This window comes from Gordionus sp. m RMFG-2023, chromosome 5 (assembly GCF_954871325.1).
Source record: "Gordionus sp. m RMFG-2023 chromosome 5, tfGorSpeb1-WG-v2, whole genome shotgun sequence".
NCBI classification, from domain to species: domain Eukaryota; kingdom Metazoa; phylum Nematomorpha; class Gordioida; order Chordodea; family Parachordodidae; genus Gordionus; species Gordionus sp. m RMFG-2023.
Window position 1 is genome coordinate 7,215,773 of NC_088779.1, and position 60,766 is coordinate 7,276,538.

The 60,766-nt window shown below is 25.6% G+C and overlaps 2 protein-coding genes and 1 long non-coding RNA gene across 3 annotated transcripts; 2 read left to right on the forward strand and 1 right to left on the reverse strand.

Moving 5' to 3' along the window:
• Nucleotides 1-22,952: 22,952 nt before the first annotated feature.
• LOC135929346 (uncharacterized) lies at nucleotides 22,953-23,277 on the reverse strand. The gene is made up of 3 exons (XR_010572566.1): nucleotides 23,218-23,277; nucleotides 23,099-23,177; nucleotides 22,953-23,041 (listed from the first exon to the last, which is right to left on the reverse strand). It is a non-coding gene; the product is annotated as an uncharacterized LOC135929346 (long non-coding RNA).
• An 18,195-nt stretch (nucleotides 23,278-41,472) lies between these two features.
• On the forward strand, nucleotides 41,473-49,775 carry LOC135930119 (uncharacterized). Its single transcript, XM_065466905.1, has 6 exons — nucleotides 41,473-41,488; nucleotides 46,335-46,573; nucleotides 47,130-47,204; nucleotides 48,063-49,407; nucleotides 49,469-49,536; nucleotides 49,593-49,775. Exons 1-6 carry the CDS (start codon nucleotides 41,473-41,475, stop codon nucleotides 49,773-49,775), a joined length of 1,926 nt encoding a protein of 641 aa, XP_065322977.1.
• A 1,725-nt stretch (nucleotides 49,776-51,500) lies between these two features.
• LOC135930121 (uncharacterized) lies at nucleotides 51,501-52,438 on the forward strand. Its single transcript, XM_065466906.1, has 4 exons — nucleotides 51,501-51,792; nucleotides 52,041-52,142; nucleotides 52,187-52,287; nucleotides 52,331-52,438. The coding sequence occupies exons 1-4, from the start codon at nucleotides 51,501-51,503 to the stop codon at nucleotides 52,436-52,438; spliced, it is 603 nt and encodes a 200-aa protein (XP_065322978.1).
• Nucleotides 52,439-60,766: the final 8,328 nt, after the last annotated feature.

The window sequence follows — 60,766 nt, forward strand, 5'->3', positions numbered from 1 at the left end:
AAAATAGATAATCTTTGATTATAGAAACGAATATAAATAGCTATCTTAAAATATTAAAAATATATTTTTATTCTGAGTGATATAATATAAGTTATATTTATAATTATACCTGCTGTTCCTCCTGATAAATATTCAAAAAAATTAAACAATATAATTTTAAATTTTTTACTAAGATATATTTAGATTTCAAAGTTAAATTTTTCTCTTTTAAATATATATTTCAGAAAATAATATTATACCTGCTAAGCCTTCAACTAAATATTAAAAATAAAAATTAATTAATATAATTTTAAATATTTTACTAAATTTCATGTTCCCGCTAATTAAATTTTTTACTAAGATGTATATTCTATTATGACAATTTGTGAAGATATAATTTGCTATTTTTAATAAATATTTCAGAAATAATATTAGTGAAATAAATTTAACACTAAGATGATTAAGTCAAAAGCCTATTAAATGAGAGTGAAGAAATATACATGATTGTGTAATAATTGCCAGTAATGATAACGTTATCAAGATTAAAAGAATTTAAAGCTTGATTCAGCCTATATTGTTTTTTGTATATTTTATGGATAAATGGGCATGGCTTAGGAGGTCTCCCTGTTGAAAGTTTATTTAGATTTGGTATTTTATTGGTAAATAAGAAGAGCAGATCTTGAATATCTACTTGATATATATGTTGAAAATTCTGGGATATTTGTTACAAAACTGTAAACCAAGTATTGTCATTATATTAAATGAAATCTATTTTAAAACTAAGTGAACTCAGGCGCGTACGCATCCGGAGGGGGGACAAATCCCCCCTCCAAAGCCAAAAAATGCAGATGTCGTATATTTTTCAAAAATATTATTGTTAATGTTAATTTCCTATCTCATATATATTTAATTAAATTTATTATCACATTCATCTACTAAGTTATTTTATCAACAAATTTCGATTTCAAGTTTTCCTTGGATTAATTTACCTATTATTTTCAAATTTTAGTGGCATATTATTTATCTAAATTTCTAGTCAAATAATAATTATCTCTGAAACTCCTTGTCCAACAGAGAGAAAGATAGTGCAAGCTTGTCCAACGTTGAGTCTCCGCTATCAAGCAGTAACAGCTTTTATAGAGTTAGAAGATTATTAATGCTATTACTGAAATATCACAATGGCTTGAAAGAAATATTTCCTCAGAAGCGAGAAAATTATTGGATTCAATACGTATTCCAAATTTAATTTCTCATTAGAATGTATTATTTAATTATACAAATATTTTATGTAATAATTTTCAAAAACATGACATTGACTTGATTAAGAAGATGAGAATAGCGGAGAGTATTTTATTAGAACCCAAGGAAATTAGAGCTAATGTTGATGAAGAATTTTATATTTTATATGTTATAGTTGAGTCAAAAGCAGAGCTATACGTGTTTAATATTTTCCCCCCTGCAGAAAAGCTCCGTCAAAACATTAATATAAGATCAGTAGAAGAGTATTATAAAACAAATGTCCCCTCTCTTAGATACATTTATAACCCAAATAAATGTGGCTTTTAATTTATCATGCGGCACTTACAAATCCGCAGATTTTATTTCTACAAAAGCTTTTCTAACCTTTTTCAGATGGAGATAGAAAAAAAAATAAATATTTGTTAAATTTTTATCATGAAGATGTTAAAATATCTTATGATGCCTTATTAGCTGAATACCTATGATTAAAAGGTTAATTATGTTTGATACAGCCCAAAAAATACTATGGATGCTCTGCATTATTTTAAACACATTTTAGATTATATTCCCAATTTATTAAAATGGTTATATATATAAGCAACTCTTCCCATTAGTAAACTAATGAGAGAACATTCTCTTTTTTAAAAAGAATAACAGAGCCTGCAGAGGTACCATTTGCTGGGCACGGCCCAGATTTTTTTTAGAAATTTTTTTCGGCCAGGGTTTTTTTTTAAAAAATTTCAGGCCCGGCCCAGCTTTTTTCAGGTCCGGCCCGAATTTTTTTAAAATAAATTACATTTATTTTTGATTTTTGTAGCTAATAATGGTGATTTGAAATATTTGGTTTTAAAATAAATAGCTCGACCTGGATATTTTTTTAAAAAAATTTTCAAGCCCAGCCCGGGTAGGTTTAAAAAAAATTAAAATACGGCCAGCTCGGGGGCCGGGCCTGCAAGTCTCTGAAATACATACCTATGAAATACAATTTCTGAAAGTAGATTGAATATGGGTAATTTTGGATCATAATCTAATATATATAATCTCCATAATCACATGATGATCGTTATCGTATCTCCGTAATGTATTTAAAATTTAAGGAGTGTAATGTTAATTTCAATCTCCATAATCACATGATGTCGTTTTCGTATCTCCGTAATGTATTTAAAATTTAAGGAGACTATATGTAATGTTAATTTTTTTTTAAAATTTTTTTTGCGATCCCCGGGATTCGAACTTGCGACTTCACGATTGGAAGGCAAACGTTCTTTCAATGCAGCCCCCCTCAACTTTTTATTTTACGATTTTTCTTGATATATATATTTAATTTAAATTAACAATCATTTTTTATTTTTTAAATTTTGCAGTTAATTTTCATTTATTATTGGATAAGGAAATTTTAAAATTATGGTAAGTAATAATTTACTGTTATTTTATTGTAAACTACTTACTAATATAGTTTGTAAAGCAATGACATTTTTTACAGAGACCTGTAGGTAAAATTTTGCACATATTGGAATTATAAGAAAATATTCAAATTGTGGTAAACATTTTGATGTTAAATTTTTATTGTAATATATTTACAAACTTAGTTGGTAAAGCCAATTAATACAGAGACCTGTAGATAAAATTTTGCACATATTGGAATTATAAGAAAATATTCAACTTGTGGTAAACATTTTGCTGTTTTCAGGTTTATATATTAGCTGATATTTTTAAAGTTTTGTCTATATTTTTTATTTATTGGGCATTTATTGTTAATAATTTTGAAAATTATTTTTAAAATTAGGACATTTATTGATAATTATTTTTAAAATTTTGCTATTTATTTTATCCTATTATTTTGATTTACAATGTTATTTATATATAATTTTTTAAGTTAGCTATATATTAGGTATAAGTAATCAGTAATATTTAACAAATAATATTGGTATTATCAAGTAAATGCTTTAAATTTATTTTTAAAACCATAGCACTGAGTTTTAATGGATTAAACCTGGCCTGAAGGGATGAGGGGGTAAGAAGAATAAAAATTGGATATTTTCAAATAAAGGTAACATGCATAAAAGTAAGAAGAAAATTTTCATTCCCCGTCATTTTTGACGGGCTATCCACGAGTGTTGTAATATTGAGTACTACTTATTTCTTGCTTTATTTTTTCATACGCGTCTTTGCATTCATTAGCCCATTTCCAAACAACTGTTTTTTCTAATAATTTGTAAAATGGTTTGGCTTTGGCTGCAAAATATGAAAATAATTTGAATAGTATGTTGCTGACCCTAGGAATGACTTTAATTGTTTCAAATTTGTTGGTTCTGGTGCATTTTTTACTGCCTCAGTATTTTTTTCGGTAGTAGTAATTCCATTTTTTGAAATATTGTGTCCTAAGTATTCGACATTTTGATTGAAATATTTACATTTTTTTATTTTTAGCTTGATTCCATTTTTATCTAGACATTTTAGTACCTTTTTTAAAATTGTTTCGTGTTCCTCTCTATTTTTCCCGGTTATTATATTATCATCTAAATAACAAGCCCTTCAAAAACTTTTAATAAATTCTCGATGGCTCGTTGAAATATTGCTGGAGAAGACGATATACCAAAAGGTAGTCTTGTATATTTAAAATCCTCTATGCTTGATTACAAGATATTTTTGACTCTTCCCCCACTTTAATTTGAAAATAGGCATCTGAGAGATCCAATATTGAAATTTCCTCTCCTTTTCCCAAATTGGCTAATAAATCTTAGATTCTTGGTATTGGATATGAATCAATATTAATATTTTGATTTATAGTTCTTTTAAAATCCCCGCAAATTCTTAATGTTTTATCTTTCTTTTGAACAATTACTATGGGTGATGCATAAAGTGAATGATTAATTTTCTCTTTTACTCCTATTTTTTGCAATCTATCTAAATCTTCTTCAACTTTATCTTTTAATGCGTAGTACGGGACATGATTTACAGAAAATTGGTTTCTCGTTTTTCATATATATTTGTGCCTTAAAATCGCAGCCTAATTCTTTGGTAAAGAATTAAGGAAATTTATTTTGTATATTATTATTATTTATTTGTATGGTCCTTTCAGGTAATTTAGTCATTTTGGGAAATTTAGTTATCCAATTTCTTCCAATTTGATTTTTGGTATATCTTTTGTATTATGAAAGGTAGTTCTGTTCGCCCTTTTTATTGTACTTGGTTCCTGTATAACTTTTAAGTTTTAGCATGCAATTTGTTAATTCAGGATGATTAAGTTTATTTGTCAATCTATTTCGTTAATTATACTGACCCCAGCTCCAGTATCCAATTCCATTCTTATATCGCTGTTGTTTATTTTGACATCAACCCAAATTTCTGGATTATATTCGTTTGTTCTATTATTAATAAAATTCACTATTTCTTTTCTACAGACTATAGCAATGTGCCCAATTTTGTTGCATTTATAACAAGTGGCATTCTTGAAAAGACAATTTTCCCTTCTGTGGTTTCCGCCGCCGGAGTGGCATGGATTTGGTTTTTTGTAGCTCCAATTATAATTATTATATGATTTTGATTGTTTATCATTATCATTATTATCATTATTAACTTTTTTAATTTTATTTATATTATTGTTCCTCTTCTAAATGATCGATTTTAGTTTCATCCTTTTGTATTAATTTTGTATTTTTTATTGCTGTTTCTACTGCAGTAGCTATCTGAATAGCTTTATTTATGTCTATATCGCCTTCGGATAGTAATCTTTGTAAAATATTTGGATTTTTTATTCCGAATATAAATTTATCTCTTAATGCAATATTTAAATATTCCCCAAAATCACAAGTCGTTGCTAATTTTCCTAGATTTTGTATATAATCTATTAGTTTTTCATCATTTTATTGATTATATTGATATCTCTCTACTATTATATTAGGTTTAGGATGAAAATGCTTGATTAAAATATTATGTATTTCCAATACCTCTTTCCGGACTATCAGGTTCACATAAATTTACCAGTATTTTGTAAGTATCACACTCTATTGTTATTAATAACAGAGATTTTTCTTGTGTTGATGATAAACTTGGTTGTGTGTTTTTAAATTCTTGAAATAAGTGTACCAATCTTTGTAACACAGGTTTGAATCCGTTAGACTTTTTATAGACTGCGCAATTGATGTATTTTAATAGTAAACGAATTTTATTATTCATTTATTTTGTAATCTGAAATCAAATTCATTATTTATTATTCAAATTAATCACTAATTATATAATAATAAATAAAATAAACATTTTACAAAAAATAACAATTTAATACACATCACCTTTGCCTCAAACAACACCTACTATAAGAAAAAGGACAGTCGTTTAATAACATATAAAAATGGTACAAGGAAAACCCAGATTTACATGCTAATCTCTCGCAGAAGATTAAAAGATGTAATAGACTGCAAAGTCATCCCAGGAGAAGATATTGCCCTACCAGACATGGATTCACACATCACAAGTAAATCCACTCAAAACAAAAAAAAATTTGAACTATGCATCTAATGGGGTAGATAAAAACAATGACAGATCCCTTTTCAAAACGCAAATATTGTAATAATAGATTCCTAACAAGTCAGTGAAAAAGACAAACCTTTTACCTAATTAATTGCCAAATCGACATAAGGCTTGACAAGGGGAAGCAACAAATCATACAAAGAACTATGGTGTTGGAATGAAGAGGTACAAACCACTATACGGGAGAAAAAACCCCAATATAAAATATGGTACAAATCCAAAAACCTAGATGACAAGACAAGATATAAAAAATCCAAGAGAAGAAGCTACAAAGGCGGTGGTAAGAGCCAAAGCTATGGCATACTATAACATATATTAAAAGCTACCTACCAAAGATTAGCAAAATAAAATATACAGATTAGACAAACAGCGAGAATAGAATTCTAGGGATATAAACGGAGCTCCGAAATTAATCAAAAATATAGATGAGAAATTGCTAATAAAGGAAAAATAAATAATGAATAGATGGAAAGAATATTCAGGAGTTTCTTAACTTTAATCTTCACATACTACATATAGATGAAAACTCCCCTTGTCAAAACCTTATACAGCCAATAACAGAACAAGAAATAATCACATGCCTCATGTATATGAAAACAACAAAGCTAGGACCAGATAATATTCCAATAGGCAGCCTTAAAGCACTAGGAGATAATGGAATACATATCCTCACAAATATGTACAAAAAAAATGCAGGGAAATGAAGAGATTCCTCAATAAAGGAGGCAGAGCTATCTAGTTCTGATCTTTAAAAATAAAGGGGATCCACATATTGTCAAAATTATAGGGGCATAAAACTAAAGTCACACTGTCTTAAACTTTACGAAATATTATAGAAATAAGGTTAAGAGAATTGGAATAGGAGAGACTCAGTTTGGCGTTATGCCTGGAGAATCAACAACTGATGCAATACACGCAATTAGGCAAATAATTAAAAAATACAGGGAAAAGAACAAAAAGCTACACATGGTCTTTCTCGATCTAGAAAAGACCTTCAATAGAATATCAGGAAAACTTTTCTGGTGGGCGCTATGCCACAAAAAGCGGAAAATATATAAGAATAATTAGGATATGTATATGGGCCATACAACAATGGTCCATAGCACATCTGGTACCTCATCAGGCTTTATAATAGCCGAGGGAGTTCACCAAGAGTTTGCTTTCAGATGTATTAGCACAGTCTATGCCACAAACAGTCCCTTGGAATATGACATTTGCAGTGCTATTGTGATACTTGCCGAATCCAAGGATGAAATGTAAGAAAGATTAGTGAGTTGGATAAATTTCCTAGAAAAGCATGGACTAAAAGTAAACAGAGAAAAGACGGAGTATATGGTGATAGGAGATGAAACAGAACATTGATATAAATGAATGCCAGATATCGGCAATTAAAGCTGCAAATATTTGGTCTCCACTACATACAAACGGCACATTAGAGAAAGATATAAAGAGTAAAATAATCAAGGGTGGTTAAAGTGGAGATCTTTATCTGGAGTGCTCTTTGACAAAAGAATTCCACACAAATTGAAGGGAAAATACAGTTCAAGCCTACCAAAGAATCAGACGAGAGAAGTCTACATGGAGATGAGAATGCTAATGATGATTGCTGGATCAAAAATGGATAAGGTGCGAAGTACAAGAATACTATGAAGTTTAAAGGTAAGGGCTATTAAGACTATGATAATGGTGAACAGACTTAGATGTTATGGGCATACAATGGGAAGCCCTATGTAATAGGAAATAAGGTTGTGAGTTTGGAAGTGATGGGCAAACTTGAAGAGGAAGGCCAGAACTTCAATGGGGCCATATAGTTAGAGCCAATATAAAGAAGTATAAATTAGAGATAGTATGAATAACATAAAGGGGAGAGAGATATTGAAGGAGCTTACCACCAGAAAAGGTGGAAGCTAAAAAGATTTTTTTAAAAATATTATGACTACTGCTTCACCATCTAAATATCCATAAAAAAAATTTAACAATATTATTTTAAATTTTTTACTAAGATCTGTCTATTCGATTACTACCATTTCTAGTAATAGAATATAATAAAATATTCCGTTTTCAAAATTATATTTTTCTCTATTAAATATACATTTAAGAAAATAATTTTATACCTTCTGCGCCTTCAACCAAATATTCAATATAAAAATTAAATAATATAATTTTAAATATTTTACTAAATTTCATGTTGCCCCATGAAAATATATTCAATTATTAGGCTTATAAATTTTTTACTAAGATCAGTATATTCTATTACTACAATTTGTAGTAATAGAATATAATATCAAAGATTTAATTTTGCTCTTTTTAATGTAAAGATAAACTTATCCACATACCAAGAATAAAAGTCAGGATTGGGGCTATATTGTTTTTTGTTGAATATTTTATGGATTCAGTGGGGGCCTCCCTGTTGAATGATTATTATGATTTGGTATATTATTGGTATATTTAAGAAGAGTAGATCATTATAATAGTAACTTGCTAAGTATGTTGAAAATTCGGGATATTTGTTACAGATCAATAGGCATTTTCGTTATATTTTATTAAATGAAATCTATTTTAAAACTACGTGAACTAGAATGTTATGCATGATGCGAAATGATTAAATTTAATTTCAAACTCAAATAATTCAGAACCCCTTAGACGGGATGAAAATAAAGTGAGAGATATGTTGGTAGGTTACTCAATATACTATAAACTTATGTTTGGAGTAAACTATCGCCATTGGATAGCTCCCTACATACAATTTTTAAAGATATAAAGCAAGTTTCAAATAGATAATCTGTTTTTTTATTTGTAAGAATTAGAATTATAGAAACGAATAAATATAGCTATCGTTTATGAAAATTATTTTCTATTCTGAGTGATATAAAATAAGTCATATTTAATATTATTCCTTCTGCTCCTCTAGCTAAATATTCAAAAATAAAATTAAACAATATTATTTTAAATTCTTTACTAAGATCAGTCTATTCTATCACTACAATTTGTAGTAATAGAATATAATAAAATTTCAATAATGTATTTTGAAATCGGAAAATATAAATTTCAAAAATAATAAGGATTTATGAAACAATTTCAACACTTAAGAGGAGTGAAAGACCTATAATAAATGAGAATGAAGTAATAGACATGATTGTGTAATAATCACCATAAAAGAAAATGCTATCCAGTAGCCAAGAATTTAAGGCTATATTGAAGTTTTATTGTATTTCATAGAATATGGATTCATTGAATAAATGGGTCTGGCCTAGAGGGGTCCCATTTTGAATGATTATTAAAATTTGGTATATTATTATTATATTTAAGAAAAGTAGATCTTTAATATTGATATGTATGGTGAATATTCGAGATATTTATTACAAAACAGTAGTACAAGATGTTATCTTTTTATTATATTACAAGCATCGTGAAATGAATTTTAAAAGGGAATTAGAATGCTATTTGCGAAAATATTCAAGTTGATTAGCCGAAACAATTTTAGAGGAGATATAAATAAAGAAAGAAATTTGTTTTTAGGTAAACCCAATATATTTTTAACATATTTCGGAAAAAGTAAACTATCGCAAATAGTTAACTCTCAACATCCAATTTAAATATATTAAGCAAGCTCCACTTATATTAGTTGATTGGGTGTGGAAGATATTGAAAATTATATTTAATAACTTGTAATGATCGGTAAAGGCTTTGTGTAGGGATTCTCAAATATCACTCTATTTTATATGTGGATAGATAAAATGTCTACCAGACCAGATTAGACTTTTTAAAAGATATAAGAAACTTAAACGACTCATAGATAATTATAACAACAGCTCTAATATCTTGTATTGCGCTGGAAAACTTGGGTCGCCAGTTAAGTTTTTTTATAACAGGGATTTTAAAGTGAACTCGTTGTAGAATTAAAGTGAACGCATATGACATTGAGAACAAATCTGCGTTTATACTAAAGGTATTTATTTATATGATTCAGTTTTAGTTCCATAGGTAATAGATAACCATGATTCCATAGGTGTTGTGTTTAGAATATGGTATATTATATAATAGAAGAGCTACGCTTGGACTAATTGAGAGAAGACTATTTACAGTTTTTGGAGAGATCGCAATTACTTGCTAGAGCAAGAGATTGAGTAATTAATTTAAAAGCCACAGTAAAATAAGTTAGAAACAAAGGTTCATGCCATTAAAATAAAATTTGTTCATATAAGGAGGGAGGGGGGGGGGGTTTCCAGTAATATTTTATTATTATTTTATATCTTAATGCATCAATTGGGAACATAGAAATGGAGTATAATAAAAAGAAATATTTTAGTCCATTATTCTCCTACTAAAACAGATCAAGTAGGTATATAATGTTAGTAACGATGATTATTAACGATGAATTGGATATATTTCATTATAGTTTATATTTAATACCCTTGTCGAGTTGTTTCTCTAGAAAAACTTAAACATCACCCACCGCGATTTTCTACATTCGATAACATTGTAGATAATTAATTTTAATAGGACACAAATATATTTCAATTTTTTGCGATTATTTTTATCGGAATATTTTTATTTTAATTTTAGATAGCACATAAAAATCATATATTATCTATCAATAATATACCCTAGTCAAGATTGTTAGAATTTTTTTTAATCTCGAATGCCTAAACTAGATATGAAGGCCAAGAGTGTAGATAATTTTCTTAGCATTCAAAAAATATTTTTATTAGCTTTATTTGATATCTTTGTCTACATATTTACTTTGAAAATGTTATTACCCTTCTATTTCCACCCCCTACACTTCTATGATGTAGACTCAAGGACCTTGAGATATAGTAAATAATGTAAGTTAAATAAAAAAAAGAATTAGATATCCTTAAAAATATAAAAATTAAAAATATATTTATTATCTGATCGATTTCTTATATTTTATGATGAATTCACAAGAAATCTGACAAAATACCTATTTTTTTTATTCTAAGTGAAATAATATACGTCATATATAATAATATACCTGCTACGTCTTCAACTAAATATTCAAAATAAAAATAAAATAATATTATTTTAAATATTTTACTAAATTTGATGTTGACCCATTAAAATATATACAATTTTTAGGCTAATAAATTTTTTACTAAGATTAGTATATTCTATTACTACGATTTGTAGTAATAAATAATAATAAAATATTAGTATTTCAAATTTTTTTTTGCTCTTTTTAATAAATACATAAAGAATGGGATAAGATTTAAGAAGATTGAATGAAATGCCTATAATAAATGAATATTTATGAATTATGGAAGAAATACACAATTGCCAGTAAAAATAACATTATTCAGATACCAAGAATTTAAGTCAGGAATGAGGGTATATTGTATTTCGTAGAAAATTATACGGATTCAATGATGAAATTCTGACTTAGGGGGTCTCCCGAATGATTATTTAGATATGATATATATTGGTATATTTAAGAAAACTCAATCTTAAATAGCTATAATAATGTTGAATATTCGGGATATTTATTACAAACAGTAGGACAAAGTGTTATAGTTTTATTATATTAAAAGCATAATTAAATATATTTTAAATATACTTGAACTAGTTTGCAAAATTATGCGAGATGATTAGCTGAAATTCAATCAAAGTAATACTAAACCCCATTTCAATTGGGGAAAAAAACAAAAAGAGAGATATGTTGGTAAGTTGCTTAATATATGATAGACATATTTTTAGAAAAAGTAAACTATCGCCATAGGATAATTCCCTACATTCTTTAAAAATATTAAACAAACTTTAAATAAAAAAGATGATTGGGTGTGGAAGATATTTGAAAATTATATATAATAACAGATCTAAAGGTTATTTGTATGGAGTCTCAAATTAAACACTATTTTGTATGTAGATGGCAGGAATGTCACCCAGAACTCTTGATTAGTCTTTTTTTAAAGATATATGAGCATTATAGTCTCATATATAATAATTTCAAGAGCTCTAATATTTTGTATTTCGCAGACGCACTCTTGTGCCTGTAAAGTATTTTTGTAACAGGGATTTTAAAGTGAACTCGTTTGAGCCAAAGTGTACACATAAGTCATTGAATACAAGTCAGCGTTTATACTAAAAGTATTTATTTATATGATTCAGTTTTAGCTTTATAGGTAATTGATAGTCATGTTGGTCCATAGGTGTTGTGTTTAGAATATGGTATATATATATATAATAGAAGAGCTATGCTTGGTTTAACTGAGAGAAACCTTATAACAATTTTTTGAAGAAGCTGCAATTACCTGCTTGCTCAAGAGACAGTTATTAACTTAAAATCACAAGTAAAATAAGTTAGAACCAAAGTGCTATACCAATTAAATAAATTTTATGAACATGAAGGGTTTATTAACTCTTAACTCTTATTTTGCATTTCAAAGCATCAATTTGGAACCTAGAATAGAGGCATAATAAAATATGTTAGCAATATTTAAACCCTGTATTCACCCACTACAGTTCTTTTTGAGTATTACTAACGATAAATTCGATATATCTTTTTATAGTTTATATTTAATGTCCTTGTCGAGTTGTTTATCTTGTAATATAATTAACCCTTTGCTATGGCCTACATTTGATAGCTTTGACTGATAAAAATTTTAATGATACACAAATATATTTCAATTTTTTGCGATTATCATTATCGGAATATTTTTAAAAATGGTTCCTTCCCTTCAATCCCGAAGCTATAAATAAATGATTAATTATAATAGCATTTAAAAATCATTTATTATCTTTCGAATATATTTGTTAGAATTTTCTTTAATCTTGCCCGCTTAATCTAGATATAAATACCAAGAGTGTAAATAATTTCACTAGAATTAAAAAAATATTTTTATTAGGATTTATTTGATATTTAATTATGTTCAACCCCCTATTCCCACACCCTACCTTTCTTTGATCTAGGCTCAAAGACCTTGAGAGATGATAAATATAAAAAAATGTAAATTAAATTAAATAATAAATTAGATATGCTTAAAAATATTAAAAAAGTAAAATATATTTAATATCTAAGGGATTTATTTTTATTTTATTATAAAATCAAAAGCCATCTGAGAAAATGAAAATTATTTTGCGCCTCCAGCTATATATTCATAAATATCATGCGGTCCATTAAAATATGTACTTTTTCAGGATAATTGAATTTTTTGGTATCTTTTAATAATCTTTTTTTTAAAAGATTTGCGGAGGGTTAAGGATTTATTTAGTATTGCCCAATAATTTAAATTATAAAAGCCGTTATAAAAAAGCATTTAATAAAATAACATTAAAAAAGGAGATCATCATAGGTATAGGAAAGGTGAATGCAATTAGATAGGCAGACAATGAAAATTCTTTAGTGGGATCACTTGCACTGAGTTTCCTTTTTTATCTAAAGTTTGATTAAATTTGATATCCCTTTTCCGAACATTCCTAAGATGTTAGTAACCAGGGTTATATTTTAAATATAAAGTATTCTAATATTTATACAAATACATTTCAACAAAAGTATTTGAATATAAATACAAATACGTTTTAAAATCGTGTATTTTAACTATATATATACTAAGTATCTACAAAATAATTTCTAAAAATGTATTCATATACAAATACTTTGACGAATATTTTTTGCAAGTAGATTTTATTAGTACTAATGATCAATTTTTTTTATTTAAAAAATATTTTTATTATTAACTATTTTCTAAAATTACCGAGTATCTACAGTAATATTTATATATTATAAATAATGTGTATTGTTCAGGAGTAGCTTTTCTCATAGATCACCTAATAATTGCCAATATAATCACTATCACTGTTTTAAGCATTTAATAAATATCTGGAGGAAATATTTCAACTTCATGACTTTAGTTATTAATTTAGCATTAACTATATTTGATAAAAAATTTTAATATTTTCATTCAAGTATCTAAAATTACATATATTTTTATGAAAACAGTATTCATGAAGTGGTCGTATTTATTTTTCAACTATTTCTGCATTTCGAGATATGAGTGATTAAAATTCGCTGGAAAGCTGATACACGTATAGTCCCAGGTCAAAGGAGAGCCAATTGACAGAAGATTTATTAAAAGGATAGGGTATTATCATTTGTGAGGTTCAATGGTTTTTCAAAGTGGATAGAATGCCAACTTATTTTGTGCAGCTAAAAAAATTTCATTAGTGGATTTTGGGCAGAATTGATGTCTACAAAAACATGTAATGTAGAGGGAATAAGCATTTGATTCAGTGGATTGTGCGTAATCAACGCAAATAGAAGGTATAAGGTTTCCAGCTTAGGTTGAGATCTAGAAATGTGTAATATTTAGCCGGTCATTAAAAGACCCAGGTTGGAAGTAGGGTTGGCTTGTAACAACTCATATCCAGAGTTGGTATTATTATATTGTTGGGATTTTTCTCTAAATGCCTCTTCAAAATCAAAGGGTTTAACTTTCTAACGAAAAGCTGAATCTTTGACCATAGGACTTAAGACATTTTATTAGAAAGCTTCTCTCGTTTTAAAGATGCCGGGTTGTTCTAATTTAGATTGATGGGTCGTCAATTTGAGTGCTAGCAAAGTTTGATCATTGCATATGGTAACCTGTGGGATATGGTTTTATCAACCGCCGAGGAAGGGCTACCTCTATAATCTAAACTGGTTTCATTGCTTGTATTGATTGATAAAGCGAAATAAGTCCAATAGCGAATCTCTCCATAAGAGGATAGGAAGAGTAAATTAAGAATGATAGAGGCTATGATTTACAGAAACTAGTACCTTGATCTATGGTTTAAGTGGTAAAAATCTACTCATATAACCCGATTTTATATATAAAACGGATTCTTCACTGAGTAATTCCAGTCCATAGAAGCTAGCACGCTTCTACATGATAAAAAATTTGTGCAAAACCTCTTAAAAACCTATATCCCTCTAAAAATTAAGAATATATATAATCTAAAAATCAATATTGAAGATGAGATAAATATAAATTACAATATGAGTAGATCTGATGTACCGGGATAAGATAAATTATTTGAAATAAAATATAAATAAATATAAAGAATGAAGATAGTTAATAAACTTTAAATAAAAAGATAAGTTTATTTTACCTTCACCTGCTGCGACTAAATAAAAAATATTAAGATTATCAGGGTAAAATATAAAGTTTTATACCAAACCAATTATTTTTGGTTTATCTGTATATGATACCAGAGTTATCAGAAGAAACGATGGATATTAAATTTCTCGTAGTGTTAGGAATAATATCTATAACGTTTTATTAATTTTTGAGTCCCTAGATAATTATAGAGAAAAACGAAATTGAATAAGAGAATAATAAAGAGTTTGATGATGGTAGATATTTAAAAAATCAGTTACTAAAATTCTATAAAGGTACATCCAATACATCAAATAAGATATATATTAAGGTAGAGGGTAAATGAAAGAAGACTTTTAATTAAGAGATTTGATTCATTTGTCATATATGATTGAAAAGGTATAATTTTAAGATTTCAAAAACTTTTTCGATTATTTAATAAATGAAAATTGATAGATGATAGAGAAGATTTATAAAATATATACTTTTCACTTATAAAATAAATTATTTAAGAAATGATTGTCAAGTTATATTAAATTTTATTATAAAACTTTGGGACGATAAATAATTGATTAAATTGATACACGAAATATAGGGCCATTTTTAACAAATAATTATTCTGATAGCTCTGATTAGTTTAAAATGGTTGAATATAAAATATGATATGCTATAAAATAATGTTTTTACCTTCAGCTATCTCTGTTAAATTTAACACGTTCAATGAGGAATTATAAAATTATATGTTCAAATTTTTAAAAATGTTTTGCTGTAAGGTAGAAGAGAGATTTTATTAAAATAGCAGAGAAGAAGATAAAAATGATATTTAATTATATATATTTTTTTTTACCTGACAAAATAAACAAATATTTACTGAAAGTAAAATAAGGCTCCGCACTAGGATGTAGAATTTCACTTAGCTTATAAGGAATATGACTTAAAACATGTAAATATTTATGACCTTTACATAATTATGAGAGAATGAAAAGTTTGGTGTTGCCAATATTAAAAAACATCAGTCATTATAATCCTGTAACAAGGCGCTGAATATTATTAATTTATAATTTAATAGATAATTCTAAATATTTAGCTAAACAAAAATCTTTATAATATGACATCTAACTAAAATTTAGTACAATTATTTAAGACAACATATGTGAAAATAACTTTATAGACATGTGCCCGATTGTGGGAGACTCTTGGAATATTTTTTTTGGTTGTTATGATGTTAAACGGCTCGATTGGTGGATTTTTAAAAATGAACCATTTAAAAAAATAATATTATGTAAGCTTCGAGATTTGGCAATGAGAGGTTCAAACCTTTCTGCCATCAACAAATCTCCAGGCTTATATAATATTTTTTGATTAGAATCTTAATCGGGCCTTTTTAAAATCTTTAAAAATCGAGTCGTTTAATAACACTACATAGGAGTTCTTAAGATTAATATTGACAGTACTATGTGTTTTCTCTATGTGAAATCAAAATCTAAACTTAACCAAGATATTATAATATTTAAGTGTAAAAATTTTATTTCATCATTCTGTATCATTTAAATGTGATCCTCAATAAATGACAAGTCAGTGTCAAAATTCATATTAAATTATATGCAAAAGAATAGCCATGGGGGATGGGTAATCCCTACTCTGTTTTCATAAATATTATTTTAATCCAATAAACCTTATCAACTCACCTACACATCATCACCTACCTTTCCCTCCACACATCATCACCTACCTTTCCCTACACATTTTATTCAATACACATTATATCAAGAATTTAAAGTAAAATAAGTAAAAGTTAATAATTTTTTTAAATAACGACCATAATTCAAGATTTTTAGAAAATAAGGTAAAAAATTGAAATGATTTTTATCATAATATAACATATCTACAATAGGTGTACCAATAAGATTATAAGGCAAAAACCAACATAATGTGCTTTCTCACTAACAAAATCCAGGTTACGGCTATGATTCTTTCCAACCTAATCATTTATTAATATTAACTATATAAAAAAGGTCGGAATACATAATCAGATATTTAATCAAAATTATAAAATGATAAGTTTAAATTAAAATTCATTTATTATAATAATATAATAAAATTTTAATTCTAATAATATTTTTTATCTTTGGAGGTATTTTTTTCTAGTATTAATTTTATTAAGAACATAGATATGTTTGGAAATTTTCAAATCCTAGCTAATTTGGTTAAGAAATTAGTTCCTAGGAGAAACGCCTAACACAATCTTTGAGAGGATGCAATAACTTGGGGATTCACAAAAGATCAAGTTATTCTAAAACGCATTTGAGATATAAGAACAGATATAAAAGTCCAAGCTGTTTAAATAAATTATATGATGGGGGTGTTATAGCCTAATTAATTTTATTCCTTTGTTGCATTAGAAAAGTGAATCTGTTTCTATGAACAAAAATTAGATAAAATAAAATAAAAATATCAAGAAATAAACCATCACTTTTCAACTAAACTAATGTTTATATTTAATATTTGAAAATAATATTTATATGCTAATCCTGGAAAATGTTTTTTTAAAATTATTTTCTTTATCTTAAGGATTTTGTGTAAATCGGTTTTCAATTCTAAGAAAAATATAATAAAATATGAGAAGATCTGATATATGGGGATATGTTAATCCATATGAATAATTCATAAAATGATAATCAATTATATTGATAGAATATAGTTTTTTTACCTTCAGCTTCCTCACCTATTTCAAAAAGATTTATAATTTAAAATGATTTATAAATTATATGATTCCTCTATTTTTTTGCTATTAAAATTTACTGATGTAATTATGGATATAGTGATATCTTTCAGAATACCTAATCTTATAAACAATAGAATCCAAAATGTTTATAACTTTATATAAGGGTCTATAGGGGGGTGATACATTAAAATTTGAGGAGTATATCTATAATATTTTATAAATGTAAAAGTAAATAGAAAAATATGATAATATTTCTAAAGGAATTTAGTTATCATTATATTTTATTGTTGTTTAGAAAAAATATTGGAAAGAAGTAGGTTTAGAGGTTAATGAAAATATGTGTTTTTGGGAAAATTCTTAAATGGATTTCAATATTCACTCTAAGGAATACCCATTATTTTTTTAAAAAAACTCTCCATCTCTCCATCATCTAGATTCAAGGACCTTAAATGATAATGTATTTTAATAACAGTCAGAAAATTTTTTAAGCTATACTTGGATACAAATGCCGGCCGATATGCATGGTCAAAAAATGATATCATTACATTTGGAAAGGGAAGGGTCTCGGCAAAATGTGATAAGAAACAGATATGATATATGACAAAACAAATTTACAAAATAAAAATCTTTTAAAAGTATTTTGATCATCATTAAATGTAATTAGGATAGGAAATATATTTAATAAAGTACATAATCTTTTATTAATTTTATATTATACCAAGTAATCCTTCATCTAGTTATAATAAATATAAGTTTATATTTAATTACGATATTTCTCGCAGGCATGGATAAATAAAGTATTTGTTATAAGTTTACATGCTGATCAAAATTATAGAAGCCCCGACGTTGTATATATTTTGGAGAAGGACATAAATATTTAATTTAAATAAACTTTAAATACATATGTTTTTTTAAAAATATCATATCTTTGAATAAGTTTTCTTTGAGTAATAGTATATTTTATCAATACAGAGCTTAGCTTGTACTCTTTCAAACTTTACCTAATTGGAATAAAATTTAGTTAACCTAAGAGATAAGCCCTCCAATATCTTTAGGCAAAACGCAATAACTTGTGTATTCACAAAAGAAATTACCATTCTAAAACGCGAATGAGATTTAAGAAGAAAAAATATAAAGGTTGAAGCTGATTAAATAAATTTTATGATGGGAGTGTTTTAGCCTAATTAATTTTATTCCTTTGTTGCATTAGAAAAGTGAAGTGAATCTATTTCTATGAACAAAAATTAGATAAAATAAAAATATCAAGAAATAAACCATCACTTTTCAACTAAACTAATGTTTATATTTAATGTTTGAAAATTATATTTATATGCTAATCCATTAATGTGAAACATCTTATTATATCATTTAAAAATATTAATATACATTGATGGAAAATGTTTTTTAAAATTATTTTCTTTATTTAAAGATTTTGTGTAGTTTCTAAAAATCGGTTTTCAATTCTAAGAAAAATATTAAAATATGAGAAGATCTGATATATGGGGATATGTTAATCCATATGAATAATTCATAAAATGATAATCAATTATATTGATAGAATATAGTTTTTTTACCTTCAGCTTCATCACCTATTACAAAAAGATTTATAATTTAAAATGATTTATAAATTATATGATTCCTCTATTTTTTTGCTATTAAAATTTACTGATGTAATTATGGATATAGTGATATCTTTCAAACAATAGAATCCAAAATGTTTATAACTTTATATAAGGGTCTATAGGGGGGTGATACATTAAAATTTGCGGAGTATATCTATAATATTTTATAAATGTAAAAGTAAATAGAAAAATATGATAATATTTCTAAAAGAATTTAGTTATCATTATATTTTATTGTTGTTTAGAAAAAATATTGGAAAGAAGTAGGTTTAATGAAAATATGTGTTTTTGGGAAAATTCTTAAATGGATTTCAATATTCACTCTAAGGAATACCAATTTCGAGATATTTTTAAAAAAACTCTTCATTTCTCCATTATCTAGATTCAAGAACCTTAAATCATGATGTTTTAATAACACTCAGAAAATTTTTTTAAGCTATACTTGAATACAAATGCCGGCCGATATGCATGGTCAAAAATTATATCATGACATTTGGGGGTCTCGGTAAAATGAGATAAGAAACAGATAAGATATTTGACAAAACAAGTCTACAAAATAAAAACCTTTTGAAAGTATCATCTAAATGTAATTAGGATAGGAAATATAATTAATAAAGCAATTTTTATAAATTTTATATTATTCCTAGTATTTCTTCATCTAGTTATAATAAATATAAGTTTATATTTAATTACGATATTTCTCGGAGACATGGATAAACAAAGTATTTGTTATAGGTTTACAGGCTGATCAAAATTATAGAAAGCCCCGACGTTGTATATATTTTGGAGAAGGACATAAATATTTAACTTAAATAAACTTTAAATGCATATAGTTTTATTTTTTTTTACTATGGAGGTGTTTTTATCAAGAACTTACAAAGCCAATCTTGTACTCTTTCAAATTTTACCTAATTTGGTTAAGAAATTGAAGTTTACCTAAGAGATACGCCCTCCACTATCTTTAGGCAGAAGGCATTAAATTGTTTATTCAAAATACATAATTTCATTCTAAAGCGCCAATGAGATGTAAGAAGAACTTTACTGATGTTATTATGGATATAGTGATAATATATTTCAGAATACCTTATCTCATAAACAATAGAATTCAATATGTTTAAAACTTTATATAAGGGTTCCTATAGAAGTAATGATACATAAAATTTGAGGAGTGTATCAATAATAATGATTATTATTGTATAAGAATGTTGAAAAATATAATAATATTTCCGATAGAATTTAGTTATCATTATATTTTATTAATGATTAGGAAAAATAATTGGAAAGATACTGGTTTAGAGCTAAATAAAAGTATGTGTTTTTGGACACTACTCCTATAAATCTACAAAACAGATTTATCTAAGCTTATGTCCTAATTAACCAACTGTTACGCTAACAAAGAAGTCGAAGAGGAATTAATACATTTGGCTAAGTTGGTGGTTACTTAGCAGATGAAGCCTATTTCGAAGCCACTAAAATAATTTTAACTTATAGGAAATTTCCTCATAATTAAATTTAAAAAAATACTACAGAATGCCATAATTTTATCTCATTCACTAAACGGCTATCTTATATGATTTACGGCTATAACTAAAAAACTTAAATTTAAAATCAGCCACAACCCACCTTTTTTTCTGCCCCGCTCTTTTTCTTAAAGCCTATGGACATCTGTAACATTTTTCGAAGTTGTGCGTACAAATAAGTGCGGCTTGCCCACAAACGTGTAGAGGGCTCCTCATATTTTTAACTTTACACCCCAATTAACTTATGTTCCAATTAGATGGAAATGAGGAAAACCTAGGGTAGCTCTCTTGTTAATTCAACATCAGAGGGCATATGCGCTATATATTACGTATCAGGTAAATACGTAATCCATTGAAGCTTTTAATCCAAAACAAAATAAATTATTGAAAAAATATCTAATCTCATGTTTAATAATGTGGCATCAAGTCACTCTGCCCCACTATAAAAGAGCATAGGGTAACTATCACCCATATATCAATGAATGGTTATGTCTGATCCAAATTTATCAGGTTTTAAATAATAACTTATAACATATTCTTACCATGTGCTATGATGAAGACAACATATGGAAAGTTTCGACCGTGAATATCAACAGCTTCCAATAAACAAGGGATAAATAAATTGTTGAAATTTGTGTATCTCATTCTTACATTTCAATATAAAGTTCATATTTTTCTCTTTCAATCAAGGTCCTTCATATAACCTAAACTCCATTCGATTAAAAATTTAAATCTTTTACAAGAAAAAAAAATTGAAAGAGAAAATATATTTTTATTTATATTAAAATAAAGATTTCCCATTTTAGATTAAAAGTGTCATTAAATTCTTAATTGTTTTTAAATAAAATTTGTTTTTATTTTTGATTTTTACAAGACTTATTATTGGATATACAATTCTTTATTTTTATGGTAAAAAAAATAGTAGAATTTTTAATCTTAGCTTAATTTCATTATTAAAAATGTGCTCTCGAAATATATTTTTAATTCATGAAATATATTATAAACTAATATTTTATAAATATTTACCAGATTTATAATAATATTTTATAAATATTTACCAGATTTATAATAATATTTTATAAATATTTACCAGATTTATAATAATATTTTTAAAAATCCAAAGTTTTAACCTTAATATATATATATACAGTGGCGTAAACAAGATTTTATCATGAAAAGGGGGGGGGGCTTAAATTTTTTTTTGGGGGGGGGGGGCTTCGCCCCCCAAACCTCCTATTTTTTTTGAACACTTAATTGCTTATATTTTTAGATTTGTTAAAATTGTTTTATATTTTCATATAACAAAATTTTAGGGTATTTTATTATATATTTTACATTCCTTTATTTAATCATGTATATATTTTTATTAATTAAAATATTTTCAAAACGTTGATATTTTATAAAGACTCTATTTAAAAAAAAAGTGATTTTTTACAATTATATAAAATATGTGTAATTCTTATGCAAATAATGGTATTTAAAAAAAATGATGATATTATCTTATAAATAATACTTTTTTTACAAAAAAAAATTGATATTATATTAAAACTAATAAAATTTAATTTCTATTTTTTGATTTAAATTTAAAAAGAGAGATCTACATTTCTCTGAGATTTTGCTAATTCATCTAGAATCAAATTTTTATCTAAAATAATCTCCTTATAAATATTCAAGCTAATTCATTTAAACGTTTTTCACCGGTTGTGTTTCTTAAATAGTTTTTAACCTTTTTAAAGTTTAAAAAGACCTTTCATTAGTGCAAGTACTAATTGACAAGGTAGCTAAATTAATTAAAAATATTTTGATATTTGGCATGGAATCTAAAAATGTAATTACACATGGAAAGGGCCTGCAGAGCATTTTTTGGTCTCAAAGAATACCCTATTCTGTCAAGATTTTTATACAAAAATTCGACATCACAAAGTAACTTATCATATGAACCTACTAAATCATCAGCTCTGAGATTTTTTTAATATCCTCTTGTGTTTGTAATCAACTTTAGACTCAACCGGCAAAAGAAAATAAAAGCTTTTTAAAATATAGTTATGACTAATAAATTTTTCTTTTAATTGAAATAAAAATGTATTAATAAGGGGAATAAAATGGTTTATTTTATAAAAATCCTCAATCGTAGATGCATCAATATTTGATCGATTGGATTGTCTAGAGACTACTCTAGGTTTAAAAATTTCAATTCCAAGCATTTTAGTAACTTTACTTTTTCATATATTTCATGAAATTTTTCATCCATATTCTCTCTGATATTTAATATTTCAACAATATCCTTTGCTCTATTTATAATCTCCCTTAAATCCAAAAATTTTTCGTAGCATGCTAAAATCATATGTATAATTAAATAAAAAATAAACACATTGAATTGAAATTAAATACTGTGGCTTAATAATAGCCTGCAAAAGATTTTCGGCATCTGCTGAATCTTTTTCCTTGCTTGATATATAAAATTCTAGTGCTGCAAAGACAACATCATATAGTTCAATAAAGAGTTTCACCGACTCTTGTCTTTCGACGAATCTGGTCGGACAAAATCTTTTTCTTTTTTTTTTGATTTTTTGAGTCAATATCATGATACGTTTGAATAAATAACTCCCTTTTTTGGATGGTGTGAAATAGCTGCAAACCAAAAATAAATATAAAAATAATCAAATGTGTATATTATTATTTATAATAAATTTAAAACATAAAAATCAAGCGTTTATTAAGAATTTATTAAATTAAAATTAAAAAATTTTTTAAAAAAAATAAAATTTAAAACAAAATAAAATTTTTTTTCATTTTTCATGGGCCCCCAATGCCTACACCACTGTATATATATTTTAATTAAAATATATTATAATATATCAATTAGAATTTTATTTGTTAAAAAATGAACTTTGAAGTTACAATATTTAAAAAAATTGTTTTATTATAAAATGTAGTGAAGTTCTGATAATATATTTTTTATTTATTAATATCTAAATAATTATTTTATAAAGTCTGAACACTTTAGAAAATTAAAATGATGTATTATATTGTAATAATTAATCATTATTAAAATTATATGATAAATTAAAAAAGTAATTAACTATAAAATTCCAATATTTAAAAAAATGTTTTATTTTAAAATGGAGATAAATATAATTTACATAAATAATACCTGAATCTTGGCCATTATAACCCGAGTCGTCGTCTTTTAATTCATATATTACAAAATAAAGATTTAAAGAGAAAATATATTAAAATAAAGTTTCCAGTCGTAAAATTATTTGGTTTATTAATTTAATTTATTTTTAAATTTTAATTTTTCCAGGACTGGACATACAATTTTTTCTCTTTACTTTATGTATTTTTATATTTTATTTTCCTCAACATAATTCCCTGAAATGTAAAAAAATCGATAACTGGATTTATAATCTTAGCGTGGTATCCTAATATTATAAATGTGATCTAAAAGTATATTTTTAATTTATAAAATTTATTATCTAAATGATTATCTTATAAAATCTTCTACGGGAATAAAAATTGAAAGAGAAATTTACTCCAACTCTTAACATCCGTTCAGATACGGGCCTATAAATGTCGATATTATGGTCAAAATGCATTCCCTTAATTAAATTAATTAAACTAGAAGGTTTATTTCATTTATATAATTTAACGGTGGGCCTTTAAAGTAACATATTTCTAAATCAAAAGCTATCAAATATTTTATATTTAATATTTAAAAGAGAAGTTATTTAGATATTGATGATTATTCTTTTTTGGGTTAACACAGGGATATATGATTCAGACGTAGTGTATTATTATTTAATAGGTCCAATTATTTTTGAAAATGGAAGGGATGTCAACTTTTGTTGTGCAGATGTCATTAGTGTAGGGAGGGGTTATGCCCACGATAGTATATGCAGTGTAGAGGGATATAAGCATTTGATCCAGGGGATTGGCAGAAATCAAAACAGAAGGCAAACTTCATTGCAATCTCGGCGGAGATCTATGTAAATGCATACCTGTTTGACAGTCAATAGGAGGCCCAACCTTCCAATTACTTATATAGCAAGCTGTGGGCCTTTAAAGTTACATATTGATAAATCATATCAAATATTTTATGTTTAATATTTAAAAAAATAGTTATTTTAGATATGGAAACTAATTAATTTTTTTGGGGGCGGGAGTAACATAAAAATAAAACTCTATTAAAACAGAATATACAATAAAAGGAGCAAATAATATATGAATATATTTAACATTAATTTAATTTTCCCTAACATTTATATTCCCAGTCTTTTTAACATGATTCATCTGTTACATATGCGTAATAAATTCCATCAATATTTACTTTATAAAATTAAATAAATCTAAGGGGTTTAATATTTGATTCTTATATGGATGCTGAAGATAGCTCCTTCTTAATCTTTTGATAATATTATCATGAGGTTGTTAGAATAAATTTATTCCAAAATCGATATAGTGATTACGACTCTTATTCTTATACTTGACTTACTACACCATAAAAAGAGAAAACATTTTTGATAAATTTTACAATTTTGTTTTAAGAATACTAATCAATTTTATGTTTAAAATAAATAAAAAAAACTGAAAATTTAAAAAGCTCACTTTAGAATATAATTCTATGAAATTCCATAAAATTTGTATTTTCTTCACTGTTTTACAAGTGCTAGCAGCTTTTTATTCGAAATTATGATATTTTCTAATAATATTTAGTTTCAAAAACCACTCCCAGCTTAGACAATATTTGGATTGAATAAAACGTCCTTTTTATCATTCTTTTGTTATCCTTACCACGTAGAAAATTCTTATTGCTTTTAGGATATTCAACGTTGATAAAAAATTCAACATCTGAAGAAATTTTCATAACATCCTTCAATTTCTTTCAATTTTTTATTATTGGAATATCTTTTTAAGCATTTAATTGATGTCTTGTCCATTAATGGTAGGAATTATATCTGAGCAGTATAATTAATATACGTAAAATTTAGATATAGGAAATGTTTTTTCTACGTTGGGCAAATATTATCATTAATGTTAATGATTTATTCTTGGTTATCATCCAAGGAAGTATATTTCTTAGGCCTTCAAAATGTATAGGTTTAATCAAATGAATTAATCTACTGTTTTAAAAATGAAAAAAGCAAATTTTATAAATGAAGTAAATATATTATAAACTAACAATTCACCCCCTCCCCCACCCCACCTTTCACATCTCACCTTTTCCAATATTTTATTTAAATATATCAAATAATAATATAATATTTAGAAGATGATTTAGGCTTAAATATATTACAATTAATGATTTATCAAATATTTATTACCAATTTTTACAATTGATTAATAATTAAAATGCCATATCTCTTAAACCTGTTAACAGCCTAACTTGAAATTTTGCATATTTATTAATTAGTCCTATAGTTATGTATTAAAAAGTTTAAGAGAAAATGCCGATTTATTTTTATGATCATTTTCGATTTTCTATTTATGATTTTTCACATTTACAGTTATTAACCATATTTTAAATTATATAACTTTATATAGCTGCTATTAGACTATATAAAGAAATTTAAATGTTGATTCTAGCTTAGTTACATCCAATCTAAAATTAAAGGATATGCATTTCGCCTAAAACGCCACATTTTTTAAATCTTATAGATGCTCATATTTCATTTTCTGGTTAATTTTTTTCTTAGTTTAACATGTATAAACTCTAGTAATAAATTTTGAAAAATCTGAGATGGGTTGAAGCTCATGTTGATTTGTCAGGGAATTCACATATTTTAATAAAGTTTATCAGCTTATATTAAAAGTGTTAAAAAAATACAAGTTTTTTTATTTATTTTGTTTTTAAGTTTTTAATTTTCACGGCTTAATATTGAACATATAATTTTTATCTTGGCGTATCTAAATTTAAATGTTTAATCAAACAATATATGGTTGCTTTTAAACTTCACATACTCTTAAATATAATGAAGTAGTAAACAGAAACTCACTATCAATCTTTCAAAATACTAAAGAAACATTTTTTAAGGAAGGTTGGATGCATAATGACTGTAGCAATGTGGATCTTTGGGTTGAAAATAACCTGAAGAAAATAGTTTATAAATGATTGACATAGAGGAACAAGGTATTTAGCAGTAGATTCCCAGACCGTCAAAATTTTAACCAGGCACAGCTGCTAAATATATTGTGAACGAGGTCGCAAAGTTTTTATTAAACAATATTATACCTAAATAAGTTTGCAATTTCTCTCTCCTTAATGAACAGTTATATATTTCCACTGTAAAGCTCATTAATTTTGTAAAACGGCTCGATATTAGAGCTGATTTTTTAAAACGGCTAACTCAATATTTTAGCCAGAAAAATATTGCCTAAGCCTCGAGACTTCGCTAATAGATATATAAATCTTTGTGCTATCTATCACCAAAATCGTTAGTCTTGCATAATCTTTTCCTGGCTAAAATATTGAGTTAGCCGTTTTTAAAATCGGCTCAAATCGAGCCGTTTAACAACACTACTCCTCATTCCCTTAACTTGGCAATTTATAATTTATGTTCTTTACATTGATATCAAATTTGGTGTAATTTTGTATTATTAATTAAATTTTTATTTATGTCAGGCATTATATCTATCTACGAGATTTATAGATAATAAAAGCAACAAAATATTTTTTAAACAGAATTATTTCTTAAACTGAATATTTTCTTTCTATAAATCTGAAGTCCATTAAATGCCGCTTTATTGCAGGAGCTCCATCATGTCCTTGCCCACGTATCAAATTTATATTCAACTTATTTTTCAAAAATAATAATAACATGACATTAATTCTATCTAGTTTTTATGATTCTCTCTATCTACTAAGGCATACATTATTATGCATGAAACAAGAATAAATTGAAGAAAAATTTAGTTAATAAAAGTATCTTATCAACTCAATGCCTGCAATATCTTTTGTCTTATTTGCCAAAATTGAAAATCATGGAGCAGAATTAATTTCTATCATTGCAAATTTTATTTATTTTAATTTAAATACTGCGGCTAAGATATGTAGCTGCTATTTAGGATCTTCGTTAATGCAGTATTCCCTAATGCTTAAAATTTTACAAGAATAATAAAATTTCTTTCGTTGTTATATTTATCGAAATTCAAGCTTCCTGGATTCAAATAACCACATAATTCTAGTCTATGCAATTCACAATACAAAAATTTAATTTTATTTTGCTACTAGTTTCCTGTGCTATATCCCTATTTTTATCAATACGGATGAAATGAGAATCATATCCATAATTTGAAATAATTATTTTGAAGATATCATGAATTCACAGATTTGTTTTTTGAAGATTGTCAAAGAATTCTCAAGTTACTTTGTATCAGTTAAATGGAGACTTTATAATATTGCTAAGCTTCTAAGTTTCTTCCAGCATATCTTGGGTCAAACAAGTCACATATCTTGCAATATGCTCTATTATTTCGCTTAGAGTATGCAAGTCACAATCATCTGGTAAAATGGCTGTTTTAAAATTTTTACTTCTATTAGCACAAATAGTCTATGGTGATAATTAATGGGTGGAATATAAATCTAATATTTAGTACCCTATATCATGACTTTAATTAATATTAGTAATTATTCTTTACATCCATTATTTGTATTTATTAGAGGGGTTTTAAAGAGTAAATAAAATTAAATCTTTATAAATTATCTTTTTATACAATTTTGCTTATTTGTAAAATAACTATTTCTGAAATCCACATTAAAAGTGAAAGAAACAAGGAAAACTTGAAATCGATATTAATTGATGGAATAAATTAGTAGATGAATGTGATAAATAAATGTAATTAAATATTTATTTAATAAAAGAGAGATAGGAATGATTATTATAAAATATAAATTAATATAAAAAATAATATTTTTGAAAAATATTTCAGACATCTGCATTTTAGTCTTCGGAGAGAAGATGTTGTCACATTGTCCCCTCACAAAAATATTATAAAAAATTCCGACACACGCCTTTTTTTTGGCTTGGCCCCTCTATGCACTCGACGACAATTGTTGATACATAAAACAATATATTTAATTAATTTTTAAGGTTTAATTCTTTTCATATTTAATATTTGACATATAATATAAAAAATTTAAAGAAAATCGTTAATAGGATTTTTAATCTTAACGATACCATAATATTAAAATGCGATCTCGAAATAAATTTATCATTTAGGAAATATATATTATCTAAATCATTTTTATATTAAGTCTATATAATGGACTCTTCACAAAATTAAAATGATGTCAGATTAGATTGGTTTATTAAAATAATAAACGCATATATTTATAATCTATTAAACATTATAATAGAGTAATATTTTTCAAAATAAGATAGAATATCTATTTATAAATTAGTATAATGTTAATATAATATTAAGTTAACTAAACGAAATTTGTGAATTTTATATCTAAAAAGTAACATTTGTTATACTTAGGTGACCACTGATCCACTCCACTTCTGATCTTTGGAGCAAATTTCTTTTTAGCGCCAACATTATAATTGATAGCAAAATTGCCTAAGCGTATCCTATGCACAGAATGTTTAATCAAGGGGTTTCGGTCAATAAAGTATAAAACTGAGATGATTGAACTTTATTATGTATAGGGCCACCTCTGACGTAAGTAGTATCCCTCGATGGGATCCTCGATCTTAGCAGAAATCCTGTACCCTAGCTCTTCTAAAAAGGCCAGGGCATAAGAGTCGAACGATAAATCGTGACAATTAATGGAAGGATTATATAGTTGGATGGTAGCTATGGTGAATATGATATTCCAGTTGACTAGAGTGTTGACTAGATGCCAGCAAATTTTAGGCCCTGGCAATAGTAACGTTGTTTTGAATGTCTAACGAATGTGCCTCTATAAGTTTGCCGTGCATAGAGCAACGGCCTTGATAATGTTTGACAGAGAATACAGTGATAGCTGTTTTTTCTCCTAAATCCAATAAGTAAAATATAAATTAATCAATTAAAAATCACTTAAAATTTAATTATATTTACTCTAATCTAATATTATATTCTTATAAATCCTTTCAATCAAATAAATTCGAGATTCTAAAATCAACCAAATTAATTTTTGATGCTGATTATACTGTTATATTGTATTTTTGTATTTACGTATACACACTCTAGTTCTACTCACCATCAGTATTACTCCGTCTCCATAACAAATCCCGAAATACAAGAATATTGTTACTAATAATTTAGATCAATTACCCCATTATGAAACTATCTATGTAATTAAATCTTTTATATCATGATCTAAAATAATAGACTCATTTGAGAATAGAATAAAAAAATTGTGTTTAATTGATATTGGGATTGGCAATATAATGGCCATTGATAGAATTATATTACTCCATATAAAGGTTTTAAAATTATTAGTAAATAAAAACTCAATAATTGATAGGTCACTTAAATTTTATCACATTATAATTAGATGAATTTCAATTTACAGTGTAATACAGACATTTAGCCATAAATACAATTGTAAATTTTCACAATAATAAAATTCATCGTCACCCTAAATCTGATAAAAATCAATTACAATGGTGGATTTAAGTCAACGTTTTTTAAAATATTTATACATAAACAATTTAATTTCTGTCATCACTTCCATCCATTGATTCCTCATGAGAAGGATTATTTACAATACCACTGTAATTTCAATAACATATTTTCAAGCTATCTATCACATGAATGAAAATTATTATTTACCATACAACTGTTAATTTCACAGATATTTATTTTCAAAATGCCAATTCTAACAAATTTGAATAATAACTATATCGAAACCTTATAAATAAGAAGTTCATTTGGTATATCTAGATCTGTGCGCTGACAGCATTATCGGTGGCAGCGTTTCTTTTTTCAAAACAATGGGCTGGCGGTGGGGGTATAGAGCTTCAAATATTTTTCTAAAATTTTTTAATTAAGATTATAAACATTGGAAATACTTTTAAAATCCTCTCTTTCAAACATTATTTCTCACCTGGGTTCAATGAGCTTCGTCCAATATTCCTACAAGATCTGACCGCACCTTACATTATATGACAATGCTACGTTTTGGGGAAAAATACACATCTCATCAACCGTATGCCTGCTATAGGCATACCATTGTTCCACTCATACATAGCTAAACTCATAGCTCTCCTTAAACCTAATAAAGATATTCACTCTATCGTTATATGAACCATGGGGCTGCGAATTATTCCAGCCAAGAGCGAATATTCTCTTGGGGTCATTGACCTAACCATGATTTTTGTTAAACATACACCATTGAACTCTTTGACACATCTTGGATCCAGTAGGTAAAGACAAGTCCTTTATTAAGTTTCTTGCCGATATTTCACGGGAGATCCTCATCCACTATACACTATCGCTCCTCCCAGCCCACCAAGCTTACTTCCTATTGAAGAACTACCTTCTAATTTGAGAAATTTTATATAAACTCCGATCATAGCGAATCTTTCAATATGATGTCATCCTCGCTATGCATGAGCTTGAAATTGAACTCACAGAAGTCAATCTTAAATTTGGAGATCTATGGTTACAGGCCACCTTATCAACCAAATCCGATACTGGCATAAGGTCGTCCTCGTTACTTTCCGTTAGTGCGCTCATATCTTCTGGCCTGTCTTGTGAGTCTATCATACACACACTCACAAAACATCCAGACTCCTTGTTTGCATGCAAGCAATTGATCTCAGGAAATCTCTCACATTAGATCATCATCACTACAAAAGGACTGGGAGAAGCCAATAATTGGCAATTCCGTTGCATGCTTTAAATTGAGGAGATAATCCAAGGATTATTCTCTACTCTTTTAGATTTATGCAGGTAGTGGCATTAAATTTCTCTAGGTTTCACATCGCGAAATCTTTACAGGCTTCTAAGCAGCGATGAACTACGTCACGCCATTGGTCTTATTCAATTGCGTATATGGTGCATTATCACTGCATTTTCTGTCAAATACAGGATACTAATTTATAAATAATTGTATGTTAATTTGCAAAATATTACTCTTATTAATGTTTATTAAAATATATTAAATTATATCAGGATTATATTAAAAGTTGTCTATTTAAGAAAGAAAGTAACTCCTGAAAAGCCAATATTCAAGTTATTTTAAAATGGAGTCAAATATATATTTTAGATTAATTAAAATTATATTTTAATAAAAGTCTTATAATTTACTTATTACAAGAATAAATATTAAAAGAAAACATTTTAAAAATTTATTATTTGATTTTATTCAATATAGTGGACTCAGAATATCAAAGTAATGTCAAATATTTTGTAAAAATCTCAATAAATTTTAATCTTTATATTGTAATATAAATATAAAAAAGAAACTTATAGAGCTAATATTCAAAAAAATATTGTTTTATAAATGTAGTAAATATAATGTAATCTCAAATAAAATTCTACCTGACAGATCATCTACTTCATCTATTATACGAATAAAAAGTGAAGGAAAAAAAAAATATATATACTAAAATAAAGTTTTTCAATCTAGATTAAAAGTGTCATGAAATTCTCAAGTAACCATTAAAAAAATAATAAACTACCTTCTTTATATAATCTTAAATTTTTATTTCTTTTATTTCAATCTTTTTTTTATTTCTAATCAAGTTAGTTTTATTAAAATTTATATTAATCAACATATATTTCTTTATAAAAAATTGATTTTTTTAAAAATAAATTAAATTGCTATAAAACATATATAAAATTGATTATTGAAAATTAGAAATAAAAATAATAGTTGTGTGGATTATAATTAATTATATATATATAATAGTTATATAAATATTGAATATTTTTTACGAAGAAATTAATACCAGCTGATATCAAATAAGTAATAATTATGATCTCAGTTTTTGGCATTCACAATTATTACCATTATTTAAGGATCATTTGACTTCCAATATTAGAGTATATATTCTTGATACATTTTTTAAAAATTGAACCCGATATTTTTAATTTTCAATAACCTAACTTAAAATAAAAATCCTTATTTTCAAAAAACGTTATTTTTATCTAATGAGCTTTTGGTCTCAAACCCTAGGATTCATAGCCTATATGTGATATTCAACATTTATTCATTTTTAAATTAGGTAGTTGAATACCTGTCAGGATCTTTGTTCCTCGGTTCCAATTCTCTCCTTTGTCAATGATATTATTCATAATTTTAATCATTTATTTATGCTATTTCTTTCAATTTAATTTAGTCAATGCATTCTATACACAAGTTTTATTTTTTATTTTAACCCCATTTATTAGCCTTAAGAATTTCAAACCAATATGTTTTTATTTATATCCATGTATTTGTATATCCCTTTTATGGTTTCCTGAATATTATTCGTCCAATTATCAGATTTAGTGGCGTAGCTACGGGGGTGGTTTTCGGGTTTGGACCCCTCCCATAGAAAAATTAATTTTGGATTATGCGTTCAAAAAACTTAAAAGTGACTATATCAAATAAATACCATAAATATTTATATTTTGATGTTTGTGGAAGAATATTATTTTACTATTTAAATTATTCTGGATAGTATTGTTATAAAGTCATTGATAATAATCTACTTAATTCATACCTTAACTACTTATGGTGATTTGGCTAAAATAAAGACGTTGGCCGCCTAATCAGAAAAAATTCTGGGGAGCCTCGCAAAGGTTTTTACTTAAGGCAGAGGATCGCAAAAGCCATTCTTAAGGCTAATTATGTTTTATTGATTCGATCTCTCCTGAATTAGATGAAGGAGGTTTTGAATAATTGTTGCTGTTTTCGCTTATGCCTCAATATTGTCCTTTTGTTATTATGATTTTTTCTGTAATTGTTTACTAATTATACTAATTATATATTTTTCAATAATGATTTATAATAAAGGTGGTTTCAGATATTTTTATTATTGATGCATTTAAAAAGTATATTTATTATATATTATCGAAGATATGGTTAGGATTTATAAATTAAACATGGCCGAAGGCCGGGCAAAAGGGCCGAAGGCCCGTTAAAGGGGGTCTGGGAGCGAAGGCCCCCAGGTTTTTATATGTATGGACCCCCTTTAAGAAAAATTCCTAGCTACGCCACTGAATTCATTTCCTATTTCCCCATCATTCTTATTGAATCCTGCGTTATTCCTTTACATATTTTACCATACTGTAATATTTTCTTCAAATATAACCAATATTTGATTTTTTTATTTAGTCTTTCAAATATATTTTATTCAAATATTAATTCTATAACATATCCAAAATTTTAATATATATTCCTTAAAGCAAGCAATATATCTGGAATGGAGAATATGTTTGAGGGAAATAAATAATGGACTAGTTAGATCACATGTAATGATGGCGCAGACTCATGACAGATCATATGAGATTCATAGGCAAGGAGTTCCGTTCTTTATATATAGAGAAACAATCCAATATTTTCGGGACTATGCGTCCAAGATCACATTAGAAGAATTGTTCCTTACATAAAAGATTATTGTTAGAATCCAGTTTATTTAAGATAACGATGAAGCGCTCTGCCGTAGATCAAAAAGAAGTGAAACCGATATCGAATATGATCCATGTACTGCTAAAAATTAAATTTAATCCTAGCATAATGGGAAGACATGCACATTTAGAAATGATACAAATATATTGATTGATTTAGATCAGGAAATTTTGTTAAAAGCCTTCCTATTTGTTAGGGAGTAATATTTTTTGGGCAGGCCTATTGTAATGAATGAAAGTATTTTATATTTAGAATTCATTATATTTTTTCTTTTCTTTAAAATAAATATTTTTGTGATTTAAATATATTTTAATAAATGAATTTTAAAATATGGTTATAAAAAGAAATCAGCTATTAATTAGTGCCCAACCCACATCGCTAATTTGCCTGTTCTAGTATACATTATCTTAGGCTAAGAAAAACTTTTCCCCTACACATCCTCTCCTCCAATAATGTTTACAATATACCATTTTATAAGTATGAATTTGAAAAAATAGGATACGACTATAATAAGAAATAACCAGGTATTAAGACTTTAGTACTGTATAAATAAGTAAGAAGTTAGAGTTAAGAAATAATTACAAATAAAAAATAGAGTGGATAAATAATTAAGATATAAAAATATAATAAAATGAGGCCAAAAAACAAATTAGATAAGAGATTAACCATTAATAAAAATAAAATTAACAACACTTAAGTTAATTTTTGTTTTTTAATTTTTGCCCGAAAGTATGACATACAACTTTTACACTTTACTTATTGTATAAGTTTTAATTTTTCCCCAAAAAATGCAATGCTTACCCTTCCATCATAAGGAGAAAGCTCTCTTCTTCAAAATTAATCCAAAAAGGCTATCGATCAGATCTATTTTATCAGTTTTGTAATTACAATTTAGTTTAAAAAAATTAAAAATAATTGCCAGCTAGATCTTCATCTCTAGTTCATAGATTATGGTATTATGACCAATTTCCCAGAAGAGATAATTAAATAATAGAAATTTTTGAAACGGATGGGCACTTAAACATCTACGAAACAGAATTTTGAAAATAAATATCCATATCCTCCAACTTACGAAGAATGTGGTCGAGCAGGAACCAACATCTTAACTCAACAATTGAAGATTTCTTAGAAGGCGACTATCCATACTTTAATAATTTAAATAATATAGAGGATCTTCTAATACAGCTTCCTCCACACAAGTTAATTTTAAAATTAATTCTCTTGGTTTACTGCAACGCTTATTTTTAAAAATATGACATCTTTATAAGACTATGAATCTAAAATTAAAAAATACATATCTTTATATTCAATTATTTAAATACATTATAATATAATATTTAATATTATATAGTTAAAAAGAAGCGAGTTTTAAAAAATTGTTGCATTTTAAAAATGGAGTTAAATATAATTTAAGATCAAATATTTATACATACCAAATTCAGTGTCTGGAATAAATATATATACAAAATATATATTAAAAAAAGGTTTTTAGTTTAAATTATGAGTGTCCTGAAATCCTTAATTTTAATTTTTTCCGGACTTGATATCTACCATTTTTTATCTTTGCGTATTCTCAATTTTAATTATTCTCACCAAAATTCAAAAATGTATAGAAAATGTTAAAGTGGATTTCTTTGATAATAATTGTAAAAAGTGATCTCAAATATTCGCTAAATCATTATTTTGTCTATATAGTGAACATAATAAATTTTTATTTTCCAATTTTCCTTTAAATATATTTAATATAAAGATTAAAACTAAAATTTGATATGTTAATAAAGAAATTAATTTTAAAGAGTCAATAATTAATAAATGTTGAATTTATAAAAAAATATATAAATCTATGTCAAAAAAGAACATGAATAATATTTTTTTAAAAAATAACAAATATATATAATTTTAAAAAAAATTAAAAGAGAGAATATTAAGTGATCAGACAAATTATTTTTAAACAATAAATTATTAGAACGAATTATTGCGCCAAGAGTTTGCCAGATACAAAGAGGACTACACTTTTGCCGTCAGAACATTTTTTTATATATGCTGAATCTGAGTTCAAGAATGCACTGGAAATTTGTCTTGTTGAGAAATGTTGTACATTAATTTTAGATATTAAAATTCAATGGAGCGCACGGCGTCCAAAACAGTTTGCAGATAACATTTGTTATATGGTTTAAAAATGATGCACAGGCGGAAACTGATTACATAACAAAAAGAGTCGTTATCTATTAGTTGATTATTTAAAATACTGCGTTAGGAATTAAGACATTTATGTTGAAATTAAGTGTCCTTGGAGGGATTTGTATTAGGGATCATCATTCAAGTTGAGATATATTAGGGACTGAGATATCAATCTTAGATCTCAGTCTTTTTGCTTTGATAACTTGGTTGAGGTTTATTGGGTAAGGCATTAATCCAGGAATTTAAGCGTCGTCCATCAAACTATACTTATCATGAAATGATATTAAGAGGATATGAAAGAAACTAAAGCAATAGTTTTAGCAGATTAAGTCTCCGATTTGCAAGAAATAGTAACTTGAAGCCAGCAATTAGAATCAAATTTATCTCGAAAATTTAATTTAACATGTTTACAATATATTTAAAAAAATTGTTCATTTCCTGTTTAAATAATATCACAATTTTAAAAAAAAGTTTCAAACGCGAAAGCACCTGAAGTTTTCAAACAATATTGAATTTACGGAATTAAAAAGGCTTTTTGAGGATAGAATACTTGATGGATGGGTATTTTTTTTAAAACTGGTAGTTTGAGGGATAATGATTGCAGGTGATTGTTTAAAAATTTGAAAATTCTGTACTTTCTAACAGGGCTCTTAATATAATGAAATCTTGTAAGGGTGTGTGTCGAAAATTAATAATGCGTTAAAAAGATAGTATTATATCATGTGTTATGTGTTAAAATAAGCTATATAACTGAATAAAATATAATATACCCAAATCTCAAAAATGGAATAAAATATAGTAGGAGGATCACGTGCATGCAAGATATTGAACAGGAAAAATATATATTAAGTAGTAGAAATTTGGATTGCACTTAATCCTTATAAATGTTAAGTGAAATGAATATAAATGAAAGATGTAGAAATATCAAAAATAAGGTATCAAGGTTATTATTTAGATTTAGGAATAGACATATAGAGTTTAAAAAAAATATCACTATGTTCAGGTAGAATAAATAAAGAATCAAATATCGTCGCTAAAAATGCTTAAAAAAGAATAATTAAAAATATAGCATCATTTTTTAAATAAGCTATAACAGGAGAAAATATATTAAATTGTATAACTTGGATAGCACTTTATCTTTATAAAAGTTGTGTGAAATGATTATAGATAGATATTATCAACAAATTCGGTATTAAGGTTATTATCAGGATTTATGTAAAATATCAAAAGTATATCACTATGTTCAGTTAGAGAAGATATGAATCAAATATGGAGATTCGAAAAGAATGTGCATATTGGTTTTGCGGATGCATATGAAAGATGAGAGGGGTTTTTCAATATCAATGAGATGGTTATATGGATTATCGTAAATAAAATAAAAAGGTTATTAAAAATGAACAAGGAATAAAGGGAATGAATTATATTACTGTGTAAATCATTTAGAAGAAAGTAATATGATGAATATTATTTTCAAAACAAAAAATGGTCTAATCAAAAAAAGAAAAGGTCCAATCAAAAAATGAAAAGTATCAATCAAAAAAAGAAAATTTGCAAAAGGAAAGGATAAGTGTCAATCAAAGATGGACAAAATTCCTCAATAAAAGAAACGTCATTTTTTAAAATATTTTTATAAAAATTATAAATTTTTTTTTTGTCAATTTTCTTAAATTTTTAGTTTTTTTATTTTTTTTCTTATTTTATTAACCTTTTGCAATCTCTTATGATACTCTCCAATATTTATTTTATTTATCCTTTCTCAATTGTTTTTATCTTCTCATCTTTGATTATTCTCTTTTGCATTTTTAAAAATACTTTAATATCCCTATTATTTTACTTCACTTTTTATTTTATGTATTTTTATGTCATTCTTAACAATTCATTTCCATTATATATTTATTTTTAATTTAAGAAATAATTTATAATAAACAATATTAATTTCCATTTTTCTAAATTTTGGAATATAGGTCTCCATATTTCTAAAATAATTTTTTACATTCTCCTCAGATCATCTCCTTCCATGCTCTGTAGAAACAAATTAATTCCTCCTCGTATTAGGATTTAGTTTCTGACAAAGGGATATTTGGTAGTAAATATTTTGTTATATACCCTCTTCTTTCTAACGATTCGCCAATTGTATTGTTATGTTGAAATGGAATATTATCCATCATAAAAATTATATTCATCATATTACTTTCTTCAAAATGAGATGGTATTTCAGTTACAAATTGGCTAAAGTGTATAGCGTTACAAGGGCTATCTTGAATCTGAATATCCCCGCGATAGCAGCAATGATAATTAATTAATTGCCTTTATACCTTGTACATTTTTTTAATGACCTTTTTATTTTATTTATGAATATCCACATAACTTGTCTCATTGAAAAATTGCTCTCATCGATAAAATAAATTTTTCTTTTATATAGACTTCATCCACATGGGTATTCTTTGCATATTTTAGTACATAAAGCTGTATTTATGATAATATACTTTTTTAAGCGCCAGCCAAATATTAATAAAAAAAATTTGAATGCCAAATAGATTAAAAATATAAGGAGAAAAAAAAACATAAAATACAAAAAATTATAAAGTAGGATGAAAAAAAAGGAAAAAGAATGGTTAAAAATGACATAAAATGGAGAAGTGAAGAAAATTAAAATACCAAATAAATAAATTATTTTTAAAAATACAAAAAAGAATTATCAAAAATGGAAAAAAAATAAATGAAAAGATTAGAAAAATAAGGATTTAAAATATGACTTAAAGAGAAATAAAATAAGAAGAAAAAATGTAGAGAACTAAAAATTTGAAAAATTGACTATTTTGCTTTTTGAATGAGAATTTCCTTTCCTTTCGGGAATTTTCTTTTTTTGATTGGACCTTTTCCTTTTTGTTTCCTTTTTTGTTTGACATACATTGTTTTTTTGATCGGACTTTTTTTTAAGCCTTTCGGACTTTTCCCTTTTTTGATTGGGCTTTTTCCTTTGATTGACATTTTTCCATTTTTGATTATAACATTTCCTTTTTTGGATGGGGGATTCTGTAATTACAAATTAATTCAATTATCGGATTATTTTAAGAGCTTAAATAAAATAAGTGTTATTAGAAAGATCTTTAAAAGAATTTGATATTCGCATTAAGAAAATCCTTCCGCCGAATATCCGAGGATTATAGGATTATAAGATTGCTTTATCAAAATATATTAAATTATATAAGGATTATATTAAAATTTGTTTATTTAAATAAGAAAGTAGCTTCTGAAGAGGCAATATATAAAAAAAAATTATTTTCAAATGGAGTTAAATGTATATTTAAGATTAAATAATATAATATTTGAATCGAAATCTTAAAATTTATTTATTACAAGAAGAACATTTATGAAATTTATTATTTGAATCATTATTTATAAATTTTATATAGTGAACCATTCAGAATACAAAGTGATGTCAAATATTTTGTAATTTTAATAAATTTCAATCTTCATATTGTTTTATTAAAATATATTAAATACATAATAAATTAAAATTAAAATTTGTCTAGTGTCAATATTTAAAATATAATGTTTTATAATAAAATATAGTTAAATTATTTAATATCAAATAAAATTTTACCTGTCGATGGACTATAACCTATTACAAGAATAAAAATTGAAGGAGAATTTATAAATAAAGTTTTTCAGTACAGATTAAAAGTGTCGTGAAATCCTCAAAAATAAGATAAAAAAACCTTTATTTATATAATTTTAAATTTATATTTCTTTTATAACAATCATTTTTTTTTATTTTTATGCTGAAAATTTTTATTAAATCAATATATATTTCATTTTAAAAGAAATTGATTTTATTAAAAATAAATAAATCTCTAAAAAACCTTCAATATTTTTTACAAAAAATTTTATAGCCAGCTGATATCAAATAAGCAACAATTGTCCAGATTTAATCTTTTATTTTAAAATTGTTTTTGGCATTATAATTATGTATTAATATTTTAAGACATTTGACCTCTAATATTAGCATATAAATTCTTGATCCATTTTTTTTAAAATTGAACTCGATATTTTTAATTTCTAACTTAACTTAAAATAAAAATCCCGATTTTCAAACAACGTTATTTTTAAATAAATTTTGGCCTCATTTTACCCTATCTACATAATGGTATATTTCACAAATAACCCTGCGATTCTTAGCCTAAATGTTATATTCGACATTTACTCCGAAAAAATTATTTTCTGAACTATATTTGGATAAAATGCCTGCCGAATTAGTGGCAAAATTAGATAATTTCATTTTATATGTTGTGAGAAAGGGTCTCGGCAAAATTGTAAACACAGTGCCTACCCCAGGAATCAATATTTGTTCACAATGTTTTGATTTAATTGGTCCGCTAGCGAATCAGTTCATATCTGTGAAAATATCAAATTGAGATTATTATAGTATGGACTAGAAGAAATTCGTAAACATATTTTTGGTCATAGTAAAAAAAATTGTGATCGTCATTATTAAGGTTCGATTAAGGGCATTCGGAACCTTTATTGAATATATTCTCTCAGCATAAAACGAGAAGTTTTTATATGATATATAATTTATTGGATGCAAACTTCCCTAATATTTGGCCTTTTTCTATTAAAAAAATAACTGTTATATCTAGTTTATTGAATAGCGAAAATTAATACTTAAATTTAAATGGAAATAAAGACATACAATAAAGTAATTCAGGATTAAGATAATTTATTATAATAGTTGACAAGTATATATAAAATGATTTAATTATAGGAAAAAATATTTTGTTTATTTTCTCTGCATTGACGTAATATAATAATAGATAATAATATTGTTTTATCAAATAATAGAATTGCATTTTTAAACATCATAGTACTTTAAATGTACTATAATATAAACACACACTGTCGAAATGTTTAGAAAAGATACCGAATTGATGTTATTACAATTTTATAAGTTTCTAAAGGAGGAAGAATACAATTATGAAGTACATTTTGTCAAAAATGTACCATTTTCCCATTCTTTAAACTCCAATATCAGATGCGAGTAACTGGAGGTATGAAGCAATTTTATTATTTTCTTAGTTATAGCTTATAAGTATACAAAATTTAAAATATTTTTTAGGGGTTTGGGTTAAAACCTTGGTTGATTTGATATGGAATTAACAATAAATATATATAATGATTATTAATTATAAAGCAAAAAAATATTTTATTACCTTCATCTGCATAGACATAATAAAAAATTAGTTATTAAATTTTTTATCAAATAGAGTTTTTAAACATCATATATTACTTTAAATGTAATGAAATATTATCCAAAAATTAGTTTAATTTTAAGTAGTGATAAAGACATAATACATTTTTGGAAAATTGGAAATAAAGTGATAGTTATTAAAAATAAATTATAGGTTAGTAGATAATAGACAAGACAGTAAACACAGTGCCTACCCCAGGAATCAATATTTGTTCACCATGTTTTGATTTATAATACAAGAACTTCCCAGTTATGATTTGGTCCAATAACAAAATTTAAAAAAAAATTAATCAAACGCGCATAAAACGCATTTTAATTTAAGATTTTTCTTTATCATTGTTCAAACGTATTGCCGTATAGTTCTTTATCCTTTAAAAAATCGAATTCTTAAAGGGATTTATTAAAACACGTGATGATCCCGGATAGTTCTGATCCCTTTAAAAATTAACATATATATAAAATGATTAATAATTATAAAGATAAATAATATTTTATTACCTTCATCTGCATAGACATAATAAAAAATTAGTTATTAATAATGTTTTATCAAATAGAGTTTTTAAACATCATATTTACTTTATAAATGTAATGAAATATTATCCAAATATTAGTTTAATTTCAAGTAGTGATAAAGACATAGTACATTATTGGAAAATTGGAAAAGTGATAGTTATTTCAAATAAATTATAGATTGGTAGATAAAATAATAATAAATACAAAGTGAGAATATTTATTTTTTTACCATCTAACATATCAACTAATATTGAAATATTTAGGATTAAAAATGATTTAATAAAATATATGATCTTTCTATTTTTTGATATTAAACATTAGTAGAAATATGGTCATAACTTTATTTAAGAGCTTTTAAAGGAAAAATGATACATTAATATTTGAGTAGGTAGTATTACAGATTATAAATGTAAAAGGGATTTTGAAAAATAAAATAATATTTCCATAGAAATAAAGTTATCGGATAATTTTTTGAATGATTTGGGAAAATAAACAATATATGTTTTTGGAAAACCTAAATATTATCAAAATTCGCTTTAAGTTATACCCAAATCGAGATAATTTTTTAAATTCATTTCTTCTCTCCATTATCTAGCTTCGAGGACCTAAAGTGATGATGCATTTTAATAGCACTTAAAAAATATTTTTATGAACTATATTTAAATAAAATATGTACTCAAAAATTCGTGAAATTATCTTTGGTTTACTAAGTAAAAAAAATGTGTTAGTCATTATTAAGGTTCAATTAATGGCATTCATCGGAACCTTTATTGAATATATTCTCTCTAAAACAAGAAGTTTTTATATGATATATTATTCATGATGCAAATTCGCATATTTCTACTAAAAAAATAACTGATATATCTAGTTTTTTGAATAGAGTAAATTAATACTTAAATTTAAAAGGAAATAAAGACATAAGAATGAAAGTAATTCAGGATTACCTTGATAAGGATAATTTAATAAAATAGCAAGTATATATATAAAATACTTTAATTATAGGAAAAAATATTTTATTTAATTTTCTTTGCGTTTTATCAAATAATAGAATTGCATTTTTAAACATAGTACTTTAAATGTACTATAATATGAACACAGAAACCACTCTCAGAATGTTTATAAAAAATACTGAATAGATTTTATTACAATTTTATAATATCGATTTTTATAAGAAGGAAGGAAATATAATTATAAAGTACATTTTCTCAAAAATGTACCATTTTTCTATTCTTTAAACTCCTATATCATAGCGAGTAATTGGAGGTATGAAGCAATTTTAATATTTTCTTAGATATAGCTCATAAGTATACAAAATTTTAAAATATTCTTAGGGGTTTGGGTTAAAACCTTGGTTGATTTGATATGGAATTAACGATATATATATAAATATAATGATTATTAATTATAAAGCAAAAAAATATTTTATTACCTTCATCTGCATAGACATAATAAAAAATTAGTTATTAAATGTTTAATCAAATAGAGTTTTTAAACATCATATATTACTTTAAATGTAATGAAATATTATCCAAAAATTAGTTTAATTTTAAGTAGTGATAAAGACATAAAACATTATTGGAAAATTATAAAGTGATAGTTATATAAAATAAATTATAGATTGGTAGATAATAAATAATAAATTACAAAGTGATAATATTTATTTTTTACCATCTGAGATATCAATTATTATTAAAATATTTAATATTAAAAATGATTTAATTTTATATGATTCTTCTATTTTTCATGTTTATAACACCATAAATATAACTAAGGATATAAGAGAATATCTTTCAGAATACATAATTGTAGACAATAGTAGAAATATGGTTATAACTTTATTTAAGGGTTGTTAAAGGAAGATATATTAAAATTTGAGTAATATCCATAATGTCGATAAATGTAAAAGCGATTTTGAAAAATATAATAATATTTCCATAGGAATTAAGTTATCGGATAATTTTATGAATGATTTGTGAAAATAATGCGGGAGGTAGATTGCTAAGTAACAATATATGTTTTTGGAAATATACCTAAAAATAGTTACACCCATATCGAGATATTTTTTTAAATTCATTTCTTTCCTCTATTATCTAGCTTCGAGAACCTAAAGTGATGATAATAGCACTCGAAAAATATTTTTATGAACTATATTTGGATAAAATGTCTGCCGAGTTAGTGGTAAAATTAGATAATTGCATTTCGTATGTTGTCAGAAATAGTCTCGGCAAAATCGACAATAAAGACAGTGCCTACCCCAGGAATCAATATTTTTTCACCATGTTTTGATTTATAATACAAGAATTTACCAATTATGATTTGGTCTAATAACAAAATTTAAAAAAAATTAATCAAACGCAAAACGCATTTTAAATTAAGATTGTTCTTTATCATTGTTCAAACTTAATGCCATATAGTTCTTCCTTTAAAAAATTGAATTCTTAAAGGGATCTCTTAAAACACGTGATGATCCCGGATAGTTGTGATCCCTTTAAAAATTAACATATATATAAAATGATTAATAATTATAAAGATAAATAATATTTTATTACCTTCCATAATTAATTATCAATAATGTTTTATCAAATAGAATTTTTAAACATCATATTTACTTTAAATGTAATGAAATATTATCCAAATATTAGTTTAATTTCATTTCAAGTAGTGATAAAGACATAATACATTATTGGAAAATTGGAAAAGTCATAGTTATTTCAAATAAATTATAGATTGGTAGATAAAACAATAATAAATACAAAGTGAGAATATTTATTTTTTTACCATATAGCATATCAACTAATATTGAAATATTTAGGATTAAAAATGATTTAAAAAAATATATGATCTTTCTATTTTTTGATATTAAACAACAGTAGAAATATGGTCATAACTTTATTTAAGAGCTATTAAAGGAAAAATGATATAAATAGTCCAATCAAAAAGGAAAAGGGTCAATAAAAAATGAAAAGTTTAATAAAAAAAGGATGAGGGTCATAAGAAAAATTTACATTCTAAATAGGGATTGCGTTATTTTTTTATATATTTTATAAATAATTATAAATTTTTTTTTTGTCAATTTTTCTTAAATTTTTAGTTTTTTAAATTTTTTCTTCTTTATTTCAAACTTTTTGAAATCAATTAATATTTCTTCCCATTTTTTGATAATTAATTTTTGTATTTTTAAATTTTCCTTGTAATTTTTCTAGACTTCTCTATTTTTCAGTCCTTTTTAAATATATTTTTTTTCCTTTTTCTCATCCTACATATTTTTTGATTTTTTATGATTTTTTCTCCTTATATTTTAATTTTTTAAATTTCAATTAATTTTTATTTATCTTGGGCAATAAAATTTTTATATCTAATAATTTATGCGTTAAAAAGGATAACATTATATAACATCATATTTTAAAATAAGCTATAAATCTGTGAAAAATAATTTATCTTAATCCCTTTAAAAATGCATTCTTTCATAGAGACCAAAATAATAAAGAGGAATTAAATCGTTTTATAGAGTTAGTGAGAGAGAAAAATATCAGGAGAATGCAAAGAATTAATTTGAAAATATGAGACCTTTATTTCAAAATTTAGAAGAGGGGAAATTATTAATGATTAATATAAATTTTTGCTTCTTATATGTACATCCTAATTATCTTTATATATAAAGGCTATATGCAAATTTAGCCAATAGTATTCTTTTAAAAAAATATCGTCCAATAAAAATCATTTAAAATCATAACATATAAATTAGTTACTGATCATAGTGGATTATATTTTTGTTAATATATAATTTAATACTCTATTTTATTTTTAATTATTGGAGGTTTGTACCATTTAAATTGGAAGTGTTTCATAATTAGATTTACCTAATATTAACAAATTCTGAAAAATCTAAGTTATGTAAAATTTTAATTTTAATCTACATATTAATTAGCTCCATCTAAAATAACATTATATTTGAATCGCCATTATAATTCATAATATTGAACCAACAATTTGAACCAACAATTTGAACCAACAATTTGAACCAACAATTTGAACCAACAATTTGAACCAACATTAAACTTAATCGCAATACATTATATAAATAAACAGCTATATAAAATTATACAAAATTAATGTATATATTTTTTTTACAGCTTTATCTTACGAGCAAATCGAGATTAACCATCATAGACACTTTACACAATTTATTTGTAGACTAGCTAATAAACCGTGGCCACAATCAAGCAAAACCATCAAAGATACTGTACCATTGTACGATCATCATACATTAATATTTTGTTTTTTATACTTTCAATTTACACCATTTAAATCAGGGAATTTACACAAAGACTACATAGAGCACATCAAAGATATGATACCATCATCAACATCAGTAAATTTAATTTAATAAAAATGTGCTTTATAATGTATTAATTAATTTACTGTAGTTGAAGCAATTTGTTCTTGATTTTGATTGATTTTAGGTAATATAAAAAGCATCTTTTGGTTTTGCTAAAATCATATGTATATAATTAAATAATAAGTAAACACATGAATTGATATTAAAAAAGATTCACAGCATATTAGTAATGTTACACAATACTTTAAATTTATAAAAAGCACAAAAAATTAAACACAAATATGCTTTTTATATTACCTAAAATCAATCAAAATCAACAACAGCTTCAACTACAGTAAATTAACTTATATATTTTTTTAAATTTTGCAGCACTATAATATCCACAATTTAATATCAATTCTATGTGATTAATTATTATATGATTTTAGCACTGAATTGAAATGTAAGATTATATATTGATGATATAAAATAAAATTTAACTTATTGGTTTATAATTTTTTGATACGTTGATTATTTCTTTTTCTTTGATCTTATTTAATCTCAATTCAATGTGTTTACTTTTTATTTAATTATATACATATGATTTTAGCAAAACCAAAAGAGGCTTTTTATATTACCTAAAATCAATCAAAATCAAGAAGAAATTGCTTCAACATCCCATACAGTAATATTTTTTTTAAATTTTGCAGCACTATAATATCCACAATTTAATACCAATTCTATGTGTTTATTTTTTATTATATGATTTTAGCAAAGAATTTAAATTTATTTATGATACTACATTTATTCTTTTAAATTATACAAAAAAATAAGTTGAATTCATGAATAATAAAGATTATATATTGATGATATAAAATAAAAATTTTATTGATTTATAATTTTTTGATACGTTGATTATTTCTTTTTCTTCGGTCCTTTTCATAAACTAGAATCAAAACTCAATACTGGTAGTGTGAATAAATAAATTTTTTACCACAGAATTTGCAACTTCGCATTTATAGTATATCTAGGCATTTTAGTTTTGTAAACCAGGGTTTTCCAATAAAACCCATTTTTAATTTTTGTTGAAATATTAAACAGTTTTATGCTGATGATTTAGTAGACATTTATATAATTATTGTATTAACTCTTAAAATTTATACTATTTTTAATCAAAGTACTATGTGGTGCAGTAAATTAATTTATATATTTTTTAAGGAGAAAGCTAGAAATAGAGAGGCACGTAGTCGTAGCAAGAAACGCCACTAGCAAAGTCTTATAGCTTCAACATACAACTATCTTGATGATACTTCAAATTGTATAAGCAGTGAAAATCAAAGGCAAGTTGAACATTACTGTGGGTCATTAAATATTCTATGCATATATTGTAATGCATTAAATTTTATTTCCGAAAAACCATTTGAGGGAAAATTTAAAAATTGCTGTCACAAAGGTCGTGTTTTATTGCCTTCTCTACAATCCAGATTTTTTAAAAGATTTACTTTCAAATTTAGACAATCATTATTATAAAAATTTCTCTCAGAATATCCGGTCATACAACAGTTCCTTGGCTTTTGCTTCGATGGGGGCTAAAAATGATAATTTATTAATTAAAGGCCCATACTGTTTTAGGGTTCATGGTCAAATTTACCATCGAACATCACATTTATATCCTCCTAATGGCGTTTCCCCAAAATATGCACAATTATATGTTCTTGAAACATCTCAGGCCATTGAAAATCGTTTACTTTTTAAAGAAAATTCAGCTTGTGATATTAATTTATTAAAAAAACTTGATATTTTAATTCGTCAAATAAATCCATATGCTATTAGCTTTAAAACATTGAATGAGGTTGAGAAGGCCGGAGAAATGAAAGCTCGGTTAGAAAACCGTCCTATATCAAAGGTAAATAGGATTTTTCGCCGTGATCGTGCCAATGATAGAAGAAGATATAATATTCCTACTATTGATGAAGTAGCAATGATTTTTAATAACGATGATGGAGAACCACCTTTTCAACGCGATGTTAAAGTTTATCCACGAAATGATGATTTAAATTTAGTTATCTTAAATATTCTTAGCCCAAATTTAGATCCTATGGTGTATACTTTACTATTTCCTTATGGTGATCATGGATGGCATACGGATATGAAATTTAATGGGTCTTTTAACAAGGGAACAAGATCAAATATAACTATGTTACAATTTAAAATATCAAGGTTAGCTATTCGTGCAAACACTTTTAATCCTATTCTTTATGCTGGGCGATTATTTCATCAGTATGTTGTTGATTCTTATCTCCAAGTCGAAGCTAATAATTTGAATTATATAAAATTAAACCAACCAAAATTACGTGTAGAGGAATATTCAGGTCTTATGGATCATATTTCGAAAGCATCCGATAATACTAATTTACCTCTAGGAAGAGCCGTTATTTTGCCTTCTTCTTTTCAGGGGTCCGATAGAAACATGCGTGAACGATATTATGACGCTATGGCAATCGTTTCTAAGTTTGGTAAGCCGGATTTATTTATAACATTTACATGCAATCCCAATTGGAGGGAAATTAAGGAAAATCTTTATAAAGGCCAGAACCCTTCGGATAGACCTGATTTATTATCTAGAGTTTTTCATTTAAAATTATCTGAATTATTACACGATATTATTAAAAAAGATTTATTTGGCAAATGTTCGGCATACGTTTATACCATAGAATTTCAAAAGAGAGGATTACCTCATGCTCATATGCTCATTATATTACATGAAAATAATAAAATTGAAACAGCTAAGTGTATAGATAATTTTGTTCGAGCTGAAATCCCAGATAAAAATGTCAAACCCTTATTATATGATATTGTAACTCGCTTTATGATACATGGACCCTGTGGTATTTTGAATCTTCACTCCCCATGCAAATGGTTCGTGTACAAAAAAATTTCCGAAAAAAGAATCTCAACACAATCCTAACGGATATCCATTTTATCAACGTAGAAATAAGGTTTTATTCATGTCGGAGGTAAGCCTGTCGATAACCGATACGTCATTTCTTATAACAAATATCTATTATTAAAGTTTAATGCTCACATAAATGTTGAAATATGTACTTCTATAAAATCCGTCAAATATATTTTTAAGTACGTTTACAAAGGCCACTACTGTGCTAATATAGATCTTAAAACTAATTCACTTCAATCTCGTGATGAAATTAGAATGCATATAAATGCCCGATATGTAAGTGCATGTGAAGCCATGTAGAGATTATTAGAAAATCGAATGCATGATCGATCTCACGGCATCATTCGATTAGCAATTCACTTGACATTTCATCAACCAGTGTATTTCTTAGAAGGACAAGAACGTCAGGCACTAGAAAAATCTGCTAGCAGAAATACTACATTAACTGCCTGGTTTGAACTAAATAAAATTGACGTTAATGCCCACCAATATTTATATTCCAATATACCATATCATTATATTTTCAGCGTTAATAAGTGGAAACCAAGGCAAAGAAAAAAATATAATTACAAGGATATATACGGTTGATGCTAAATCCGGTGAGAGATTTTTTCTACGTTTATTATTACTTCATGTTGCTGGCGCCACAAGTTTTGAATATTTGAGAAGTGTAAATGGAGTTTTATTTAATACATTTAAAGAGGTGGCTTTTAAAAGAAATTTATTGGTTGATGACAAGGAATGGGAAATATTTATGGAAGAAGCGTCAACATTTTTAATGCCCATACAATTGCGTCAATCATTTGCCTTTATTTGTATTTTTTGTCAACCAGAAAATCCAAATAACCTCTGGGAAAAATTTAAAAAAATATATGATAGAAGATTTCGCACATACCCATACAGATTCTTTTGCAATTAATATGGTCTTATCAGATATAGAAAAAGTTTTGCGTGACCATGGTTTTCATCTAAATAATTTTAATTTGCCTGTTCCTACTATAACAGTTGAAAATGATATTTATAATATTGAACTTGAGGCAGCTAAAGCATTGGAAATGATTTCTAAATTAAATCTTTTACAAAAATCATCTTTTGATTTAATCGTTCAATCTATCGAAAATAATGATTTTGCTCAGCGTTGTTTTTATATTGATGGTCCTGGTGGTTCTGGAATAACTTTTTTGTATAACACCCTAATGTGCTACATAAGTGGACACAACCAAATAGTTTTACCGTTTGCAACAACAGGCATTGCCGCTATTCTTTTAAAAGGGGGTAGAACAATACATAGTTGATTTAAATTACCTATTCCGATTGTTGATAACTCTGTAACTCGCACGAGTCTTCATTCCCCTGAAGCTACTGTTATTAAAAGCTCTAAATTAATTATTATCGACGAAGCTACAATGATGACTAAATACGCTTTACGCTGTATCGATAGATTACTTAAAGATATTATGCAAACACAGTTGCCATTCGGTGGTAAAGTTATATTATTGGGTGGCGATTTTAGGCAAACTTTACCTGTCATTCCAAACAGTTCAAAAGCAGATATTATTGAATCGTGTCTTAAGTCTTCTGATTTATGGGTTTATTTTAAAGTTATCCACCTGAGTGAAAATATGCGATTATCTTCTAAAGATGTTGAATATAATTCTTGGCTTTTGAATGTTGGAGAGTCTTTATCAAATGTTTACAATCCTTTACTCCCTCCAGATTCTATTGAAATCCCTAATTCATTATTAGAAAATTCATTAATCAATTCAATATATGGAACCTCCATGCAAATATCTGATATTAACTTATTTTCAAAAAATTATATTAACAACTAAAAATAATATAGCCCTAAATTTAAATAACGAAATTATTCAACTACCAGGAAATTCTAAGATATATTATAGTGCTGATTCTATACAAACAGATAATACGGAGGATTTATTTAATTACCCCATTGAATTTCTTCATTCTCAAACCCCATCATGAATGCCTCCTCATATTTTAAATCTTAAAGTTGGGACAATAATAATGCTTCTTCGTAACATGATCCCCAGCAGAGGCTTATGCAATGGGACACGCCTTCTTACCAAAAATTTACATGATAATTTTATAGATTCTGAAATATTATCAGGAACGCATAATGGCCATTGCGTTTTTATTCCTCAAATTGATCTATCCCCTAGCGATTCCCGGTTACCTTTCATATTAAAAAGACGCCAATTTCCTATTATTCCTGCTTTTGTTATCACTATAAACAAAAGTCAAGGTCAAACATTTGACAATGTCGGCCTCTTTCTTCCTGAACCTGTGTTTTCCCATGGTCAGCTCTATGTTGCTCTAACACGTTGCAGATTTTAAAAAAATATGAAAATTAAGATATTACCTACAAAAAACCAGGGCAAACTTTTGAATGATAATAGAGTATTTACTCTTAATGTCGTATATCAGGACATATTAAATGTCGCTACAAATTAATAACGATACCACATTGAGCAAAACCATCAAAGATCCGATACCATAATCAGTAAATTCTATTTTATACTTTCAATTTACACAATATATTTACAGCCAACTACAATCAACAAAATTTTAAGGCAAGCGCTACAACCATGGAAATTAAAAAAACGAATCATATTGAGCAAAACCATCAAAGATCCGATACCATTATCAGTAAATTCTTTTTTATACTTTCTATTTACACAATATATTTACAGCAAACTACAATCAACGAAATTTTGGGCAAGCGCTACAACCATGGAAATTAAAAAAACGATTCATATTGAGCAAAACCATCAAAGATCCAATACCATTATCAGTAAATTCTATTTTATACTTTCAATTTACACAAATATTTACAGCAAACTACAATCAACGATTTTGGGCAAGCGCTACAACCATGGAAATTAAAAAAACGAATCATATTGAGCAAAACCATCGATATTCCAGACGAATGCTTAAAAATCTAACATCCCTCTCATTTTGAAAATATCTTTAATCTCATTTTTAGTAAAATTTTTGATATTATAAATTTTACTATATTATATTTTATCTGGTTACAAATGCATATGTGTTGGAACCCAATAATCGTGAAGTCTTGAGGTATATACAATTATTATTATATATTTTCTTATAATTCATATCTTTGTCTCTTTTTTTCTATTTCTTCCTTCTTTTTTTCATTCTTTTTTTCATTCTTTTTTTCATTTCTTTGCTCCCCTAAAATCCATCTCCTACCTTCACGCGGTGGGGAGTGAACAGAAATGCTGACTAACAGGAGCTCTGGTGGATAATACTGGTATTTGTGGTGTCAAGTTTACATGTAATAAATCTTAATTATTGGATGAAATTTTCTTTTAACTTAGTACCTGGCACCATTAATATCCATAATCCTTTCTAACTCTAATTCCCCGTCATTCTTGACGGGTTATTAGCTAGTAATGAAATAATTTGCTATGCAAAAGATATTAAAAATTTGATTGCCAAAGAGAAATAAAAATTAAGTGAAGTTTAAAAAATAAAAATATAAGGAGATAAAATAACATAAAAATCAAATAATTCTCTCGTAGGAATAGAATGAAAGAAAGGGGAAAAAATTGTTAAAATGACAGAAAATTAGAGAAATGAAGAAAAATGATAAAAAATAATAAATTATTTAAAAAACAAAAAAAGAATTATCAATAATGGGGAGAAATATAAATTGAGAAAGGATAAGAAAAAAAAATAAATTATTTAAAGAGATTGCAAAAAGTTTGAAATAAAATAAGACGAAAATTTAAAAAAAAAACTGAAAATAAAAAAGAATATATGAAAAATTCAAGAATTAAATATTTATAAAAATAACCATTTTCCTTTTCTGAATGGAAATTTTCTTATTTGATTGACACTTTTTCTTTCCTTTTGGTAATTATCCTCTTTAATTGACACATTTTTTTAATAACTTTTCCTAATTATTTGACACTTTTTCTTTTTTTTTTTGACACTTTTCCTTTTTTATCGAAACTTTTCACGGCCTGGACTTTATTTTTTTGATTTAAACTTTCCCTTTTGTAAACGGACCTCTCCCCTTTTTGATAGGATCTTTTCCTTTTATGATTGACACTTTTCCTTTTTTGATTGGGACTTAGCCTTTTATGAATGGGAAACTTAAAGATAGAATATATATTTTTTACCTTCAGGTATCTGAACTAAATACAAAAATATTTATGATACAGTTTTTTTTTCAACTTTAAAATTATATAAATGTATCTTAGGAAATTATAACAGAGAGAATCTCTATCAGAATGACTAATATAATCATTTATATATTTATATAATGGTTTTTAAAAGAGGAATAATAATTGTAAAATATATTTATAATTCCAATTATAATTGTAAAAAGGATGTGGAGAAATATATATATACGTCCAAAGGAATGCAGTTATCAGATTATATTATGTATATGTAGGAACGGTATAGGAAAGGTAAATGGGAACACAAAAAATCTATACGTGTTTATTAATCTATAAAAGAATTCAAAATTCCCTTTAATAGAGACAATTGTCAAGTCAATTCATTACATAAATGCTTTAAAACATTCCGCCTCATGACCTAGACTCTGGCGAAATATTATAAATAAAATAATAATACTTGGAGGGCGGTCTAATAAGTATTCAAAATAAATGTAATCAAATTAAAGTCGATATTTTTGCGTAAGTAAATATTCTTTGCACAATAATACCGGCAAAATAAATTTTACTCAGATAAACTCATGGTTTTTTGGTTTTAAATAATAAAAATTCTTTATATAATTGTTTTTATTATAATTATAGATGATTGTGTAATATTTTGATCCAAAATGAGAAAATAATTTTAAGGAGAAATAGAAAATATGCAATATGGAAAATTTAATAAATGTGATTTATTAATAAAAAAGCAGAGAGATAAAATGATAATCAATTATAAAAAAATATTATTTAAATTTATAAAGGATGTGGAGTAATATATTATTACTTCAAAAGAAATTAAGTTATTAAATTATTTTAGGGAGCTGATGGAAGGGTGATGGGAAAGGTAGGTGTAGAGAGCGAAAAGTCAATACCTGTTTTTTTTTATAAAGATCTATTAATGAATTTGGTATAAAGAAGACCATTGTCGAGATCCGCCCTCTTTTATAACCTAGATCTGAGGACTAAAAGCGTATTTATTTAATAATATTCAAAATATTATTTTTAGATTTTGGATTAGCCTTTTCGAGATATTTCTTGCAAAAAATCCACGCTCCCCCTTCCCCCACCATATCTAAGAATTTTAAGTGTAACCTGTTTTAAAAGCATTCAATAAATCGTTTTATTAGCTTATTTGATATCCCTTTTTAGATAATTTTTACCCCCTAACTTTCTGCCCCTTAGTGCGAGAATGTGAAGAGAAGATTCATTTTTATGGCATTGAAAACATTCATGAAAACCATATTTAGATAAAATTATCAGATATTAGAAAGACTTTTAAACCTTCCATCTCCTCCAAGATCCCTTCTTTTATCTTATTCGGTCATTACAAAATTATTTTTAAACCCTCTGCTATGTGACGTTTTATAAAAATATAAGGTAAATAAAAAAACAAACTTAATGCACTAATAATATAGAAAATTTTTAAAATCAATAATTTCTTTTTTATTTAGTGTATATTCTGAAAAATTCTATAAAAAGTGGGAGAAAATATAATATATTATTAGATATAAATCTATTTTATTCTCAAATAAATAATATAAGTTTTATAATATTAATACCTGCTGCCGCTGCGCCTTCTTTAAATGTTAAAAAATAAAATATTTGTATTTTTTAAATAAATTCCTCTCAGCCAATTTATATATTTATCTCCACTAATCCGGGTGATTAAATTTTTATAAGCTCAGCCTACGAACTGATCTTTGATTTAAAAAAAACATTTCCTATAATTTATTTTATTAAGAATTGAACTACCTTGTGCATTGTATATAATTCAAAAATCATTATTTAATTTTTTAAGTAGTTTTGGAGATATAATATACAATATGAGAAAATCCGATTAAATTTACAAAAATTTTAATTTCAATATCATGATATGATTAATAATGATTTATAAAATTATTCGAATTTTAATAGTTATCAATTAATTATTATATTAGATTTCATTTTTAACCTTATCTAAATATTTCGTAAAATTATTCTTAACCTAACTCCTCTCCATGTGATGAAGGCCCTATCACTTTGAATTATTTATAATAAATACACTGAAAATTTAATAACATTTAATATCGTAGCTATTTAGTATATATTGTAAGAAATTAAACCATAAATTTTGAGATAATAATTAATTATTACATAATAATTTTTTATTCAAGCGAAATTATATATATCAAATAATAACATATCTGCTAACTCCTAATGATATTCAAAATAAATATGGTCAAATCGAAGTTTATATATTTTGCGAAAATTTAGAAAGCCGATTAATATTCTTTGCAAAATATTTTAAGCTAAACTCATGGATTGCCCCTTGGTTTGTATTAAAAAATTTTTACCCTATAAATTATTTTATTAAGAATTGAAGAACCCTGTGTAACGTATTGATTCAAAATGAGTATTTAATAAAGAGAAATAGACAATATACAATATGGGAAATTTAATAAATGTATAATTTATTAAAAAGATTAGCAAATTATAATCAATTATAAAAATATATTATTTTAATATATATAGGATGTGGAGAAATTTTTAATACTTAGGAATTCCGTTATCAGACTATTTTATGAAGCTGTTGGAAGGGTTATAGAAAAGGTAGGTGTAGAGAGCGAAAAGTTAATACCACATTTTAGATAGATCTATAAATGAATTCAATATTAGGTTTTAATAAGACCATCAAGATATTTCTTTGGAAAAACTCACAGCCCTCCACATAACTTGGATTTGATGACTAAAAGTGATTATTTATTTACTGATATTAAAAATATTATTTTTAGATTACTTTGGATTAGTTTTATCGAGATTATTCATGCAGAGTATCCTGACCCCCCCCCCCCCCTTATAACTAAGGATGTTGAATGAAGTTATATAAAGCATTCAATAAATCATTTTATTAGTTTATTTGATATCCCTTTTAAGATTATATTTTGGTAAATGATTTACCTCCTGCCTTCCCCATTACCAATTTACTAGACAGGTAAATGTGGAATGATGATTCATTTTTGTGGCATTAAAAAATTTATTTAAAACTATCTTTTGATATAGTCAAGACATAATAAAATTTTTTAAACCTCCCACCCTCCTCCTTACTCCATCTTTTTTGATTCAATTCGAGTCATACAAAATTATTTTAACCCCCCCCCCCCCCCCACTTGATTTAGTCTCTAGTATTTATAAATGAAATAGATAATGTAAAGTAAATAAAAAAATAAAAAGTTAAACTTAATGCACTTATAATATAAATATTTTAAATATCAATAATTTCTGATCCCTTTAAAAATTACGACATATAAATTAAGGTAGAGAGTAAATGAAAGAAGAGTTTTAATTAAGAGATTTGATTCATTTGACAAATATGATTGAAAAGGTATCAGGATTTCAAAAATTTTCGATTCTTTAATAAATTAAAATCGATATGTGATAGAGAAGAATAATTAATCAAAATAAAATTTTAAACATATACTTTTCACTTATAAAACAAGTTATTCAAGAAAATATGTTTATCAAGTTCTATAAAATTTTATTCCAAAACTTCGGGACGATGGATAATAGGTTAAATTGATACACGCGGAATAATTAAATTTAAAAAGTTATGATAAATATAATATTACATCTTATACTTCTGAAACATTTTTTAAGAATATATGTTAATTTTAATTATAAATTTCCATATAAAGTCAGTGAATTCTTGTTTACATTTATCAACAAAAAGCATTTCGAAAAATAAATATTAAGAAGAAAAGAAAACATATGAATAAAAAAGAAAAATATGATAGACTGGGATAAAATTATGTCATTAAAATTGTTTACTGGAATATAAAATGTAAAGTGTAATAAATTTAGGGACCCGTGAATCGGAATAAACTTTTAAACCTTTATAAATATCTGAACCATAACGCTAAAGAAATCGATAATTATTTTTTGAAGGAGTAGAAAAAGCCTTTATAAAAATGGTTAAACAGGTTTGAACCGGTTCAATCCGGTTTTCACCAAAATAAATAATTTTACATTGTTTTCGTTTACATTCTTTACATATTTTACTATATCTGTGTCTTTTTAAGATATCAATCCATTTTATAATGATTAAATTATCAAAATATTTGTTCATCTATAAGAAGGTATTAAAACTATGACTTAAATTGATCCATAATCTATTAACTGCTTTTTATTAAAGCCATACTCCTAATTTATCTATTTTAGTAAGCAAAATATCTATAAATAACCAATTTGTAAATTTTAGATTTAGTTACATTTATTTAATTAATCTAATTAAAATATCACCACTTACCATGATAGTTTGATAGAAGTACCATTATTCTCATATAAATTTCCAAATTTATAAGGTTTTGATTTTTTATATTATATGGCATTTAAATATTTTTAAAGCATCTATATGTTTATAGCGTTTATTATTAAAAATAGTTATGTTATCTTGAAATGCAACTTAGCAAAGTTGTTCAAATCTGTTTATTATATTATTTCCTAGATGTGAAGAATTGTAAATCCTTAAACTATTAATATCCATATGATGCCGCTGAACAAATTGATGGTGAAATCTAATTACTTTATCAATATTATAATCTAAGAATATTTGTTTGTTCTGACCTCATATATTATTGTATTTATGTTAATAATATAAAGAAATAAAATTAAATAGGCATGAGAGATAACTCTTTCCGTTGCCTTTTTACTTATAATATTCTATTAAATAAATTAGCCTATAATATAGATAAGTGCAAAATCATATCTAAAGCTAACCATGGAGCTAATTTGGAAAGACATGTTTAAAGCATTCTAAAAAACATGAATTCCTAACTATAAAAAAAATAAAGATTTCCAAATCTATTCTGCCATCAATATCGAAATCTTGCTGTAATATTTCTATTGATTAATCATTAAATTCTATAACCAGGGTAAAATAAAAATACGTTATTGAGTTCTGGTACAGAATTATGATTCTTATATATTTTTTATATATTATTCAAAGATATTTTTGATATAAATTAATTTCATCTATTTTATTTAATGAACAATATATTAACTTAAGTGATGAAAAATTTAATAAATAATATTCATAATTAAATTCATATACTATGGTGTTGCTTCAACAATAATAATTTAAATTTTTTTATGCTAAATGAACCTTTATAAGTATTTACGATTCGCTGTACCTAAATGAATCTTTATAATTTTTTCTCATTGAACCGTAACTTAACTGAACCATTATAAATAAAGGTTCGGATACCTGAATAAAGCAATAATAGCTGCATATATTTACGATTGTGATAGTAAATTATCAGGCTCCGCTAGGTTATTTAATTTATGAGGAATATTTACTATAACGTATATATTGAGCCTTCCATTAATTATAGAGAGAAATTAAATAAAAAGAAAAAGTGGAGGTACATTTTAAATAATCATCTACAATCACTATTCCTCAAACTACTAGTTTTACGATAATTTACGTCAAGCTTCCTCAAAAATGCATTTTTAATTCTGCAAATTCGATATTGATATTGCTTTCCCATTGAAACTCTTCTAAAAGAACAAACAAAACTTTTTAACAATGATGTAAAGGTTATTAAATAATAAATTTGATTCTTCTCTTTAGGCAATATTTCTTTTCAAATCTGGAGGCTTAGGACTTGGATCTCCAAAATATACTGTCAACGTATTTTTCATATCTTATACAAAATCCGTAAAACACATCATTTCCAAAATCATTTCAATTGGTAATGATAGTTTTATAGAAGAAACCTTAATACTGCGATATCATTATCTTTATAAATACTAGCCTATACCATTTTTTCAAAGCAAAAAGATTGGGATCTACGATTGTTATCTCTTTCCTTTACTAACCTCAACTTGAGCGATGATCACCAATACAAATCCCTCCTCAGGATGCTTTTCAAATCTCCAGTTATGAATGGCTTCATTCCTACCACAGTATGTTAAATATTCAATTAATAGATTACGACTCTTTTTTTTATGCAATCGGTTTGCGCCTGGGGACACCATTTTTAAACCAATACATTTGCAAAAAATGTAATCAGGCCATAGACTATTTTGGACGTTATGCGCTCCTTTGTAAATTCATATGAAATATTAATCGCCATAACAAAATAAATACAGAGACCTGCAGGCCCGGCCCTAAGCCCGGTAAGTATTTTAATTTTTTTTAAATATAAGCCTTATATTAACAAAATATTTTAAATCGCCATTATAAGCTATAAAAATCAAAATTAAATATAATATATTTTAGAAAAATCCGGGCTAGGCCAAGCCAGGCCGAAAATTTTTTAAAAATAAATCCAGGCCAATCCGCACAAAGATAAATACACTTTATTATTAAAATAGATTTTGTGTTATCTTGAAATGCATCGTAAAGTTGATTTGCATATTAAATTATTTCCTAGATATGAAGAATTGTAAATCTTTAAATTAATAATATTCATATTATGTAGATATATAAATTGATATTAAATTCTAATTAGTTTATCAAATAATCTCAGAATATTTGTTAGCTCTGACCTTAATTTTTTGTAATTATATTGAAAATATAGAGAAAAAATAGAAATTTATTTTTATTTTTTTTTTGGAAAAATTCAAATGGTCGGCATCAGAGTTAACTCAGTTTGTTTCCTTTTTACTTATGTTATTTTAAATGAATCAGTCTGTAATAGAGATAAGTGCAAAATCAAGGTGACTATGGAACTAATTTGGAAAGATATGTTCAAAGGCATTATTCTAAGGAACATGATTCTCAACTATAAAATAATTAAATCTTTTCTGCCATAAATATCGAAATATAGCTATGATATTTTTATTAAACAGTCATTAAGATTATGAATAAAAACTTATTAAATTCTTGTACAGAGTTATGATTCTTATATATTTTTTATATATTATTTATAGATAAATAAATTAATTTCATGACAAAAATTTAAAAAATACGAATCATAATTATAATTCAAATATGATGGTGTTGCTTTAATAAAAAACACTTACAATTAGCTGAACTAAAACGAATCATTTTTTTCTCAAAATCGTAACCGAACTTTAACTATTATGAATTTGAATTCAAACTGAACTATT

Coding starts and splice junctions, on each gene's coding strand:
- LOC135930119 (XM_065466905.1), top strand. Junction 47,205..48,062: donor TTGCTTCAACATCCCATACA/GTAATATTTTTT, acceptor AATTTCTCTCAG/AATATCCGGTCATACAACAG. Junction 49,408..49,468: donor TATGATACATGGACCCTGTG/GTATTTTGAATC, acceptor TTCCGAAAAAAG/AATCTCAACACAATCCTAAC.
- LOC135930121 (XM_065466906.1), top strand. CDS start 51,501: ATGCTTCTTCGTAACATGATCCCCAGCAGAGGCTTATGCAATGGGACA. Junction 51,793..52,040: donor TGAACCTGTGTTTTCCCATG/GTCAGCTCTATG, acceptor ATATATTTACAG/CCAACTACAATCAACAAAAT. Junction 52,143..52,186: donor AAGATCCGATACCATTATCA/GTAAATTCTTTT, acceptor ATATATTTACAG/CAAACTACAATCAACGAAAT.